We start from the raw sequence: 72,089 nt of genomic DNA, 5'->3' as shown, positions 1-72,089 counted from the left end.
TTTCTACAAGGTATCGAGTTGCTGCCTAGGATCTCAGCACAAAGGGTTAAAAGGCACAGTTAGAACCTGCTTTACTGAAGGAATGGCTTGATCTCAGTGACTAACACATAGGATGTATCATTATAGTCCAAAATCTAATAAAGATTAGATCAATGTCCTTTTAATTGTAGCCAATATTTAAAGACATAAAAGTACAAAAGACGAAAGGAGATATTTTAAAAAATATTTGGTTAGTGGATGCATGACTCTCACTTCTAATAAATAGCCGAAATGATTTTAGAATGCAGGTTTCCTTTACTTTTAAGCTACTGCTGTGTAGGAGGAGGGAGAGATAGGCTTCCAGTCATAGGTACTGATAGAATGATTAGAATTATCATTCAACTTAGGCAGGTAACACTAACAATGTGCTTTTTTGTTACAAGACTTTCTGCTTGTGGCCATTTGCCTTCTAACAGTGGATTAGAAAGTATGGTCAACAAAAGGTTAAAAAGCTGTGGTCCTCAAATACTGTGGTACATCCAGTCCCGAGGGAATCTGTAAAAATTACTGATGTATGCCTCCTGAAACATTCTGAGCTAGTTAGCATGGGGTGCTACAGGGGCATCAGGATGTTTTAAATCTTAAGTAATTCTAATTGCAACAAAGTTTGGTAATCATTGGGTTAAAGTCTAAGAAAACTTTCATGATCTTATTTGCATAAATGTACATCCCTTAGATGTATTGCCTCTGCTACTGTTCTCAGTTAGAAATCCTAAATTGTTGTCTAGTCGCTAAGTTGTGTCCGACTCTTTGAGACCCCAGGGACTGTAGCCTGCCAGGCTCCATGTCCTTCAGGTTTCCCAAGAAAGAATACTGGAATCAGTTGCCATTTCTTTCACCAGGGATCCTCCCAACATCAGGACTGAACCACAGGGAATCTTTACCACTGAGCCACATGGGAAGCCCATAAATCCTAAGAGAGGTACCCAATTGAAGCTTCTCAGGAGTCTTCACATGAGAGCGCATGACCCTCCCTTTCTTCTCTTCTAACCTCTCCCTTTCTGGTTCTGAAGTTGGCTTTTGTCTTTTAAGTATCACTGCACTTCTTCTAGCAGAGACCCTGGAGCTAAGCCTACAGGGGTTAAGCAAAACACTCTTCAATAACCTTGTCATCTGAGCTGTCTCTGGATCCTGGACTGTAGGTTTCAGATTCCTCTTCATTTGCACCATCCATATTGACCAGTGGCTTCCTAACAGGCCCGTTCTCTCAACTGCCTTATTTGTTCCTGAACTTCCCCATCCTCAACCTCATCATAAAGTTCACAGTAGCAAAGGGGGAAGTTACAGAATGACCTGGCATGAAATCCTAGTTCGACATGTTCCCCCCTCAGCTCCTGGGCTCTGTCTCTATAGGTGACTTCCTATGTGGCCATATGTACCACAGCGTCAAATCACTACATGAAATCTTTACTGATCTCTCAATCAGATGTGTTTTCTCCTTGATGTGAGGCCCTATAAAACTTGGCTAACCCAGCTGCAGCATTGTCCAGCTCAAGGGTGTTATATTTGAGAATTCCTGAATTAAATTTCATCCACCCTCCTTATTAACACTGTCACTCTAAGTGGTTTTCTTAACATTTCTGAAGCAAGTTTTCTTTTATATAAAATTTCCTCTGTGTGTTAGGTGAGATTAGAGATCTCACCTCAAGTATCTAACTCCATGCCTGATACATACTCAGTTCAGTCGCTCAGTCATGTCCAGCTCTTTGCAACCCCATGGACTGCAGCACGCCAGGCCTTGCTGTCCATCACCAACTCCCAGAGCCTACTCAAACTCAGGTCCATCACGTCGGTGATGCCATCCAACCATCTCATCCTCTGTCATCCTCTTCTTCTCCTGCCTTCAATCTTTCCCAGCATCAGGGTCTTTTCCATTGAGTTGCATCAAGTGGCCAAAGTATTGGAGTTTCAGCATCAGTCTGTCCAGTGAATATTCAGGACTGATTTCCTTTAGGATTGACTAGTTGGATCTCCTTGCCATCCAAAGGGCTCTCAAGAGTCTTCTCCAACACCACAGCTCAAAAGCATCAATTCTTTGGTGCTCAGCTTTCTTTATAGTCCAACTCTCACACCCATACGTGACTACTGGAAAAACCATAGCTTTGACTAGAGAGACCTTTGTCAGCAAAGTAATGTCTCTGCTTCTTAATATGCTGTCTAGGTGGAAAACTCAGCAGTGGTCACAGGACTGGAAAGGTCAGTTTCATTCCAATCCCAAAGAAAGGCAATGCCAAAGAATGCTCAAACTACCACACAATTGCACTCATCTCACACACTGGTAAATTAATGCTCAAAATTCTCCAAGCCAGGCTTCAGCAATATGTGAACTGTGAACTTCCAGATGTTCAAGCTGGTTTTAGAAACAGCAGAGGAACCAGAGATCAAATTGCCAACATCCACTGGATCATCGAAAAAAGCAAGAAAGTTCCAGAAAAACATCTATTTCTGCTCTATTGACTATGCCAAAGCCTTTGACTGTGTGGATCACAATAAACTGTGGAAAATTCTTCAAGAGATGGGAATACCAGACCACCTGTCCTGCCTCTTGAGAAACCTGTATGCAAGTCAAGAAGCAACAGTTAGAACTGGACATGGAACAACAGACTGGTTCCAAATAAGAAAAGGAGTACTTCAAGGCTGTATATTGTCACCTTGTTATTTAACTTCTGTGCAGAGTACATCATGAGAAACACTGGGCTGGAAGAAGCATAAGCTAGAATCAAGATTGCTGGGAGAAATATCAATAACCTCAAATATGCAGATGACACCACTTTTATGGCAGAAAGTGAAGAAGAACTAAAGAGCCTCTTGATGAAAGTGAAAGAGGAGAGTGAAAAAGTTGGCTTAAAGTTCAACATTCAGAAAACTAAGATCATGGCATCCAGTCCCATCACTTCATGGCAGATAGATGGGGAAACAGTGGAAACAGTGGTTGACTTTATTTTTCTGGGCTCCAAAATCACTGCAGATAGTGACTGAAGCCATGAAATTAAAAGACACTTACTCCTTGAAATGAAAGTTATGACCAATCTAGACAGTGACTTAGCAGCAGCAGCAGACAGTATATTAAAAAGCAGAGACATCACTTTGTCAACAAAGGTCCGTCTAGTCAAGGCTATGGTTTTCCCAGTGGTCATGTATGGATGTGAGAGTTGGACTCTAAAGAAAGCTGAGCACCGAAGAATTGATCCTTTTGAACTGTGGTGTTGGAGAAGACTCTTGAGAGTCCCTTGGACTGCAAGGAGATCCAACCAGTCCATCCTAAAGGAGATCAGTCCTGGGTGTTCATTGGTAGGACTGATTTTGAAGCTGAAACTCCAATACTTTGGACACCTGATGCGAAGAGCTGACTCATTTGAAAAGACCCTGATGCTAGGAAAGGTTGATGGCAGGAGGAGAAGGGGATGACAGAGGATGAGATGGTTGGATGGCATCACCAAACTCAATGGACATGGGTTTGGGTGGACTCTGGGAGTTGGTGATGGACAGGGAGGCCTGGCATACTGTGGTTCATGGGGTCACAAAGAGTCGGACATGACTGAGTAACTGAACTGAACTAGGTTGAAATAATAGCTATTATTTTACTTTTTTATGGGCCAAATCATATTTCTCCTTATACTGCAGATACTGATTGTAGATAGTGAAATTAGAAGATACCACTCCTTGGAAGGACAGCTATGAAAAATCTAGACAGCATATTATATTATATTATATTGGCAAAAAGAGAACGGGAGAAATTATACCATAATTACCATGCTATAATCCAGAAATGTCTACCTAGAGTTCTGAATTTATCCCAAAATTCTAATGCATACACAACATAATATACACACTAAAATAGGTACTTTAAAGAGAGAAATTTTTATTGAAAATATAAAAGAATGGGCAAAATACTAGGAAAACTTTTGATGGAGTGTGACGGCTATTTAAAAAAAACAGTATATCAACTGTTTGAAAAGTCTTATTTAGCCTCTAGAAAAATATAGTAAAAACTAATGTAAGGAATGAATGAATTTGCACACATTGGGGTGAAAGGAAAAAGTTTAGAATTTAAGAGTTCTTTTCAACTCTGTTCCGTAACATTTTAGATTGTATCTATAAATTGTTTGATGGGCATAACTATATGTTCTAGCCAATTCTATATAAATCCACATTTTAAGTCCTTCATCACTGGCATGTTTGAATGTGGGCTGACCCTAAAAATTTTGTTAAAATGACCTTTTAAATAAATCATCATCCTATCTAAAATCCCCAAAGGTACATTATCATATGCCTTAGAGCAAAGAGAAATCTGTAGGGGAAACAAACAAACAACAGCAACAACTTTGAAATCTACAAAGGGCATTGAAGTAGCTCGGCCTCTTTTCAGTTGCCTCCTTTCTTCTATCAACCTCTTGGCTTCACTCTAAGGCTGAACTGAAAGTCAACATGGAGTGACGCCTCCAATTCCGGGAAGCCCTCCTTGGCCGATCAAGACTTCCAGACTGATTGCATCACGCCTCCTCTCTGGGTGCGATGTCAAAGGCCATCCTGGTCCAGCCAAGTGGATTAGAGGAGTGAAGCCTTTTGGGGCAGCTGTTTGGGAGACAGCCAGCAGCAAAGGTCTTCAAGGGTAGGCAATTTATTGGGCAAGGAGAGGTCAAAGGGCTCCTCCGTGCACCTTCTGGGAGCAGGGGTATAGCAGCTCACAATGGGTGAGTCCAAGTATACTGAAAGCTGTGCAATAGGACCCAGGCCTCCTCCCCAGGCACTGCGTCCAGCTCCCTAGGCCCTCTTTCCAGCCTTAATCATATGATCAGAACCATATTCTCTTCATGGTGCTTTGATGGCCAGAGGAAAAGTTTCTCTGGCCTCCCCATCATTGTCCTTCACATAGATCCCACTTTTGGACCTGCCCTCTTGTGTACACCAACCTATTTCTGAGCCCTTGCTCATGCTGGGCAGGAACCGGCAGAAAAACTCCACTCAGAATGTTGATTCAGTTCATTGCAACCTGACTCTGGCTCATCTACTATAGGAGGGAAGGGAAGGAAATCTGTGACTCTGGGATGAGATGAAGAGGAACTATAGCTACACTCTAACTTTCTGTGGTCAGTGTAGTCTTCTATTAATCTGTATTACTTAAATATAATAACACATTGTAGCGTCTTGTGATGGACCCATCTTATATTGGGCAACAGAAGTTGAAGCTTTAAGGAGTGTCTTTTAGAGCTTCATTTAACAGCAAATTTGTCCATCTGTTTGGTGAGACCTTATCACCACTTGCAGGTTTCTTGGCAACTGAACTATTTTTACCTACAGAGAACTAAAGCAGAGCTGGAGGGTATTTAAAACAACAAATTCCCAACTGTTAGGAATTATGAGCCTGTGTCCTTGTGTAATATCTTCCTGGACAGCTGGCTATGCCTAACCACTCTGGAGCCCTGCTTTCAACTGACCAGACACTTTCTGAAGCCTGCTGTGCACGGTGTGTGGAAGCCGTCAGGCATCCCAGGCCTTTTACCAATTATAAAAGATGCTCTTTATATGTTTGTCAGTGAGAGGTGGCACAGAGACAGGGATGCATCTAGCCCTGGGGACTCTCTGCAGTTTATCCAATTATTTTTCACATACAATTACTGATTACCGCCACACCTGCATTGCACATGGGCTTGAATTAAACCCTGGCTCAGAGATTCTCTGCTTGCCATACTCAAAAGGTTTCCTAGCCTCTTTAATGCTTTGGTGTCTTCACTGCTAAAATTGTAAAATGACCCCCATCCAGCAAATTTGTTGGGGAAGTCACCTAATACAGGGTGTGAGTATGAATTAAATTTGAAGAAAGAGGGTAGAGAAGCTATTGTTTGATTCCTTTTTCCTCTGTCCCTTTTCTTTCACCATCAACCCAATGACTGTGAGGTCCTAGCTCGGGTTTATTTTTCAAGAAGTGGGAGCTTTTTTCCATTTCCATCAGATCAAGATGGTGAGGAACTCCATGGTTCTAGATACCTGTGCTCAAGAAGCTGACCTGTGCTTGGGAAAGACAGATGTATATTTTCTCAAACTGCATCATTATCACCATCATCACATTCTTATAACCACCATATTGTCATCATCTTCATCAATAATTATAGCTAGCACTTAGGAGGGCTTCCCTGGTGGCTCAGATGGTAAAGAATCTGCCTGCAGTACAGGAGACTGGGGTTCGATCCCTGGGTCAGGAAGATGCCCTGGGGAAAGGAATGGCTACCCACCCCAGTATGGTCCAGGCCCTATCCTTACTTTTTTACATAGAGCTCATTCACACATCACTATACCCCTTTCAGTTAGGCACTATTCATTTCTATCAAAGTTGGAAAAGCAATACAGCATAGTAATTGGGCACTTAAGTCACTAGAGCGAAATGTGCTGTGTATAATCCTTGTCCACTGAGTGCTAACCCAGGACACGTAATTAATCTCTTTGTGCTCTATTATTCTTAATAGAATTATTATGCTCAATAAAACAGTGATTGGTATGAGTACCTGACTCGTAAGAATATTTAAAAGATTACATGAGTGGAAAGCATATTTCAGAGAGTAAGAATTACACCAGTGTTCACTATTTTTTTTATCTCTATATTTTAGATAGAGAAATAGACTTGGGTTTAACTGACTAGAATAAGGTTACGCAGTTTTTAAACATAATGCGCTGAGATTTTGCCATAGGCAATCTGACTCTGTAGCTTCTGTTTAAAACCTTTATACTCTACATCTAAATAGAGTTTAATCACTAAACCTGTCAGCCACCGGAGAACCAGCACCATGACATCTAAACCTAAGGGCCTGGAACCGGCACAGGTGACAGGGCGTCACATATCCCCACAGGCTAGAGTGGGATTGAAATACAACTTGACTTGGAGATTTCCATGATTCTTTCTAAGCAGAGTAGAGACGCACTGATTTGCATGCCTGTGTATGTGCTCAGTCACTAAATTGTGTCCACCTCTTTGAGACCCTGTGGACTGTAGCCCACCAGGCCCCTCTGTCCCTGGGATTTCCCAGGCAAGAATACTGGAATGGGTTGCCATTTCCTACTTCAGATCTTCTCAACCCAGGGATCGAACCCATGTCTCTTGCATTGCAGGCAGATTCTTTCACCACAGGGCCATCTGGGAAGACCCAGAGACACACTGATTTTTTTTTTAAATAACTTTTTCTTCATTTATTGTGCACTTTCTTTTCTTTTTTAAAAAATGAAACAAAGATGAATATGTTTAATGATAAAAGGCACAATTCACAAAGAAGATAGACATCATAAACCATTAGATACCTTAACAATAAAGAAACAAAGATACATAAAGCAAAAATCAGAAGAATATAAGGAAAAATATATATATAATCATAGTGAGACATAATAACAATTCTCTGAGAATATTTTATCAAGTACAGAAAAAATAAGAATGATGAGAGAGAGTCTAGAATGATGTCATTAATAATTTTAATATAATAGATTTATATTTAATTAATTTATATTAATCTTATCCTGCTGCGAAGTCGCTTCAGTCATGTCTGACTCTGTGCGACCGCATAGACGGCAGCCCACCAGGTTCCCCCCCATCCCTGGGATTCTCTAGGCAAGAATACTGGAGTAGGTTGCCATTTCCTTCTCCAATGCATGAAAGAGAAAAGTGAAAGTGAAGTCACTCAGTCGTGTCCAACTCTTCGAGACCCCATGGACTGCAGCCTGCCAGGCTCCTCTGTCCATGGGATTTTCCAGGCAAGAGTACTGGAGTGGGGTGCCATTGCCTTCTCCAAATCTTATCCTACACAAATATATTTAAAATTTTGTATCTCAAACATTGTTGTTAGATGTCCATAGGACATTTAGAAAAACTGGCAAAAAGATTAACATTACCAAATTTCAAAAAGTAGAATTCTTTTTTGTGTATACTCACTAATTTAAAACCCTTCAAATCCTGGAGATTGAATTGCAGAAAAGGTCAAGAGTAGGGATAAAGGAATCTCTCATTTGCCTTTTGAAGCTTGAGCTCAGAGAGTGAAGGGGCAGACAGAAATCCTTCCATGCCTTCCCTGTTCACTTTGGTTCAGAGATGAAGCCTCAGGACAGCCTGTTCTGAGTGTGGGTAGAGAGCATGGGTTGGACATCCAGAGAGGCTTAAATTACTCAACTGAATGTGGAGTCCATTCTCTCTATTGGCGATAGCTGATGACCTGGCTGCCCTGCCTGAGTAATTAGTCTGAATCTTGGAATCAACAGCGTTGTCAAGCAGTGATTCATATAATCCCAACCTAGACACTCACCTCGCAACTTTTTCTCAAATGCATTTAAAAATGTGATTGAAGTTTAACAGAGAAGTGTGACTATGAATTAAGTTACTGATTCCATATTTTAAAAGAACAAGCACACTTTTTCCCTTTGTTACTTTTTATTATGTCCTTGAGCCAAATTTTTCTGGACTTCAAGAGTATTACTTTTTTTTTTTTTTTCCCTTTTTCTTTGCTCAAATTTAGCACCCAAGTATAGCATGGGGAAGTTGATTCAGAAGCATTCTCCAAGTAGTCTACTTGGGGGGCCCAGCCAATCCTAAATGAAAACCATCATGGCAAGTACTGGTTGGGGGAGCCTAAAGTTGGAACACATGCTTTGTAATGGAGGCAAGATGCCAGGGACTTTCCTCTTGGCTACAAAGATCTTAGGATACTCAATTAGGTGTTCCAGAATGTTCCCGGCTGAGCCTCTAGAAATCTGTGTACACAGCATATGGCTCCTTGACTTATTTTTTTAATTTGGGACCTTTTTTTTCTCCAGAAATGAAAACAGAGACTTGGGCATCTTTAAGAAACCCCTTCAGCTGAGTGGAAACCTTGGAATACATGAAAGTCCTGTCTGCAGGAATTAAATAAAGTAGCATCACTCCCTCCCTCAGACCACCTCTCAGTGTTTCATTGACTCCTTTCCACAGCTCATAGGGAGCCAGACTGGCTATGGCTCTTTGCTTAGAGCATAGTCTTGTGTTGAGTTTTGTACACTGCTTCACGAGTTCTGACCCCTGATATACGTCTCATCTTCAGGGTGTCTAAGCCGTGACTTGGGATCCAAAAGACCCCAGTATACCTTCACTTGATGAATCTCATGTCTGAATAAAGGATTTCAGCCTGTCACTTCATTCATTTGACCTTTTTAGTCCCAAGCTGTCCATAAAATTGTAAAATAACTTTTGCAAGCTCCTTTCCCCATCAAAGAGCTAAATACAACACACAAACACACACAAAAAACAACTTTGGAAATCTAAGATAAATGGGTTATAGCAATGTCAATTTCCTTATCGGGATAGTGTACTATGATTTTGTAAGTTGCTACCATCAGGGCGTGAGGATTACTGGGTAAAATGAGTAAGATCTCTTTTTATTCTTTCTTCTTTTTCCTTTTTTAATTGAGTAAAAAAAAACTAGCTAATAAAGTTTTTTTCTTTATAGTTTATTGAGATTTACTAGACATGCAGCATTACATAAGCTTAAAGTATACAGCATAACAAATAATATACATCATGCAATAATTAACACTTTAGTGAACATCCATCATTTCATACAGATATAAAAGGAAATGAAAAAAAAATTTACCTTGTGAAGGGAACTCTAAAGATTCATTCTTAGCAATGTTCATCTATGACAAACAGCAGTGTTAATGACATTAACCATATTTTGCACAACATTCCCTTGTACTTATCTATTTTATAACTGGAAGTTTATGTATTTTGACCACCTCCATCCAATTCTTTCTCTGCCTAGTCCCCACTTCTGGTAACCACAAATACAGTCTCTTTTTCTATGAGTTCTTTTTTTTTTTTTTTTGAAGTGTAATTGACCTACAACACTATGTTAATTCTTGGTTCACAAAATGGTGATCTGATATTTCTATACATTACAAACTGATCACCATGGTTAGTCTAATTAGAATCTGTCATCATACAAAGGTGTTATTTTATTATCTACTGTGTTTCCCATGCTATACATTTCATCCCCATGACTCATGTATTTTATAACTGTCTCTCTGGACCTTTTAATCTCCCTCACCTATTTAACTCGCCCCTCAACTCCTATGCTTTGGCAACCACCTGTTTGTTGCTTGTAACTATGACTCTGCTTCTGTTTTGTTATGTTTGTTTGTTTTAGATTCCATGCTGTAAGTGAAATCATGGTATTTGTCTGGCTCTGTTTATTTAGCTTAGCATAATACTCTCCAGGTCACCCCACGTTGTCTCAAATGGCATGATTTCATTCTTTATTATGGCTGAGTAATGGAATATTACTCAGCCATAATAAAGAATGAAATAAAGATTAGTGGTTACGGAATACCACCTACTCTTTATCCATTCATCTATCAATGAGGACTTAGGTTTCTTCCACTTTTTGACTGCTGTAAATAATGCTATGTTAAACTTAGGAGTGACTATATCTTTATGAATTATTGTTTTTGTTTTCCTTCGGAAAATCCCCAGAAGTGGAATTGCTGGATTGTTTGGCAGTTCTAATGTTAATTTTTTGAGGAACCTTCATATGGTTTTCCATCTTGGCTGCCCCAATTTACATTCCCATCAATAGTGAGCAAGGGTTCCTTTTTCTTCACATCCTCATAAACACTTTTTTTGTTGTTGTCCTTTTGATAATCACCTTTCTGACAGGTGTGAGGTGATATCTTATTGTGGTTTTGATTTCTATTTCCCTGGTGATTAGTGATGTTGGGAATCTTTTCAGGATCTATTGACCATTTGTATATCTTCTTTGGAAAAATGTCTATTCAGGTCTTCTGCCCATTTTTAATTTTTTTGACATTGATTTCTGTATTTTTTGTATATTTTGGAATTGACCCCTAAATCAGATATTTTGTTTGCAAATATATACTTCCATTGAGTAGGCAGCCTCTTAATTTTGCTAATAGTTTACTTCACTATACAAAGCTTTTTAGTTTGAATGCAGTTCCTTTTATTTATTTTTATTTTTGATTCCCTAGCCAGAATAGCCAAAATAAATGACTGATGTCAAAAATAATACTGCCTGTGTTTTTTCTAGTAGTTGTATTGTTTGAGGTCTTACCTTGAAGTTTTTAATCCATTTTGAGTTTTTAGAGTGAGAAAGTGTATATAGTGTGAGAAAGTAACCCACTGTGATTCTTTTGCATGTAGCTGTATCGTTTCTCCAAAACCATTTATTGGTGGTATTATCTTTCCTCCATTGTTTATTCTTGCCTCCTTTGTCTCAGATTGACTGATCACGTAAGTGTGGGCTCATTTCTGGGCTCTCTATTATGTTCTATTGCTATGTGTCTTTCTTACACCAGCTTTGACTTAGCCTTATAGTACAGTTTGAAATCAGGGAGTGTGATACCTACAGCTTTGTTCTTTCTCAAAATTGTTTCAGCTATTTTTGGGGTCTTTTGTATTTCCATACGAACTTTAGAATTATTTATTCTAGTTCTGTGAAAAGCATCATTTGTGTTTTGATAGGGGTTGTATTGAATTTGCAGATTTCCTTAGGCAGTATGGTCATTTTAACAATGTTGAATCCCCCCAGTTTCAGTTTGTGTGTCTCTTCACATCTGAAGTAGATCTCTTGATGGAAGCATTTAGTCCCTTTACATGTAAAGTAATTGATAGGAATCTGCTTATTGCCCTTTTCTTAATCATTGGGTGGTTGTTTCTGTATTCTTTGTTGTTCCTTTCTTCTTGTTTTGCACTCTTCCCTTATGACTGATGATTACCTTTAGTGTATTATTTGGATTTCTTTTGTGTATATGTATTGTATTATTCTAGACTTTTGTGTTGTGGTTACCATGGAATGTATATGCATGTACCTGGTCTTCCTTTGACTGTGTGGATCAAAAGAAACTGTGGAAAATTCTGAAAGAGATGGGAATACAGACCACCTGACCTGCCTCTTGAGAAACCTATATGCAGGTCAGGAAGCAACAGTTAGAACTGGACATGGAACAACAGACTGGTTCCAAATAGGAGAAGGAGTATGTCAGTGCTGTATATTGTCACCCTGTTTATTTAATTTATATGCAGAGTACATCATGAGAAACGCTGGGCTGGAAGAAGCACAAGCTGGAATCAAGATTGCCGGGAGAAATATCAGTAACCTCAGATATGCAGATGACACCACCCTCATGGCAGAAAGTGAAGAAGGACTAAAGGGCCTCTTGATGAAACTGAAAGAGGAGAGTGAAAAGTTGGCTTAAAGTTCAGCATTCAGAAAATTAAGATCATGGCATCCAGTCCCATCACTTCATGGCAGATAGATGGGGAAACAGTGGAAACAGTGGTTGGCTTTATTTTTCTGGGCTCCAAAATCACTGCAGATGTTGATTGCAGCCATGAAATTAAAAGATGCTTACTCCTTGGAAGGAAAGTTATAATCAACCTAGACAGCATATTCAAAAGCAGAGATATGACTTTGCCAACAAAGGTCTGTCTAGTCAAGACTATGGTTTTTTCAGTTGTCATGTATGGATGTGAGAGTTGGACTATAAAGAAAGCTGAGCATGAAGAATTGATGCTTTTGAACTGTGGTGTTGGAGAAGACTCTTGAGAGTCCTTCGACTGCAAGGAGATCCAACCAGTCCATCCTAAAGGAGATCAGTCCTGGGTGTCCACGGGAAGGACTGATGTTGAAGCTGAATCTCCAATACTTTGGCCACTAGATGCTGGGAAAGATTGAGGGCAGGAGGACAAGGGGACGACAGAGGATGAGATGGTTGGATGACATCACCGACTCAATGGACATGGGTTTTGGTAGACTCTGGCAGTTGGTGATGGACAGGGAGGCCTGGCGTGCTGCGGTTCATGAGGTCACAAAGAGTCAGAAATGACTGAGCAACTGAATTGAACTGAACTGAGCCTGGTCTTCCCAGGTTGTGCCAGTGGTAAAGAATCTGCCTGCCAATGCAAGAGATACAAGAGACGAGAATTTGATCCCTGAGTCTGAACAATCCCCTGGAATATGAAATGGCAGCCCACTCCATTATTCTTGCTTGGGAAACCCCATGGACAAAGGAGTCTGGTGGGCTACACTCCATGGGATTGCAAAGAGTTGGACAAGACTGAGTGACTAAGAAAACACACATACTTGCTGGTACAGTATTTGAAACTCATTAGGACTTTGGGAGTTCTGGGGCTGGTGGGGTTCACTGATGGGTGAGGCTGGATACCAGCATGGCTGGCTTCAGTGTCCAGGGGTCACAGGGTTGATGCAGGCTCACTGGCTAGTCAGTATGGTCCCATGATATCTAGCTGTAGGGTCTAGGGTATCTCGAGCTGGTACTAGTGCACTGTGGCTAAGTTAAGTCCACAGTGCTAACTGGCTAGATGGAGGACTCCAAAATGGCACCAGCCTGCAGCAGTGGACTGAGGGCAGAATAAACTCCCCAAATGGCTGCCACATCCTGAGAAAGTCCCAGTTGCCTCCTGCCTCTTTGGGAGGCTCTCTAAGTCCAGCAGATGAGCTTGACCCAGGCTCCACGCAAATGACTGCTTCTGTGCTAGGTCTCAGAACTTGGCAGCTTTTATCGGTCTCTGATTCCTACAACCTTCTGATTCTCTTATACTCAAATCCCATCTGCTTGCAAAACCAGAAGTTCTGGAGGCTCACACTCCAGTGCAGGACCTTAGGGCTATGGAGCCCACCGTGGGCTTGGGCCTCTCTCTCCATGGGGATAACCTCTGCAATTGTTATTATCCTCCCACCTGAAGGTCACTAACCCAGGGATGTGGATATGAACTATACTGTGTCTCCACCCTTCTTGCCTGTATCATTATGGCTCCTTCTGTATATCTTCAGTTTGGGGAAACATTTTCATCTAGTCTTCAGATCATTCTCAATGATAGGTGCTCTGTAAATTGTTGTGATTTTGGTGTGTCTCAGGAGAAAGTGGGCTCAGGGTCTTCTTACTCTGCCTTCTTGGCCACTCCTCTCTGTATTATTTCTAACAATGTTGTTGAATTTACAACTATCTTAACATGAAAAGTTTAATTTAAAAAAAAAAGTTGACTCCAAAAGGAAGTGTTCTGCGGTTGACACATGGAGCATTATGCTAGTCCAGTTCTTGTTGACTCCAGCCAGCTGTGCTGTGCTCAGACCTATTGACTCTAGCATCTTTGTGACCCCATGGACTGTAGCCTGCCAGATTCCTCTGAATTTGGGTCTCTGTGTTAGTCATTCGGCATGTCCAACTCTTTGTGACCCCATGGACGGTATGTAGCCCACCAGGCTCCTCTGTCTACGGAATGCTCTGGGCAAGAATACTGGAGTGGGCTGCCATTTCCTTCTCCAGGGGATCTTCACAATCCAGGAATTGAACTTGTGTCTCCTGTGTCTCCTGCATTGGCAGGTGGATTCTTTACCACTAGTGCCACGTGGGAAGCCTTATTGACTCTAGTATCAACAACTCTATCTTATCTGAGAAAGGATTATCTTGACTCTTTTCTTAAGTAAGAGGGATTGGAATTGTTTAAGCTGTCTTGCTCCATAGAGGATGCACAGATTTCCTTTGTTGCACTTGTGAGTTACCTTTGCCTAGGCCTAGTTAGCTTGGTAGAGAGGATTCTTGAATTTGTATTTTCAGAAAACCTAAATGTAGGTCTAGGCCATAGCACCAACTTTACTTTGCTTCTCCTTTCAGATCCGGAGTCCACAGCATCCTTAGTTTACTCTTCTGAAATACAAGAACATGTGAACATAAAGAATGACAAGGACTAGACAATCTCTCTAACTTCAACTTCATCTAAAAGGTTGTGACTCTGGACTTCCAATCTTAGTACCAATGTTCTTTATAGGCACAAATAACCCTCCACATTTGGGCTTCAAAGAAAACAAGCTGGAGGCACCATGCTTACTCTTGTGTCATAAAGCATGTTCTTATAGAGCAAGTCTTGGGACAACTACTTACTCAATTTTCATTCAAGAAAAGCCAAGAGTTTAAGTGACAGACCTCCAGGAGACCCTGGAATTTCATCCCAAGTTTTAGTAATAAATTGCAGTATTTTATCACAGGTTGGTTAGAGCTAGGCTTACTGCCTTTTGGAGTGATCGGCATTATTCTACAAACACTTCAGGGGAAAAAAAAGTAGAAAAAAATTATGAGTGAGAAGCAATGTAAGGAAAAATGAAAGGACCTTGTACTTAGAAACTCTCAAGTGTTAGAGAAGTCCTAAATCTAAAGATCCATTGTAAGGACGTCCCTGGTGGTCCAGTGGCTGAGACCCTATGCTCCCAGTGCGGAAGGGCCCAAGTTCAATCCCTGGTTGGGGAGCTAGAGCCTTCACACCACAGCTAAGACCCAGCACAGCCAAATATTTATACATACATACATATATATGTATGTATGCATATTTTTTTTTCTTAAGTGATCCATTGTGGGTAATCTGGCAAGCAGAAGAGAAGGTCTTCTGATAAACAGGAAAATTCTGATGGAGAATGGGGAGAAGAAGAATATTAAGAAAAGTGTTCTTCCAGTTGAGACATTGACTTCAACCTTTATCAGAATCATTTTTACCAAAACAGACAGAAGCACAAAGTACATGAGAATCACTGTGGCTAGATGTATAGATTCCTAGGGTTTCCCAGGTGACTCAGATGGTAAAGAATCTGCCTACAATGCAGGAGACCCAGGTTTGATCCCTGGATTGGGAAGATCCCCTGGAGAAGGGCATGGCAACCCACTCCAGTATTCTTACCTGGAGAATCCCATGGACAGAGGAGCCTGGCAGGCTACGGTTCATGGGATCGCATAGAGCTGGACACAACTAACGTGTTTTCACTTTCACAGATTCTTAAAGTCCACCTAGGGTCTATTAGCTAAGAAGCACTAACTACCCAGGAATCTGATTCTTAATGGGTACACTCTAGGAAAGGCAATTCCTATTTCTCTGCTTTAGGACAGAGGTACTTGTGCTCCCAGCCACCAACAGTACTGGGGGCTTCCCAGGTGGTTCAGTGGCAAAGAATCTGCAGGAGACATAGGAGATGCCAGTTTGAGCTCTGGGTTGGGAAGATCCCCTGGAGGAGGAAATGGCAACCCACTCTAGTATTCTTGCCTGGAAAAATCCCATGGACAGAGGAGCCTGGCGTGCGAAGAGTTGCACAGTCGGACATGACTGGACACAGACCAATTAGTACTGACTGTCGTTAAATGAGTTGAGTTACCCTCCTGGAATTTCCAATTGCTAAAGTGAGCTTCCTTGCCCATGGCTGAGTCTTTTCTCCTGTCTCCCACCCCAGAACACCTTTCACCCAATTACTGATTGATATGAAGGGAGAAGGGTATTAACAAAAGCACGGTCCCCTTGTCTAAGTTTAGGACAACTCTGGAGGGCCGTTCCATTTCTAGAAACTTTGATGGTTAGGCTGGAGCCTTGGTTGCAACTGCATCTTAAACAACTTTTTCTCTGTACACTCCTGTTTCTCACACTATCTTCTGTTTTTGTTTTTTTATTTTTTTCTCAAAAAGCAGACTCAATACAAAACGTGGTCCACTGGAGAAGGCAATGGCAAACCACTTCAGTATTTTTGCCTTGAGAGCCCCATGAACAGTATGAAAAGGCAAAAAGACTCAGTACCCATCTGGGAAATAAAAACATTGATTTCAAAGAATTTATGCTGAGGAAGTGGATGGAACTGTAAATAGATAAAGTTCTGGGTAAGTGCTTAGTTGCTCAGTCATGCCCAGCTCTGTGCAACCGCATGGACTATAGCCCACCAGACTCCTCTGTCCATGGGATTTTTCCAAGCAAGAATATTGGAGTGGTTGCCATTTCCTCCTCCAGGGGATCTTCTGACCCAGGGATTGAATGTCTCTTGCATTGGCAGGCAGGTTCTTTAGCACTAGCGCCACCTGGGAAGCCCATAAAACATACTATTGGAACACACCAGTTTGTTTACATATGGCCTATGAATACTTTTGTGCTACAATAGCAAGGGTAAGGAGCTTCCCTGGTGGCTCAGAGGTTAAAGTGTCTGCCTGCAATGTGGGAGACCTGGATTTGATTCCTGGGTCAGGAAGATTCCCTGGAGAAGGAAATGGTAACCCACTCCAGTATTCTTGCTTGGAGAATCCCATGGACAGAGAAGCCCCACAGGCTCCAGTCCATGATGTGTAAAGAGTCAGACACGACTGAGCGACTTCACTTTCATTTAAGCAGGGGTAAGTAGTCACATGACAGATCATATAGCCAGGAAAGTCTGCCTTGTATACTATCTAGCTCTTTACATTAAAAGATTGCCAACCTCTAGTATAGCACCAGTGACATTTATCAGCAAATTACTGGGACAAAACCATCACTATGTTGGTGTTCAGAGTGGCAGGAATGTTCAATGGCTATAGTGTTTTGTTCTTTCATGTAACTGTATGAAGGTAATGAAGGATTCTTAGGAAGCAAATAATAAAAAGAATTGGGAAATAAGATGAATTTGAGGGATAAGTGGTAAGATGAATTACTATTAAAGCTCCTCAAACCAGGAAATGTTATTAGATGCCCCAACCCACTTTTTGAAAAAAAGCAATATTTATTGTCCTTTTCTGATCATAAAAGCAATACATAATTAAGGTACTTGGAAAATACAAAAAAACGTATACAGAATATAAATCGGTCATATTCCCATGAGTAGAGATAACCATGTTTTAACATTTTTGTTTTTACAAAATCAGGGTATTATTGTACAAAATGGTTGTATTTTTAAATGTAACATTTCTTCAACAGCCTCATATTCTCTAGGAACATTATGTTTAATGGGTAATTATAGTCCATTGTTTGGAAATGCCATAATTCATTTAATTATTACCCACATTATTAAATCTTAAATTACGTTAAGATTTTATTATTTGTAAATAATGCTGTAACAAACTTGCCTATGATGTCTCTGAAACTTTTTTTTCCCCACTATGATAGATTACTATAGTAAAACAACTGTCTAAATTGGGGCTCTTTTCAGGGACAAGGCAGAAAAAGATTCAAGAAAGACAAAGTCATGTTAATTGGGACTGTCTCTCATTTTTCTAGATTCCCAACCATATCAATTCTAGAGATTTCTGCCTTCTGATTAATAACATTAAATGACCCTTATTGTTGACTAACAATGTTTATTTTTCTATATACCCCATTCTTAAAACCATACCCTTACAATCAAAATAAAACATTGTTTTATTTGAATTCCCCCTTCCCTTAGAAAAAAAGGCAATAATCTTATCAAAAATATTTTATTTACAAAAAAATTCAATTATACTATACATCCTATACTGGAAATACATTGAATAATTGCTAAAATAAATACAGGCAATTAATTCAATCTTTTATAAGAATGAGAGAATCTGAATGTTATCAAGCTTAACTTAGAACATAAATAATTAAAAAGGCAAACTCAAGTTTTAGTCTCATTTAATGGCATGGTCTGTTTGTTTCCCACAAGCTCTCTAATCAGTGAGAGTCTACGTTGTAGAAGTTATGTACCTTTTTGTACTCTGAAGGTAGAATGTGCAGTTTTTTCTTAGGCAGGATGGATGGACTATAGATGTCTGTATTAAAAGGAAGCAGAAAGTTAGGAAGAACATGGTCGAATACTTCTCCACAATTCTGCTTCATCACAATGCTTTTCATGCGACTCTACATGTGTTTTTGTTTTTGTTTTTTTTCAACATGGGTCTACACAGCACCAGCTACAAGGTAAGATGGGTCATGCCAAAAGTCAAACTGGATAACTGGGGCCTCAGAGTAGCTAAATTAACCAGGCTGAAGGTACCTGATCCCTCAATTTTTTATGTGTCAATTATTCTTGATACAACTATTAAACCTTGATATCATGTCTACTCTGTAGACACATTTATATAGGCCAAGAACAGAAGAGATGAAGCAATTATCTGTATAATTCAGAAAATATCTTCCCTAGAAAGCTAGAGGACACCTAGAGCTTGATTCTGCTGGTTTTGAATTTATATGCTTTATCTTTATACTTTATCCCATTCACCCATATAAACCTCATACTGACATGCAAAGTAAACTAACAGCCTAGGGGGAAAAAAAGGAAGGTAAAGTATGTTCCACATACAGACAGAATCCAGTGAATACAGGTCACAGAACAAAAGATGAACTGAATTGTATTTGTCCAAATTATACAGATAATTTTTCCCACATTCCTCTTTACTTAGCCTGGGAAAATACTGTGAGAATGTCCAAAGACTATCTTTGATAACCAGATTTTGTCCACTGCTGGATGCCTAGTATTTTCTTTCAAGAATTAACATTCCCTTTTTCAATCTTTTGAAAAAATTGCACTTTCCTACCCCTTTGGCCTTGATTTTCAATGACTTCTTTGTACAGATAAGTATGAATTTCTACTCTCGAAGTACGACGTGTATATTGGCCTTTTCTAAAAGACATTTTTTGAAAAGTTAAAACATTGAAAGTTCACTTTTTCACAGAAATAAACTATTCAATTTTAAAGGTAGAGAGAGAAACATTTTATTCTTTCTATCATGAACAATGTCAACCAAGCTTCACATTTTGGGTAGAAATCTTTTTAAGTAGGAATTTTTTAAGAACCTATTTTATTAAAAAAAAAAAAAAACGGAAAACAGGTGTATTTTGGCAGAGAAGTAAAGTATAAAATATGCAAAATTTGTTTTAAAATTGGCATACAAAAATTTTAAAACACAGTACAATTATATAAAAATACAGCACAGCCAACGGCCTGTAAAATTTCCTTTGGCATTTCATTTGGTAGAATTAAACAGAAAAAATCATTCTAAAAAAAAAAATTAGCTATCAACACAGTCCATAAGTTAGGTTGTATATGTTGAAAGAACTTTTCCTTGAGTTTCCAAAATCCTTTTCTTCCATGATAACCCACATAAAGCATGGCTAGTGAGGTATATAGGGCAAAACACTGTTAGGCGGATGTACAGTAAGGAAAAAGTGCATACACAAAGAATCTTCCCATTTTCATAGAAATATCAGGTTAAATCTGAGTTGTTCTTCTTGATGTATCATTTTCCTTTGGCAGAATTAAAATAAACCCATACAAATGTCTGTTCAAGTCCCAGCAGCAGCGATATGTCTCCTTTGGTGGCGTTATCTGACGCCACAATGCCGTACAGTCCCTAGAGGAGCTAAGGTTTTCTGTGTCTGCAACTGCAAACATCAAACGTAAGATCATACATCAAGCACCATGTCGTACTGTTGTCCTTTCTTCCGCCTGCCACATTTATTGATGAGAACCACGTACAGTGTCAAAAGCATGACCCAATAGCATGCATAGAGCAATGTTCCAACAATTAAAACTGTCTGTTTGGATTCTGAGAATGGCTTTTTAGATTCCTTATAAATGGTGAAAATCACACCACCCAGGAGTATTGTAAACCAAACGGATACGGGAATGAGTCCTATGAAATTAACAACAATGGTTTTCCTTCCAGATGTGCCCCACCCAGCTTTGTTTATTGTTGCAATTGCGAACATCTTGGCGGGAAGTAAACTTGACATGTATAACACTGAGTAGAGGGACATGAAGACCATGACAATGTTTCCTCTAAGGCAGCTGGCAAAAGATGACTTTATGAGACCCACTAACTGGACAGTTAACAAGAAGAGGAGGATGTTCCAAATTTTACCCCTGTAGAAGAGCTGGATTACTGTGGCAATGAGAAAGAAAGGGAAGAACCCAGTGATGACGGCTTCATAGGTCATCCACAAGTGATGTTTATGAAACCACATCGCGTTGTACAGCCACTCTCGGAAGTAGGACTTGCTCCAGCGGGTCTGCTGGTTTAACCATCTGAGATATTCTATAGGTGTTTCAGTAAGGCACTTGGATCGAGCTGTGTATTTCGTTGCATAGCCCAGACTCAGCACTCGGTTCGTTAGATGCCTGTCATCTCCAAAACTACATTGGCTGCCCATAAATTCTTGATTGTACCAGTCTTCCACAAATTCATGCAGTAAAGAGTTTCTGTACATTCCCAGAGGTCCACTAATGCACTGGACACATCCGAAATAAGACTGACAGGCCCTTTCTATGTTAAAAGCCATCCAGTATCTCACACTGCTGAGGAAGGAGATCCAGGAATCATACTTGTTTAAAATCTGCAAGAAAAATAAAAGTAATTAAATAAAGGTAAGCCCCTTAATGCAAAGAACTGACTCATTGGAAAAGACTGATGCTAGGAAAGATTGAAGTTGGGAGGATTAAGGAATGACTGAGGATGAGATGGTTGGATGGCATCACTGACTCGATGGACGTAAGTTTGAGCAAGCTCTGGGAGTTGGTGATGGACAGGGAAACGGGGCATGCTGCAGCCCATGGGGTCTCAAAGAGTCAGACACAACTGAGCGACTAAACTGAATCCCCATCTAAAACTACCAACAAAATCTGCACTATTGTGAGGTTACTACCTAGAGTCATGTTTGATTTTTTATTCTTCTGTTTTGACTTCTTTCTTTTTTAACATGATTTTTCTTTATTTTCTTCACGTATTACTAGATTAACTTGATAAGTGGTGTGTGTGTGTATGTATTGACTTGTTGAAAATAACTTTTTTCTACTTCATCACTCCCTGTATTCTTTTGTTATGTTTTCTTTCTCTTGTAACACTGGGATTTTTTTAGGCTTCAGTTCTCACCCCTTAAATTATTCTGTCACTTTCTTACCATCCAATATTTGAAGGTTTTTAAGTCCCATCTTCTTTTTCCTGCTCATCCAACCCTATTATTCTCCTTCCTCCCCAGTTTTAGCAATGCTAGTGATGAAAGGGTTTTCTCTGACTTCAGCTCAAAACTGGAATCCTGAAATAAAGCTCTACATAAAGGCTACTAAAATTATTAGCTTTGCAGGGGGGCAATATTTCTTAATTCTCCTCCTCTGTCTCAATTTTGTTCCATTTTAATCTGGATTTTGTATGCTTCCTTTTTATCACCAGGGTATTTCTTTGTCCTTCCAGTTCATTTGCTTTGCCTTCACTGGTACCAAGCATTATCAGTATGGGTTATACAGCAACATAATACCTACATTTAAAGTCAAAATTTCATGTGCTTCTCACTTTTTCCTAAAATCTAATTGTACTTTTGCAAAGGATTCACTTTAATCTTCATATATTTTCACATATTGTTTTCTTATTCCACAAATGTTAATCACCTTCATTAATATTTCTTTCACTTATTGTTTCTCCATTGCTGGAAAATAATGGGAAATAAATAATACTGGAAAATCCACTCTTTGACTTTCTCTCTAGTGTAAATTTGAATTGCAGTTTCTCTTTTTTCCTTAGTTTTCCTGATTTGGACTTTTGACCAGTCATATATTGCTCAGCTTTTAAATATAGAGGTATATGGGTATGTGGTATAGTAATAAAAACTACCCACTGCCATACCTCCATTTCTTAGTCCTTGCACTAAATTCCAACATCATTTTACCAGAACATTAAGTTATGGCTTAAGAAGATACAGCAGAAATTACACACTTACATTATATTTTATGTAACTTATCAGCTACTACATACATGTGTTACAATCCACAGCTAAGCAAAGAAATCATAAATTACTTCAATTTAGATAGTAGAAGAGGTAGCACAGTGGGTAAAAGACACATTCTAATGTGTCTTAGTCTCCAGAAACAACACCTGGCACATAGTCTGGTATATAATAAATATATATTCGAAGAATCAATGACTAACGATGCTACAGAAAGTGACTCATGGAAAGCATAAAGCTATACACACCTGGACATCTCCCCCGACACCTCCAACCATGGGATCTTCTTCTAAAACTTTTACCATCTCCACAGATGATGCTGGGTCAAGCATGGTGTCTGAATCACAAACCTGCAAACAAAGTAAGAAATGAGTTACGTAAGACAATGAGCATGCTCCATGTAGTCAAAATTGGACATATATATATTATGCCTTCAGCCTATTGCCACAAGGCCTAAATAAGGGAGTATCATGTGGATGTGAGTTTGTTATATAATGGCCAATACAAAGAACTTGCAAACTCAGTATTTAAGCTAATGACATTGCTAAAAAGAACAAATGAACTGATGATCTAGGCATGTCATGAAAGGTGGTCAGCTTTTCCTGGTTCTCCAAGGATGTACTCAATTTTGGCAATAAAAGTCTCATATCCCTGGTAACACTCTAGGTTTCCAAGTCTTGGAAAACACCTTGGGTTGGTCACCATAAATGTCTCTCCCTTTCTTTTTAATTGCCTTAAATCAAGCTTTTAGATATCTTATTTCTCAGGTCTGAATGATGATGGAAAACTCCTATGGCAGTATTGATAACAGGCATGTTTAACAGTAATTATTCTTTTCTATTTTAATATAGTAATTAAGACAGGAAAGCAGTTCTTCTAAGGTGGGTTGTATAACTCTGAAACAAGATATCCATTTGACCTGGACTTAGCAGATCATATTCCATCAGAAAGGAAAATAAAGTTTTTAAAGGTATTAAGTATTGATCTAGCTCTTTACATACAAAAGTAAATGAACCGTGAACTTCCAGATGTTCAAGCTGGTTTTAGAAAAGGCAGAGGAACTAGAGATCAAATTGCCAACATCCGATCATTGAAAAAATAATAGAGTTCCTGAAAAACATCTATTTCTGCTTTATTGACTATGCCAAAGCCTTTGACTGTGTGGATCACAATAAACTGTGGAAAATTCTGAATGAGAATACCAGACCACCTGACCTACCTCTTGAGAAACCTGTATGCAGATCAGGAAGCAACAGTTAGAACTCGACATGGAACAACAGACTGGTTCCAAATAGGAAAAGGAGTACATCAAGGCTGTATATTGTCACCCTGTTTATTTAATTTATATCCAGAGTACATCATGAGAAATGCTGGGCTGGAGGAAGCACAGGCTGGAATCAAGATTGCTGGGAGAAATATCAACAACCTCAGATATGCAGATGCCACCACCCTTATGGCAGAAAGTGAAGGACTAAAGGGTCTCTTGATGAAACTGAAAGAGGAGAGTGAAAAAGTTGGCTTAAAGCTCAACATTCAGAAAACTAAGATCATGGCAACTGATCCCATCACTTCATGGGAAACAGATGCAGAAACAGTGGAAACAGTGTCAGACTTTATTTTTCTGGGCTCCAAAATCACTGCAGATGGTGATTGCAGCCGTGAAACTAAAAGACGCTTACTCCTTGGAAGAAAAGTTATGTACAACCTAGACAGCATATTAAAAAGCAGAGACATCACTTTGCCAACAAAGGTCCATCTAGTCAAGACTATGGTTTTTTCAGTTGTCATGTATGGATGTGAGAATTGGACTATAAAGAAAGCTGAGTGCTGAAGAATTGATGCTTTTGAACTGTGGTGCTGGAGAAGACTCTTGACAGTCCCTTGGACTGCAAGGAGATCCAACCAGTCCATCCTAAAGGAGATCAGTCCTGGGTGTTCACTGGAAGGACTGATGTTGAAGCTGAAACTCCAATACTTGGCCACCTGATGTGTAGAACTGACTCATTTGAAAAGACCCTGATGCTGGGAAAGATTGAGGGCAGGAAAAGGGGACGACAGAGGATGAGATGGTTGGATGGCATCACCGACTAGATAGACATGGGTTTGGGTGGACTCCAGGATTTGGTGATGGACAGGGAGGCCTGGTGTGCTGTGGTTCATGGGATCGCAAAGAGTCAGACATGACTGAACTGACTGAGATGTAAATTATCTTAAGCTTTTCTGTAAGTGCTAATTGTTATTCTGAAAAACAAACTTTATACAGGCCAAAAAAACAAAAGCAATTTTGCAAGCAAACCAATTACAACTTCAAGAAATTTTTTAGAATTTACCTATACCCAAGAATGGCTCACAGAAGATTCTATGAGGCCAAAGGTGCAGGGTTACAAATAGTACTTTTCTTTCCAAGCTGATTTATGAACTTATTGAATAATGAAACAGAAGAATAAAGGAGATATGAAGCCAAAATATTACCTGAATACTCATAAAGCTGATATGGAAAACAGGGCTAATATCAATGCAGTAGCCAGTTTTATAATTATGTTGCCCAGAATTAGACTGATGTATCAATTCTGAACAGCATCTAAGTGGGACCAGTCTCCTCCTGAAGACAGTTAGTGGCTCTTTGAAAGGTATGGCTCCTTCGGAGTAGCCCACTCCCAGAAGAAAGAAGGAGCTAGGCTACCCCTTATACCTTCCATAGTTCCCAACCAGATTAAGTCACTTCTCTTAGGGAGGAATTAGGTATGTTATACCTGTGGATGGAGATTCTTCCACGTGATCAAAGAAAATCAGAAGTAGAGAAAGAGCTGTCACTTGTCTAATTATATTAATAACATCATATCTTTTTCTGGAGGACTCAGCCAGGCCCAAGAAGATATAAAGTGATCAAACTTGACACACCATGAACCAGTTTCATATCCCCACCCAAGCAATAAACGACATGATTGGCAGAGACCAGAGTGTTAGCTGCAGTTCCACTGTTTTTCTATGTCATCTGGCTACATTTATTAATTTAATCAAGACTTAGTCTCTTTATTTATATCAAAAGCCAGTATTTTTACAGTTCTCTGAACTGGTTTATAAAAATAGTAGGAATTTGATGTACCAGTTGTGAATGAAAAAATAGGAAAACAATTTTTAGAAGCATGAACTCTTAGGGCTGGTGCACTGGGATGACCCAGAGGGATGGTATGCGGAGGGAGGTAGGAGAGGGGTTCAGGATGGGGAACACGTGTACACCCGTGGCGGATTCATGTTGATGTACGGCAAAACCAATATAATATTGTAAAGTAATTAGCCTCCAATTAAAATAAATAAATTTATATTAAAAAAAAGAAGCATGAACTCTTGAGTTAACTTGAGAAGGAAACGGTAACTCACTCCAGTATTCTTGCCTGGGAAATCCCATGGACAGAGGAGCCTGTCAGGCTACAGTTCATGGGGTCGAAAGGGTCAGACACAACTGAGCAACTGAGCATACACACACTTCTGAGTTCAAAGGGATTTTCTATGTGTATATTGTAGGAGACCCTCACGTACATAACTAGAAACTCTCAAAATTTTTTAAAATGTATGTTGCTTAATTTTACTAATAGATTTTTCTGAAAAATTAATATACATTAATAACAAATAATGTTGGTTAAAAACAACTTAAATGTATTATTGAAACTTATAATTTAAGGAGTATATAGGGTATCCAAAATTACAGAAATGAAATCACCTCTCTAAACTCAATTAGCTACATGAAAGTTAATTTTTGAATTTTTATATTACTGTCCCTATTTAGAAACATGTATTTTCTAAATAACTTCTTGCCCCTTTTGGGTGAGTGGGGGTGCATTCTATTTTAGTCCAGCATGGTCTGACTTATTTTAGAGGAGGAAAAAATAGACAGCAGCTAGGCATTAGTATTCCATTAAAAAAACAGACTTTTGCTAATACTTGGATTTGTAGCCAAGCATCCAAAGCCTCAGAAACCTAAACAATTTCTTCCAATAGCAATGCTTTTCCACTCTCTCCTTGTCTATCACTGTTTTGTAAATATACGGTGGTTATAAGCCTGGCAGGCCAATCACTAGAGTAGTAAAAAGTGAAGGCAAAAGCTCAACCCAACTTCCAACCTCTCAGCATCCAGAGCTTATGGCCACACCCCCTCTATTGACTCAAGCCGGGAAAGGTAAAACCAGAAAGCTAAAATAAGACTAAAAACAACAGGAAGGCGGCAATCTAGAATTAATGTTTGGGTAACTCCTCCTGCTTGTGAGCAGAAACAAGCCAAGGGAACTGCCTCTCTGAAATGACCAAACTGGAACCAAACTTCTGAGGTTCTGCATATTTAAATTGGTGCCCCCCCCCACTCCCAATTTCCAACAGCAAAGTGCCAGAAGTTCTCTGAGAGAGATTGTTCACATGGTGAATTTAACTGTCAGAAGGGAAAGCTCTCAGAAATCCCTTGGGAGGGGTTTGTTATAGTAGGATTAAAGAGTTCTTTATAGAAGTTCAATTTCTGGATGTTATTTGGTGATAGAATGCCAACTAGAAAACCACCATCTACGACAGTCTGTGAAAGCAAGTATGTTCATGGACATAATACTATTGATTTGTTTGTGTGTCAACTCATGCGAAGAGTTGACTCATTGGAAAAGACTTTGATGCTCGGAGAGATTGGGGGCATGAGGAGAAGGGGATGACAGAGGATGAGATGGCTGGATGGCATCACTGATTCGATGGACGTGAGTCTGAGTGAATTCCAGGAGTTGGTGTTGGACAGGGAGGCCTGGCGTGCTGCGATTCATGGGGTCGCAAAGAGTCGGACACAAGTGAGCAACTGAAAGGAACTGAACTGAACTGAAAGGCTATAACTCTAGCCCTTCTTGAAACCAGTCTAGTAGAAACAGGATTTCTAGCTGTCTCTTCACCCATTAATAACAAGTGTATAACTTCACGAAGGTTGGCTGTTTAGCTCTGGGCTAGAAGCTGTGGGGGAAACTACACCAGTTCACGAAGAGCTTAACTTCACACTGGGAAAAACCACAAGGCATGATGTGCACACAGGAAACTGAGCACAAATCAAACTGTCTTTCTGTCCACCCTGAATGTATCATCCTGATTTGTTTAAATTACATGATCACCAGTCATAATCACTGGGAGATATGGAAACAAGGCAGTCACCAAATTTTGATTAAAATGAATGGAAAATGCGAAGAAAGAAGATGTTAGGGGGCAGAACCAGCTACCTAAGTCATAACCACAGAATCATCAGTTAAAGTGCGTAAGGCCATGGCTCCCCCCAATCCGTGCTCAAACCAAGAGTTAGGGCTGCCCCTTTCTGCATGGCTACAACAGGAGTTGGCAAACTAAGGTCTAAAGAATCAAGTCAGCCTTGCCACCTGTTTGGGGATGGTCTATGAGATAAACGATTTTTATCTTTTTAAATAGTTGGAAAAAAAAACTTGTGTCACAGGGAAATAATATGAAATTCAAATTTCAGTGTCCATAGATAAAGATTCATTGGAACTCAGTCACGCACATTTACTTTCATATTATCTATGAATGCTTTCACACTAAAACAGCTAAGCTGAACAGTTACAACCCAGACCATATGGTGTGCAAAGCCTAAATTTACTATCAGGTGTTTTACAAGCAAACTTTACCAACCCTGGGCCTCAAATAATTGGTTGCAGGAGAGTTCTGTCATAAAAATTTTTTTAAAAGTTGAGATAAAATATGTCCTAAGCCCCAATTTTAATTCCAGTAGATTTTTTAAAATGATTTCCTCCATCTCCACATGTTATAATTAGTAAGAGTAACTGCATAAAAAGTATAAAATATTAATAAACTGGATCTTCTTTAGCCAATATTTGCCTATTATAAGAGCAAAATATCCTCAGAGTCAAGAAGCCTCAATTAAATAGTGAGTCCTATATCTCACTTCTACGATTTTCAGTAAGTCATAGTGGAGTCAGACACCAAATAGAAAAGTACCTTGTGATTACAAAGGATCATAGGGAAGTATACCATTCATTGTGCAGCACGCCAGGCTTCCCTGTCCTTCACTATCTCCCGGAATTTGCTTAAACTCATTTGTACAGGATAATAACCTTTACGTTTTTATATTGTAAGTAAAAGAGCATGGCAATCTTTACCACAAATAGATAACTCGATAGAGAGAATCTCTAAAAGGAACATGAAAATTGATTATATATTAAGAATCTCTTATCACAGTGAACAAATTTAAATGTCTGGAATTATCTATAATAGGTATAGACTATCACTGTCTATTCATAACTTATCAGACTATAAATTCACTCTAGCTTACCTCACGTAACATTAATCTACCTCACCACAGTTTAAATAAAACTCTCCTGTTACATCTTCTATCAAATGTCTTTCAAATTCTGACTCAGGTCTAAAAGGTCAAGTTCCCCATGTTTCACCTTTTTAAAAAAACATATTTCCTTTCAGACTGACTGGTGGATTCTCCATATCTGCTTGCTCTAAACCACTTCAAAGGGCCCTGAGAGTTACGCAGCAAGAGGAAGTCTTGACTTTTTAGCCTGCCTTCAATGAGGAAACAAGGATGAAAACAAATCCAGACCCCTACTGTTGCTGCTGCCTTCATCCTCTGTCTGCTATTAAGGCTCAACCCTTTCTTAACCTTGACCCTTCATCTTAACCTGGATGCAGCGATACTATTTATTGCTATTAGGTTTGAAATTTACCTTTGGTCAGGATCCCACTACTACTTTCCCTTCGACAACTTAACCACATAGTAAATGGAAAGACCCTCCTACCCTGTTTCCCTCAGGCCATTGCCTGAAAGAAGTCAGCCAGAATTCTGAAATTCCCCAGTAGTTATTCACTAGCAAACATAAGACAGTGTTAGGCCCCTGAACTCATAACAATACAACGCCAGAGTAAACATACTACTGCAAAGAAAGTGTCACACAAAACCTTAGAATCAAATTGGAGTCTCAATCCTCCACTGACCAGTTATATTTACTTGTACTAGCTTTGTAGCCTAAACTCGTTACCTTACCTTTATAAGTCTCCACTTCTCAGTTGAAAAATAAGGATAAGTCAATCCACCTAGCAATGTGTTGTAATGGAGAATAAGCTAGATACTGTATGTGTAGCACTTATAAGGGCTGGCTCATAGTAAATGCTCAATAAAAAGAAGTGATAAATTGGGACTTCCCTGTGGTTCTAGTGGTAAAGAATCTTCCTTGAAATGCTGGGGACATGGGTTCTATCTCTGGTCGGGGAACTGAGGTCCCAAAGCCACCAACAAAAATCCTGCATGCTGTAGCTAAGACCTAATGCAGCCAAATAAAGAAATATTAAAACCAGAGGCAAAAAGGAAGAACACTAGTCCAGTGAAGGAAAGAGTCCTTCTTTTCATTACTGTAAATAAGCCAAAACTCACTCAGAGAGCAGAAACTAATGCCTAATCCAACGTTCAACAAATTTAAGTTAAGCAAATTGGATTATTGAGCAGGCGCCATGAAAGTCCTTAGTTTGGGCTGTCTGCTAGGGAAAAAGATTAGAGAGCAGTTTATGGCAGACTGTGAGTGGCAAAAACAAAATCATAAAATCTAATAATTTTAGGACTAAAAAGACCTTTTGAAATTAATCTATGAAACCAATCGAGGAAAAAATAAATGCCCTCACAAAATAAACTTTCTTTGGGGAGAGGGACTGGGGATAGGTAGGATTATTCTTTCTTACGGTAATCTGGTTTACAGTAAAAGATCTCAATATAACCAAGAGGAAGCCTCTAAATCAGACACCTAAACAATTTGGTTGTTATTTGTTGCTCTTTGGTAGAATGTTACCCAAAGTGTTATAAAATATTTGCCTTCAGGCACCCTAGAATATTTATTTAAGGTGAAAAAGGAGTCATTAGGTTATTCTCTTGTCTTTTTCAGGAAAGTTTATACATGAGTGAAAGTTACAGACGGTGCAAAAGCAAAGGTGACAAGCTAGCTGGAAAATGAGAAACCTAATGTTGTCACCTCTAAGACTTAAGCCAGGAAACACCCTTTATTACAAGTGGTTGGAATTCCCATTCTCAAGAAGGGAATCAGGAAATTGCATAATGGTGGCCTTAAATAAGAGTCTACATTCAAGAACCTGACTTTGGGGAAAAGCGTAGATTAAAAATGAAAAGAAAAGTCTAATGATATACTCTTGCAAAGCATAGGTAGGTTGCTAGTAAATTAAGACAGCCCTAACTGGTGTCTTGAGCTGGAAGTGATCTCAGAAATCATCTGTTGTACCAGTTGAGGCCCATAGCAAGTAATCAGTTAAATCAAGAATTCAGATTTCCCCATTCTTATGTCAATGTGCTCTTAATTTCATCCTGTAAAATGAAGAACATAAAGTCGCATTAACATTCTCAACAAGGCCCAACAGAAATTTTCAGAAAATAGGAACCAATCAAATGTTATATTCTGTCAATTTTCATTATCCATGGTAGTTATGCACTACAAAGTTTCCATGAACAATGAATTAGCATACATCAGGAAATTGCTTCCAGCAGAAGTACAGAAGAGTTAGTTAGGTTCCTCAAAGCCTCTGGTCACAACAGTTTTGCCTAGTGATCAATACCTAAACTTGTTTTATTTGTGTTTATTTGGGTCACCTTATTTAATATATATTGTTGGTTCGTTCACATTGAACTCATGTCCAACAGCACCGTAACTCAGTTCACGGTCTTAGTTTCCCGGCCAGAGACTGAGCTTGCACATTTGATGGTGAAAATGAGGAGTCCTATCCACTGGCCTGCCAGGGCATTCCGGTTAACAGCCTTTGTTCAGAACACTAGACAGCACTTCACTTCAGGACCATTTAAATAGCTACATCGCCAACAAAAAGCACAGAAATATGAAAAGCATGTTATTAAAGAGACTAAAGAAGTTGCTTGTTTACAGTATAAAAGTTGAAACAAAAAGGCTAAGCATAATCTTGTTTGACCTCAGTTGGAAATATTTACATCAGGTGACTTTTTTTTTGGCCACTTTGAGCATGTCTGTAAACAATCACAAAAGCACTGCAACTATTGATCTTGGGGTAATAAATACATTTGTATTCATTAGGCTAATTTGCAAACACCAAATCCATGAACAATTAGGGTCAACTCTACTATCAGGAATGATTTAATTTTCCTATTCTCCTTCTCAAAGGAATGTTGGATAGCAAGGGTATTGCCAAATTAAATTAATAATAAAATTGCTTCCTATAATCTTCCCTTTGGGAAAATGCTCATACTTATTGTATTTTTTTAAACTGGGAAATTTTTAATAGAGACATCAGATGATACTTTTTTTTTTCTTTCCTTTGTCACATAGACTGGTAACTACTTATGTGGTTATATCCATGTTCAGTGAAAAGAGAGATGATTATCAAATCTAGATGTCAAAAGATACTTTAAAAGTGTCCTGATTTTTTCAGTAAATACAAAAGGCAAGTGTGATATAATCTCAAAATTGTTTGTAAAATAAGGAAAAATAGAAAAGTGTATGCTGAAAGATATTAAATTTGATAATCTATACATGGGTCAGGTATTTGCTTCAGATTATTTTTCTTTTTCATTGAAGTATAACTTATTTACAATGTTTCAGGTATACCACAAAGTGATTCAGTTATAAATATATCCCTATGTATTCTTTCCAGGTTCTTTTCTATTATAGATTATTATAACATGTTGAATATAGTTCCCTATGCTATACAGTAGGTCTTTATTGTCTTTTATATATAGTAGGTTATCTGTTCATCCTAAATTCCTAATTTCTCTCTCCCATCTCTGTTGCAGATGATTTTAGTTTTGCTTTTTGCACTTTTCTACATCTTTGAAAGTTTTTCCGAAAATACATTGATTAAAAATTAAGAAAATCTTCCTTATTCTCCTTTTTTCTCATTCCCTATACCTATTTTCTCTGTTATTTTTCTTCTGCTGCTTTTCTATCTTCTCATCTCTGGAAGCAGCCACTAGCATCACAGATGAATTTCCTACCACGCTTGTCTTAGACTACAGCTTCCCTAAAAATTCCACGTTGGCACTTATTATTTGAGATATAAAGAGGTGATAACTAATAAAGCCTTGTTCTGAAAGACATCAGAGGGAGCTAACCCAGAAAGCTCAGAACTACAGGTAGAAAGGTTAACCTTGAGATAGGGAGTGAGGCTGGGGACCCTTGAAATTGTAAGCAGAAGAGAGTCAGGTCTTGACAGGCTTCAGAGCCCATGCCTTTGCCGTTCTCTTTTGTAGGAGGCAAAATCATCTGTTTGTAGTTAAGCAGGGAGGAGTTTGGGTAAGGCCCTGGGATAGTGACGGAGATATGAAATAACAGACACGAGAGGAATAAGCAAGACATCTATTCAAGATCAAGTGAAAAGAGTGCTGATGAGTGCCGAGGATCCAGCTGCAACTGGAAGCCAGTCATTTTGGCCATCTCTCTGCACACTTAAGCAGTGTTCTCCAGCCAGGTTAGCAAGTATGAGCAGATGGTCAATTTCTTCCCCTAGTCCCCATTCTCTCTCGTGTATTAGCACCTGAACGTTGCTTCCTTCCCTTCCTAACCAACTTGAACTCCACATCCAAGTACTTGGAATGCTCAGGAGCCAAAAACCTCAACTCCCTCCCCCTTGGTCTTCCTGCGGCTTCTGCTCTGCAATTCTTGGACCCTGGGTCAGTCATAAGAAAGGATAAGAATACTATATTAGAGTGACTTTCACACAATTTCTGTTTTTATAGGGCACAAATGGTTAAAATAGCAAGGGATCTGATGAAGCATGGCAAGAGAGTTTACTGGTTTCAGAATTCCAAAAGATTTTTTACCTTCCTTTGAGTGTTCTGAATGGACCATAAGGCTCAGGAGGATTCAGGGTCCAGTTAACAGCTATTGCTAGGGTCAGTCTACCTGGACACATCATGCTAATGGAAGGAAAGTTCTCAAGCCTGATTAGGGCACCAGCAAAAAGTCTATTCTAACATTTTAAATTTTGTATTATTTTTTCTTGGACAGGCCCAAGTCAAGTTGCCAAGGATACAAACAAAATTCCAAACAAAATGATGGGAGAAGGGGCTTTGGGAGAAGCCGGTTAAAAAAAGAAGAAGAAAAACTACACAATGACGTGTTGATTAGAAAGGACAAACGTAAATTGTTTTAACTAGAATTAAAGGCAAAACATCAAAACAGATGTTTTCTCATTTTTGGGCCAGAGCTTCATTCTTCATATCTTCTGTAAAGTCCCTAGCCATCCTTTACTATAAAAGTTTTATCTTATCCTCTCATCTGGTCACATATGTAAAATGTCGAGTTAACTAAATCAGCCTTATTTGCAAAAGTTTTAGAAAATAGGAGACACTTGGGGGTTGAAATCAACTCCCTAGAAGAGAGATTTACACAGATGGTATAAACTGAAGAAATGTTTCAAATTATTCAACTATTAGTGAAATTAACAACTGACATGTTAATTAGCAATTGAAATTACTACAATCTGCATAAGGACTACATAATATTATTAAAGCATTTGCTGTTAATATTCTTTTTTATATGATTAACAGCAAATGCTTTAATAGTATGAACAATGCCATTATCAGCAACTTTGGCTAAGCCCCTTTGGATTCATAATTTGAAATAATTATCTGAAATCCTTTGAGAGATTGCTATCTTCTAACCAGGTAACCGAGATTTAGGAGGTGGTCCTGCTCAAGGTCAACCAGCTACTAATAGATGGGACTAGAATCTCAGTTGACTGAATTGAGTCCAGTGCTCATTCCCGACCCATTACTCAGAGACCCAGTGGGCATTACTCTGTGTTGATAAATTGCCCTAAAATATATGATGGATCTTCCAAAAGCAAGGGTTTCATGTTTAAGAGAAGAGGAAGAGTGTCAAATATATATCTGAAGTCAGAGAATTTCTCCCTTCTCAGTATCATTGTGAACAAAGTCTAACTTAAATATCTGCAGAAAATTACAATTAGAAAACTCACAGGAGCCCTGCTAACGCTCTAAAGAAGCAAGCTTCGGTGAGAACTAGAAGAGAAAAAACCCTAGAGTTAGCAGTCAGGAAATTAATAAAGAGACAGAGCCTGTCTAATTTTCATGCAAGCAAACACCATCACAAACACTTTCAAAGGTCAAGTTGCAAGGAGTGAGGTAATGCTGTTTGGGGAGTGAAATAAACATGACTTAGATTTTGTTCTGAGAAGGTTGTGGGTTTTTTTTTTTTTTTTTTGGTCTTGTTTTTGTTTTCCTTTTCCCCCTTTCTTTTCTTTTTCTTGGTGTCTACTTTTGAATTTCTATACTTTCCAATTAAAATTTGTAAAGTATTGCCCCGACTTTGCCTAGCTTCTGTGAAAAATATTTTATAGCCTTCTTTTGGTCCTGCAGATTTTCTCCAGCTCCTTCTGCTGGGGCACACACTATTTTCTTACATCGCTGGAGAGTTTAAGAGTGTGGAAAATGATGTTGGAATTGATTTGGCAGAACCAAGGCGGGAGAGAAGGTAAGGGAGGGGAAGGGAGGGAAGGGTCGCCTGTTCAAAATAATCTTTACTTGCAACGAATCACATTGCATGAAGTAAGCATTTTCATAGATAGTTTTAACCGTTTTACAATATTTTTTTTTCTCTCTTTCAGAATGGTCTTTCAACAGTCATGCTGTTTTCAGATGAACTGAAAGAAGTACTGTGTCCAGAAGGGACAAAGATGGGCTATAGCATATGACTGGAGAGATACAAAAGATGCTTTATTTAAATGTATGTTTGTCCTGGCAGACATGGAGACCTACCTGTACATAATCCACACTTCGCCCCAGTGCTCTGAAGGCCGTGTACATGACTTCTCTTTTTCCACCCCATTTTTGCATGATGCAAATACTCTTGTTGGACAAGACCAACTGGGTGACATGCTGTGAGCTTTCTTTGTGTGACTCATCCGTCTCTCCAGGACCCTTCACATGGTAGTTGTTCTTCCAGATATAAGTGGCTGACTTGTCCCTGCCCATGACTTCACTGAAGATGTCCATCATGTAAAGGTCATCTTCCGAGTTTCCATCTATGACCATGACAACTTTAATTCCGGGATAGGTTAGCCTTTTCACAGATTGCAAACATTTCCGCAAATAGTCTGGATCTTCTTGATATGCAGCAATGCAAAGAGCAACAGTTTTGTTCAACTTAATGGGGGTTTCTAGAGATTTTTTCATTTTCCGGTGCTCCAAAAAGGCAAACAGGCTTTGGATGATGAGGTGTGATGCTAAAAAGGCACCATACAGTCCAAAAGAGAAATAGTAATTATCTGTTTGGATAAATTGGTAGCCAACGATATAAGCAGCTGTGATTCCAAGGAGGAGAGAGACTCCAAAAAGTGTGGTTCCAATTATTCTCAGGATACATAGAAATCTCTCACAATGCATCTGTAAAAATAACCACATGATACACTTGGTTAACCACTCTTGTCCCACACTTCTTTACATACAGAGTACCACAGGGAGCACACTGGTTCCAAGTGCTCTGACCCTGAGTTTCTCACCTAACTAGTTCAGTGACTTTCTGCATCTCAGTTTGGCATCTCATTGGCAAAAGAGATAAGAATGTCCTTTTGGGGACTTCCCTCGTGGTCCAGCGGCTAAGGCTCTGCATTCCCAATGCAAGGCACCCAGGTTCAATCCCTGGTTGGGGAACTGATCCCACATGCCACAACTAAAACTCGATACAGCCAAATAAATGATCTGGAAAAATAAGTGTTGAAGAAAAAAAAAAAAGAATGTCCTTTTGGCATACCTCAGAGGATTCTTTCAAACATCATATGAGATGGTAGTGCACTGTACCATTGAAAACTATAATGTATGAAACAAATATATGGATGCATCATTTTTAGTACATTAGATCATTTACCTAAGGATGTACTCTGTGTGTGTAGTCATAGCTAAGCATAATACCTAATATTTTTAGTGAGCAAGGCACTCTTGCACCATCATATTCCTTCACTCATAATACTGACCAGTGAAAGTTCAAAATTCATAGGCCTTGCTCAATTTCTTATGTATCATTTTATCTCAGCTCTGATGCAAATCCCTCAACTCACATCTTTCCCATGCAGCTAGCTGAGGTTGAACATAAAAATACATGGATTCTACCGTTCTAGCTCTTCCATCAGTTTGCATGACTTTGAGCCAGTCATTTTTCCTCTCTCGGCTTCAGTCTTGAAAAATCTGTTAGGGATTTCCCTGCTGGTCCACCGGCTGAGACTCTGCACTCCCAATGCAAGGGGGCAAAGTTTGATCCCTGGTGGGGGTACTAAATGCTGCAACTAAGATCAAAGATCCCACACTCCACAACTATAGCCAAATAAATAAATATAAAGAATAAAATTTTAAAAAATTTAAATCTGTAAAATATAGGCATTTAGACTAGATTATCTCCCAAGTCTCTGTTGCCATTAAAACTTCCTTATGCATAGATATCCTACACAGACATTTATCAAAGCTCCTGAAATTCCAAATTTCAGTCCTTTGTTTATATCACTGTCTCCTTCATCCATCATCCACACCAGCCAGTTAGAACCTGGTAATCAGGAACTTTAGTGAAACACAGCAAGGACACAATAAATGTTTGCAGAAATAAGTTATTAAAGAAGAAATAGCATCATGCTTAATTCAACAGGTAAATTTTCTGTTGTCTGAAGAACTTTAACAACGTAGACTTTAAAAACACATTTCAGTTCTAAATAATATCCAGTTTTGTACTCCTCCCCTGTTTACGAATCTCCTGAAATATTTTGAATGTGAGTATAAGAGGATCATACATTTTGTATTCCTCAAAGCATCTCCAATTATGACCACAGATGAGGTGCTTGGTCTTGTTTCCTGGATCCTATTCCTATACATGTTACAAACAATTCTCTGGACACCTGCCGGGTGTCCAACAAATAAATCAACGTTGGCATCATATGCCTGCAGTATCAGATTCCACAGGTTCCATCCTACGAGACTGGCCCCTCACAGACCCACACTCAGATGTCAGTTGCAAGCCCAAGTTGTCACCTGCAATTATGACAAACTGGTTAAAACTCATAGGATTATGAGCTCTTCTCCTGAGTTCAATTAATTTGCTAGAAGGACTCACAGAATCAGGAAACATGTTTATACATCAGATTACTGGTTTAATATAAAAAGATATAATTTAGAAATAGGCAGATGGAAGAGATGCACAGGGCAAGGTATGGGGAAAGTTCCATGCATCACTCTCCCCAAATTGTCACATGTCTGTTAACCCATAAGCTTGCTGAACCCTCTTCTTTGGGGTTTTATGGAGAATTCATTACATAGAATGATTAATTATATCATTGACCACTGGCAATTAAACTCCATCTCTAGCTTGTTTCCCCTTCCCACTTATCTGGGCAAGAAAAATGGAAGTTATTCCAAAAGTCATCTCATGAACCTAACAAAAGACATCTCTAAATCTGTAGGAAGAAGTGCCAAGCATCTTAAGAGCCTCAGGCCAAAGACCAAGTCTATATTTATTAGAATTAATCACAATATCATAGGTTTCCCCCTGAAGTCTTTCTTTTTTCCTCCCCTTCCAATAATGAACTCTAATGAGCGATAGAATTTGTGTGACCTTCAATCATTTACACCAACTTCAGGGGTTTTGTCATATTTGCATATAATTAATATTTAACCTTTCCCTTTAGTTCAGCTGGTTTTTGAAAAAGTTAAGTAAATTTATTTCAAAAGTACCTTGGGTTAAGTAATTACCTCTGAAAAATCTCTTCCTGGATATATTATTTATATTTTCCTATTCCACATTAAGACTTAAAATTGAGTGTTGACATAAAATCTGTTAACATCTTGGTTGTTACTGTTGTGTGGCCATCACATCACTCAACTCTAAGTGATATCATTTACATTCTAGGCCCTGTGGTCATCACTGAGGTGGTCCTGAGTGCATTATGCTTTAGGGTAACTTACTGTGACTGCTCACCAACTGTATTTCCACTCCTGAGCAGACTGCTTGATGTGGCCATGGCATTCCAGTCTTTGGAATTCTGAAATGTGCCATTTCCAGCAGGGCTTTTAAGGGATAGAGTGGGCGTGCGGCAATATCTCTTTTTCCCTCCACAATCTTGATGTACATATTAACAGGTCCTTGGAGAGTGCAAAGCCAAGGATAGAAGGAGCTTGGTCCTTGAACTGCCACATGGAAGGAAATCAGTCACTGATGCCATCAATCAGGATTAACTGCCTTGGATTCACGTTAACAAGAAATAATTTCTGAGTTTGTGTTTGTGTGCCTGTTACAAATATTGGCTTTAGTGTCTCTAGCTCATTACAATTCAAGAAATGCACAGCAGACTGGAGACCAGGGTTTGAGCTTGTAGACATTATTTTCCTTTGCTAAACTGGAGATGATACTTGTCAAGGATCCTTCACAGGACAACAATCAGGAACAAAATCAAAGCGTTACAATTTAAAATATCCGCTAACATGGAAGCTAGAAATAAAAAACCAAACGTGCATTCTACTTTTGACACTTACATAGGACACCATAATATGTAACATGTGGGCCTGGTAAAGGTAATCATGGCACAGATGGAAAGTGCAAGCTGCTGGACAATGGTGAAATGCTGAGTTTTCAGAGCACAGCATCCCTTGTTAATTGAAACCACTGGCCGGATGCGGAAAACTCCCCAAAGTGTACATTAACCAATGGCGAAGGTGCTGGGAGCGCCAGACCAGGAACTTGGCTTTTCCAAGACATGAGTCATTCTCACGAGAGTGAAAAATTTCAAGGGGACGAAAACACTCTGCCTGGGAGAAGCTCAGAAGTGTGTTCTGCTTGTGTTTCAAATCACCACAGCCAGCAAAAGAACTGCCTGCCATTCTTTTCCATTATTCACATTTTCCTTGCTTTTATCAGCACATGTAGACACAGAGCGTGTTCACATAGCATCTGCTGGCAGCTGCTGTAGTGGGAACACCCTCTTACATCATAGGAGTCCACAGAATGTCCTTCTGCAGCCTGGGAAAAGTTGCTAGTAAACTGCAGCAGTAGAATCTATTTCTGGGAAGTCTGGGTTGCTGCCTAGTTTGACACAGGCAGCATCTTGGTGCAGCCCAAAGGGTTAAAAGGCATACTTAGAGCCAGCTGCACTGAGGGAATAGATTGATCTCAGGAACTGACACACAGGATGTGTTTCTTTATAATTTCAGAGATATGGGCACCATATGTGTGAGACTTTCTGAGACAATCCCCAATTCAAACACTCCGTTTCATAAGCAAACCCTCCTTGTCAGGCACATAGTTTATTGCTAAACTGGAAAATACGGTTAGTTTCATCCTCGATCATTTACTTAGAAACATGCCTCCCCAAGTTATTGAAAATATAAAACTTGGTTTTGCCCATTATTAGACTTTATTGATTTTTAAGTTGCTGCATAGAATTCTGGGCCAAACCAAATGTTAAAAAACAGTTTGGTGCACCATAATGTACACTCCAAGTCAACAGATTATATGTGTGTGTATATATATATACAATGTGTATCTGTATGTGTTAGTTATCTGTCACTCAGTCGTGTCTGACTCTTTTGTGACCCCCTGGACTGTAGCCCACCAGGTTTCTCTATCCATAGAATTCTCCAGACAAGAATACTGGAGTGGGTTGCATTTCTATCTCCAGGCGATCTTCCTGACCCAAGGATCAAACCCAGGTCTCCTACATTGCAGATGGATTCTTTACCATCTGAGTCACATATATATATATACATATATATATATATAAATAATACATATTTATATACATAAATAATTATCTTCACTAATGTCCCCCAAGGACACAAAATATTGTTGGACTTACAGTTGGTATTCAGAAAATATTTGAATGATAGACGTAACTTTATTCATAAATATCATTAGCATCATTGTAACGTCAATGATTTTTAATTCATCATTTCTAAGCTCCAGGCATAGAGTCAAGTTTTGTTTTCTTGAATAGGGAACAATCCTACTTAATTTTAACAGTAAATATAAAATACTGTTAATCTCATGTTACAAATCACACATACATATGATGAGGCAGCCAAGACTGAATGTTTAAGTAACTTGCCCCAAATCACAAAACTTGCCCAATTCACACAGTGGCATAATTTCAGTGAATATTGGCTGAATAGATTTGAACTTTCATGAAAAATTAGGTGGTGTTCTTTTGTTTCTGGTTAATATGCGTGTTGTGTTAAGGAAAGATTAAAAAAGAACTTGAAAACCGTTTTCCAGCTGTAACAGAAAAATGAGTATTGATATGCACTCAGGAACAGATACAACAGCCAATTCCCAGAGATTTCTAGGCTCATATATTTTCCTACATGGCTACAACCAAAGGAACCTGGAAAGATGTGGTGCCAAAGGGAATTGGCTGGTGGTTCCATTTAGGCAACAGCAGTGCTGTTCTTAATGCTAACAGTCAAACTCCTGTTTTACTCTAACAAAGGCAAAGACAGAAGAAGGCCCTACGCTCTGCCAGTCTGCACTGATTACTTGAGTCTAAATGGATTTTTCACTTGTTTAAAATGTATTTATTGAATACCTACTTTGTGCTAAACCTGTTTTTTGGATACAGGAAAACACAGCTGATTGCGACGCACAAGTGTATACAGCTATGGGTGCGTGCTAAGTCACTTTAGTCATATCTGACTATTTGCAACCTCATGGACTGTAGCCCACCAGGCTCCTCTGTCCATGGGAAATCTCCAGGCAAGAATACTAGGGTAGATTACCATTTCCTCCTCCAAGGGATCTTCCCATCCCAGGGATAGAATCTGAGTCTCCTGCGGCTCCTGCGTTGCAGGTAGATTCTTTACCACTAAGCCACCAGGAAAGTCCATCTATAGCCACAGTGTGTACTTAGTGCTACTTAGAAACTCAAGGGGAGACAGGGCCATAGGTCCCATCTGTAGAGCAGATATAAACCTTGCCGTTTGCTCATAGACCCCAAGTGGGACTCCGTAGGTCACTGGGCTGCACTGGGCACCATTCCTTCCCTTTGACTTTCCTCTATTAACCAGAGAGCAAACTGTGGATGAGAGAGAATAACAACTGCTCTCATTGCCCTAGTGCAGTGGTGAGAACTAAGTTCCCACAGCTTTCATTATGGGGGCTTCCATTTTGGATCAGGGAGAAGCTAAAGTGAACTCTAATGAGTCGTCAGCATCAGGGAAAGGCTGTGGACATTAGGCCAAGTGACACCTCTTCTGAGAGGTCCTAGCTTACTGCTCCTTCTAAAGTAACTCCTGCAGTAAATCAACTCTACTCCAGCAAAAAAAATTTTAAAGGAAAATATAAAAGGGAATATTAAAAATAAATGAAAATAAAGTAGCTCCTCCTCCCTGACATCTCGTCACTGCCTGTCACCATCTCCTTTGACCCTGCATGATTTTCTATTTTTTTAATTAGTGTTTATTGGAGTATTATTGTTTTACAATGCTGTATTGGCTTCTACTGTACAGCAAAGTGAGTCAGCTACGCATATCCATATATCCTGTCTTTCGGGGATTTCCTTCCTGTTTAGGTCACCACAGAGCACTGAGTGAAATTCGCTGTGCTATACTGTAGGCTCTCATTAGTTATCTATTTTATATATAGTATCAATAGTGCACATATATAAATCCCAATCCCAATTCATCTCACCTAACCCCTGCTCCCGACTCTGCTTAATTTTCTATGTTACACTAAGAACACTCCTGACTATAGGGACTTGTTTATCTCAATCAACTGTATATGCCTGTGCTATACAACAGGGTGGTTATGGTTTAGTTTCTAAGTCATGGCTGATTCTTTGAAATCCCATGGGCTGTAGCCCACCAAGCTCCCCCATCCATGGGACTTCCCAAGCAAGAATACTGCAGTGGGTTGCCATTTCCTTGTCCAGGGGATCTTCCCGACCCAGGGATGGAACCCAAGTCTCGGGGCTCCCGCATTGGTAAGGAGAGTCTTTAACCACTGTACCACCTGTGTTGAGTGTTAGTTGCTCAGTTGTGTCTTTGAGACCCCATGAACTGTAGCCTGCCAGGCTCCTCTGTCCATAGAATTCTCTAGGCAAGAATACTGGAGTGGGTTGCCATTCCCTTCTCCGGGGGATCTTTCCAACCCAGGGATTGAACGCAGGTCTCCTGAATTACAGGCTGATTCTTTACTGTCTGAACTACCAGGGAAGCTCTTAGAAGCCTACAAAACAGGGTATGCACTCAATAAATACATTTTAAATAAGTGAATATTCATTTAGTCTCAAGTAGTCAGTATAGCCTGACAGAGCACAGGGCATTACTCTGTCTTTGCTGCAGAGGCAGTGAATATGCTGAGCCCTCAGGGTATCCTTCATCCAGCAGATTTTTTGCTCTTTTAAAACCAGTTCTGTAATTTCTTGCCCAGCTATTTAAAGGTTGGGAGGCAAGGGTGGGGAGTATCCAGCCAGCTCTAGAAGACCTCTGGATAAAAAAGTTCGAAAAGGCAAATGATCCTGAAGTTGTAAATTGCAGTCTGAGCAAGCTGATGAATTTGGGGGTCAAGTTTGGGGTATTAGGGATAATGAGGTCATCTTTTTTCCATTTGAACTCTTAAGTAGTTTTCCACTTAACCTCTATTGCAAGTAGTCTTACAATATTTATTGTCCATTAATCTACACACTGCTTTGTGTCTTGATGCTAATGATCGTGAATGAGTATATGTGTGTGTGCACACCCATATACATTGGCCTCTGGAATCACACTGAGTTGGAATAGACTCCCAACTATCTTTCAGTGGTTTCTTTTAAAGGTTGGGTAGCCTTGAACAAGTTACATAATACTTGCCATCTTCACTTTCTTCATCTATACTAAGTCGCTTCAGTTGTGTCTCACTCTTTGCAGCCTATGGACTATAACCTGCCAGGTTCCTCTGTGCATAGGAATTTCCAGTGGAAATTGGAGTGGGTTGCCATTAGCTTGTCCAGGGCATCTTCCCAACACAGGGATCAAATCCATGTCTTACATCTCCTGTAACTGGCAGGTGAGTTCTTTACCACCAGCACCAGCTGGGAAACACTTCATCTCTAAAATGGAGCTAATCATAGTGACTTCACCTAATTATGAGATTAAAAGATGGATCTCATTTCAATACCTGAAAGGAAACTATCAAGTTAGAGCTCAGTGCTGTTAGCTCTCTGTGGGTTACTACCCTACTAGTAATCACCTACTCAGCCTGACTCTCCGTCTCTTTAAGTTGTTGTTTGTTAGTTAACAAGGGATAATTTTGACATAGTGGAAAGGATAGCAGGACAGGGAAGAAATGGATTCAAGTCCAAGCTCCCTCTGCCTCATATTAGCTATTCAACAAACCACTTGAGGGTTCTATGAATGAGCCATGTGTCCTTGGACAATTGATACCTCTGAACTTAAAAATGTTTAGTGGTATAGATAACTTTATTCATTTTAATGATTTTAACCCACAGCTGAGTGTCTAGAAGGATGGATATAGGTTGCACTGTAGGTAGTCTCCTCAATATAGTCACCTGAACAAGGATGAATATTAAGTGTAAATTCCTTTTGGTCTCTACTTTCTGAGCCTCATTTCCTCATCTGCAAGATGGGAATGATAACTTTTTGCAGGATTACTGGTAAGGAATATGTATATTTATTATAGAGTCAATGGAATATTAATGGCATTAGTATCTTAACACATAGGAACATAATTCAAGTTGTAAAGTGACTTGCACTTTCTATTTCTACAAGGTATTGAGTTTTGCTTAGGATCTCAATACAAAGGGTTATAAGGCACATTTAGAACCAGCTTTACTGAGGGAAATAGACTGACCTCAGGGACTGACACAAAGGATGCATCATTATAGTTCAAAATATAACAAAAACAGACCAGGTCAATGTCCCTTCACTTACAGCTGATATTTAAACATACAGAAGCACAAAGGACAAGAGGAGATATATTTTTTAATATGGTTAGTGAATGCATGACTCAAGGTCACATCTAATAGCAGAAAAGGTTTTAGAACATAGGTTTTCCTTACTCTTTAATGTGTGGGAGGAAGAAGAAATAGATCAAGTCATATGTAGAATGATTAGAGTTAGAAATACTAACTTAGGTAGGTGACACTAGCAAGACATCTGGAAATGTATTTCTTTGTAACAAGACATATTCTGCCTTTGGCCGTTTGCCTGCAAATGGTGGATTAGAAAGAATGGTCAACAAAAGGCTAAAAAGCAGTGGTTCCCAAATATGGATGTATATCCAATTCCCAGGGAATCTGTAAAAATTACAGAAGTGTGGCTCCCACAACATTCTGAGTTAATTGGCATGGGGAGCTACAAGGGTGTCAGGAGTTTCTAAATCTCCTTAAGTAACACTAATTGCAACAAAGTTTGGTAATCATTAGGTTAAAGTCTAAGAAAACTTTCACGACCTCATTTGGACAGATACACATCCCTCAGGTGCATTGCCTCTGCTACTGTCCTCAGCTAGAAACCCTAAGAGAAGTACCCAGATGATGCCTCCCAGGAGTCTTCACATTAGAGCACCTGACCCACCCCTTCCTTCTCCCCTTCTGACCTGCTCTTCCTCTCTGGTTTTGAAGTTGACCTTTGTCTTTACCAGTACCACTGCACTTCTTCTAGCAGAGACCCTGGAGCTAATTCTGCAGGGGTTTAGCAAAACACCTTTCAAAGACCTTGTCATCTGAGCTGTCTCTGGATCCAGAACTTTAGGTTTCAGATTTCTCTTCTTTTGTACCAAGTTGATCAATGGCTTCCTAAGATGCCCATTCTCCCAATTGTCTATTTGTTCCCGAATAGGCAATGGCACCCCACTCCAGTACTCTTGTCTGGAAAACCCCATGGATGGAGGAGCCTGGTGGGCTACAGTCTATGGGGTCACTAAGAGTCAGACACAACTGAGCGACTTCACTTTCACTTTTCACTTTCATGCATTGGAGAAGGAAATGGCAACCCACTCCAGTGTTCTTGCCTGGAGAATCCCAGGGACGGGGGAGCCTGGTCGTCTGCCGTCTATGGGGTCACACAGAGTGGGACACGACTGAAGTGACTGAGCAGCAGCAGCAGCAGCAGCAAGCTTCATCCTAAAATTCACTGTGGCAAAGGGGGGAAATTACACAAAGACCTGACATGAAATCCTCACTCCTATGTGGCCACATATACCAGTGTCAAATCCTTACGTGAAATCTTTCCTGATTTCTCTCGATCAGATGTGATTTCTCCTCAGTTTGAACCCTCATAAAACTTTACTAGTCCAACTGTAGTATAGTCCAGCTCAAGGGTGTTACATTCAAGAAATCTTGGATTAAATTCCATTCACTCTCTTTAGTAACCCTGTGACTTTGAGTGGGTTACTTTACTTTTCTGAGGCAAAGTTTTTTTTCCATAAAGTTTTCTTGTTGGGGGGCATGGCAGGGCACTAGATACAATTCATATCAAATATCTATCTCGATGCCTGATACATATTAAACAGGTGATAAATAGTAGCTATTATTTTACTTTTTTATGGGCCAGACTGCATTTTACCTTACACTGTGGTTATTTAAAAACTTCTTTGACTATGCTTTTCCTATGAGGCATTCCATTTAGATGTGTACTACATCTTGTTCATTTTTAAAATAAATTGCAGTACAGTTGTATGCTTCTAAGAGACATTCATATTTAAATATTTTACATTTAAATTGAAGAAAAATTTAAGAGTGTGAAGTTATATTTACTTTGACTCAATGACATTTTTCTAGGTTGTGAACACAGCAGTATATTATGAACTCCACATAGATAACATTCAAAATATTATTGAATTTAAGATATATGCAGTGGGATAATACTAAGTCTATGCAGACTACTGCTACAGAGTAAAGGATTAAAACCAAGTTGGGGGTGATGAAACTGATTTTTCTGCAGGGAGCTGTCCCCCCATTCAGTGTCATACAAGCTGCCACAGGTTCTGACCTTACAGCCTGTTAGTGGAGCACAGCCTGGATGAGCATGGGTAAAAACAGAACCTTGTAAAAGGACTGTGGGGCTTATGCTCTATTCTCCAATTACATTAACTTATAGCTCCCACATTATATAAAAGCCAAGAAGTTAATAATATGCTACTTGTTCTTAGATTAAAAATACAACTGTGTAATAAAACTTTGCTAAACGGTCTCTCCCAGTGATCCATAAATAAGTCCTTTCCTCATAGAAAATAAATGAATCAGTGGAAGGTATGAATTTAACAATTCAAGAAATATTTCTTAAAACAATCTCAGTTGGTAAGGAATCCATGTGTGAAAAAAGAAATTTGAAATTCAATATTTTGGGACTATTCCACAGACTTTACAACAATGATTAGTTTCGATATGACTTACTTTCTAGTAAGTCTGTTACCCATTCGTTGCACAATTCTTGTTTTCCAAGAAGGTAGGTGACTAAACACCATCTTTGTTTGGAGGAGAGTGGCATTCAGATTTGGTACTAGTCATTGATTTAAGACCTTGAATTCTTACAGTTGCCATAGCTTTCTCTGAAAACAAAGGATCCAGTTCTAGGTACAGTACAAGTAACTCCGTAATGTACATTTGACACACTTCTACAAGAAGTTTTTCTATTCACCCAGCTCAGCTATTATATAGCTAAAAAGAAAAGAGGAGAAATTATATCTTCATTATAGTGCTATAATCCAGAAATGTCTTAGAATTTTGAATCAATAGTCCCAATATTGCTTCATTCACAACATAATATATATACTAAAATTCATACTTTTAAAGAGTCAAACTATTGAAAATTTAAAAAAACCTCCGCTGGAATATAGTAAGCATTTTAAAAACAGTATTTCGGTTGTCAGAACAATCTTATTTAATTTAGCCTTTGGAAAACTGCAGTGAAAACCAGTTTAACGAATGATTCAACTTGTGCATATTGGAATGAAAGGAAAAAGTTTAGAATTTAGGAGTTCTTTTCAAACCTACTCTATAACATTTTCAATTGTATCTACGAACAGTTTGATGGGCATAACTATTTATTCTACCCAACTCTACACAAATATACATTTTAACTTTTAGCCTTTCATCATTGGCATGTTTGAATGTGTGCTGACCCTCAAAATATTTTGTTAAAATGACCTTTAAAAAATCATAATCCTTCTTAAACTTTCAAAGGTACATTATCATATGTCTTCAACTGAAAAGAGAAATCTGCCGGAAAGAACCTTGAAATCTACAAGGGCCATTGAAGTTGTTCTTATCTGTCGCCTCCCTTTCCCAGCAAAGCTCAACAACCAACTTGCTTGGCTTTGCTCTCAGGCCGAGTTGAAAGTCTATATATACTCAGGCCGCCAGTTGGGAAAGCCCTCGGTAGCCAATCAGAGCTTCCCGCTCTATTGCGTCACACCTCCCCCCTGGGTGTGACGTCAAAGGCAATCCCAGGCCAGCCACGTGGGTTGTAGAAGTGCAGGCTTTCTGGGCAGCTGTTCGGGAGACACCAGGCAGCAGTGGTCCCCAAGGGTGAGGAGGCTGGGAGGAGCCGGCAGAGCTCCTACACCCACCTCCTGGGAGCAGGGCTGCTGCAGCTCGCTGGAGCTGGAGGCGCGCGGGCTTGGTGACTTCCAAGTACTTCGCGCGGCCCGTTTGGGGGATGGAGGGAGTGGCCGCGGGAAGCTGGCACCTAAGCCTGTGTAATAGGACCCGGGTCTTGTAAACCCTCCTCTCCAGGCACCGCCTCTCAGCTCCCAGCCCCTCTTTCCAGACTTAATTATCCCTTCAGAGCCATTTCCCCTCGGCTGCGTATCCTGGGCCAGAAGAACAGCCTCTCGCCTCCCAGTCCTCGCCCTCACACAGACCCTCCTTTCAGACCCGCCCTCCTGTTCACAGGGACCCATTTTGTAGCCCTCGCTCACGCTGGGCGGGAACCAGCTTGACGAATTCCGCCCAAGGTGTTGATTATCCATCCCAACCTAGCCTCTGGCTCGCCTCCCATCTTCACCCCCGGCTCCCAGTGGACCCCCAAGCCCCAGCCCGGGGCTGGGCGCTGGGCACGGCACCCCAAAGCCCCCACCCGACTGTGCCCCCCGCTGCAGCTGCGGAGAGAGGCGCCAGCGTGCCCGATGCCACGTCGGAATTGGCTCCCGGGACGATGCAGCTGCCTGCGCGCCACACACGGTCCCCATGCACGCCCTGCCCCCGGGGGCTCGGCGGCCGACTGCAGGGATGCGCGCTCTCCTCCCGCTCGGGTCTCCCAGTGCCACTGCCTGGGTCGGGGACCCCTGGCCGTAGTGAGGCTTCCTGAGCAGGGCTGAGCCCAGATAGACCCACTCTGACACTTAAACGGGGTGTAGAGATTGCAAAGAGGTGGGGGGGGGGGGTGGGTAGGGGAAAAAAGGGGGAGTGGCCGAGCGAGGCCGGTAGCCGCGCGGAGGTGGCGAAGGACCCTCCCTCCCTGGGGCCAGAACTGGGACCAGCGATCGCTTTAACCCTTTGCATTCCAAGAAACAGGCTTCCTTCCCACTTAGGAGGAAAACGCGCTAGGCTGTTCAGGGCTTTTCTCCCCACACAGAGTGTGGGAAAAAAGGGAGAGGTGATGAGAATGGAAGGGGGAAGGGGGCAGCAGTGGGGAATGTATTTTCCTTACACAGTGGAGATGCTTGTTTCCTAGCTCGGGAGCCCCTCGGCAGCTGCGGAAGATGTGGAATGGAAAAGTACATCCCGGGAAGTGCAGCCTTTCCCAGGCAAAGAGGTTACCTGTGTTCCCATAAAGGCAGCAGATTTCTGGCGAGCGCCGCAGAGATGGGACAAGCCCCGGGATAGGTTACTAAGCTTGCAAGGGATCCGAAATATCCCCTGATTTGCAGCCTGTTGGAAATGTTCAGACCTCAAACTTTTCTGTCGAACACGGACTTAAAATTGCGTTTAACTCTTAACGTGGGGTAATGACCCCCCTCCCTGGCCTATTCGAGGACCCTCACCGTTCACCGAATCGCGCCAGTGTAACGTACCTTGTTCAGCTCTTGGTCATAAAGTTGTCCTCAGCCTGTCTGTGTGGTCCTGAAGGGTCGGTGGCGGGCAGTTTCCAAAATTGAGGTAATAGGAGATCAGATGAATTTGAGACGACCGGCCAAGAAAAATAAAAAATTTAAAAACAACATTTAAAAAGGATAGGGGAGTCTCAAATGTTTAGGTATCCCCTACTTAAAATAAAATCACTAGTATTTTTAAATATTTCCGTTGCACTTCAATCTTCTAACTCTTAAAAGAAAATGTTATCTGTGCTTTGAAAATAACTTAACTTTATTTTATTTTATGCTCTAGTTCCTTCCCCCTAATATCAGAAAGTCTCTGCTCTCTTTTTGTATTAAAGGAAAAAAAAAAAAAAAAGCCTGGTAAAAAGTCAGCAGAACCCAGGAAGCGTAGAATCAGGAGAATGTCTTTGGCTGGGGCTGGTTCAAGTCCCTGGTTCAATGGGCTGCTGGAAGCCAGGACTGGGTAATTCTTTCCAGACGTCTTGACTTCTCCTTCCTCGCGGTTGTTGCCTTTCTGCCTCCTCCAACTTAAGGGGGTCTTAACAAGTGAGCTGGTGGGTGTTTTAATAGGGCGGAGGAGGGAATAGGGGTGAGGGGAGTGGAGAAGGGAGGTGCGGACTGGGAAACCGGAGGGGAGGGAACTGGGAGCGCGGGCGGGCGGGCGGGAGGCGGGGAGGGGGAGAGGGCGAGAGAAATTGGCCATTCAAAGCTCTCTCTGAGCTAGAGGCCGGTTCTAAACGCCAATGAATTCAATTAACTTGATTGCAAACGTGTGCAGAGCAATGCTGTGCACACAGGCGACCCACCACCTGAGTCCCTCCTTTCCTCCAGCGGAGGAGCAGGGAGGCCAGGCTGCGTAGACATCCCTGACTCTTCTGACTTACAGGGATTCCCACTTCTCGATGCACTGCCAGTTCTGTTTAAGTAATTTGCTTTAAGACCAAATGGTGCCCTTAGGCTAAGTAACGGCCCTGGGAAGGGAGAGCTGGGGTGTGTGTGTGTGTATGTGTACACCTGGAGCCTCCGAAAGCCGGCTGAAACTCTAAAAAATCTGTGACTGGTCTACCACTGGTTAACCCTTTCTTCCCTCCAACTCAAAAGTTTCTGAGCTGATGTCAAGTGTCAAAATTCTCCTTTACATAGAAGTTTCGCCTTGGGTAGGCGAAAGAGCAGAAAAATAATTGTTTTTTCCTTAACCTGATCCCCTAACATTAAAATACGCCAGCAACGAGCATTATAAATAAAATATAACAAAATAAAAATCGTCCTCTAGAGAACTCCAGAACAGCGCGCTTTAAAAAAAAAAAAAAAAAAAAAAAAAAGGCCGTGTCTAAGGAAGCTGCGTAAGTGGCTTTTGCTTCTTGAGAGACTTTTAAGAAGATAACAAGTCAGAATACTTATTTTTGCTTCGTGATGGTCTATTCGCGTCTTTCTTCCAAGGGCCCAAGGCGGGGGCTTAATTTTGTCCTTTCCTTTTACCCCTTTCTTTAGTTCTCTTTGGTCCTCGTCAAAAGCCTCCCGATGACTTCAAATGGACAGTAGGTGGCACTGTTTAGGAAAAAATGAAAGTGAGCTTACAAATTAACTATTTCGGTTTGGGGAGATTTCGCCGGTTATTATAGGATAAAAGAGATTTCTTTTTTCTTCCAACGTTCATTTGAGATGTGGACTTACTTCGAACCCGACTAGGCCTTGAAAGCTAGGTTCTTGCTCCTTATCACGTATCTTGTATAATAACGAACAAGTCAAATCGGAAAAGTCAGTAACCTGGGAGCGATGCTTTTTCAACACGTCCCGCAGGATGTGGTGGTGGTGGTGGTGGTGGTGGTGGTGGTGGGGTGGGGGGTAGGGGGAGAATGCTGTGAATAGAGGTCAAGAATTTTACTGCCGTACCTGGTGTCAGCCAACCCAGTCCCCAGGGGCCGACTTGCAAAGTACTACGCATTTCCGCCTATCCCTTCACCCCCACTCCCCACACACAGCGGTCACACCTCTGGCAAGTATTACCTTGGCCTGATGACTCTACAACGCGCCGGGGAAACCCACTTTCTAATTTTCTCCTGCAAACTTTGCAGCCTTCTGTCTTAGGTGGTCAACTCTTGAGAAACTGGCTTAAATTTCAGAGCCCAGTTTCATCTCACTGAATAAGAATTAGTGATTTGTAGTTGTATGGTTGTTTTTAAATGCTGAGTTATGATTGAAAATATATTATCTAACCTAAGTATTCTTACACATAACGTGAATTAAATGGACTTAGGGGTAGGGTGGAAATTGTGGGATGTCAAGTATCTAGCTGTGGAACCCCACACACAGGAACACAACCTCAGCTCTAAATTTCCATGAATATTATATGTAACACAGTGTTGTTGATTATTCCTTGGTAGCATTTAGTTTTTTCTGTGCTCAGAGTTCGAGTAATGAGAGCATTTAGTAAAACTGAGTTTCTTAAACAAAAATACACTTGTTATTTGTCCCCTTCTACTTGTAATTCATGATTCATAAAGCAAAAGTAAAATGTCTCCTAACACTAGATGAATATAAAAGCTAATTATACATCCATGCATTTCTATCAGTCTCCCCCGAGCCTAACAACACTCCCCCAAAAAAGAGAGGGAAAAGGATAGCACAATTTAAAGTCAGAGGAGAAAGCTCCTTGAAGGCAGAATATTGTTAACTGACAGATTTTCTTAGGGAATTCAGAATAAGAAAGACCTCACAAATCCCACTTTTGATGCATGATTGCATGATATAGGATCCATTTGTATAATCCTGGAATCATATTTCACCTCTTTAGACCTTTATTACCTAGCTGGTCAGTGGAGAAAATACCTACATTACAGAGTTATGAAGATAGAATGTATTAAGTTATATTGGCTTGGCCAAAAGGTTTGTTCAGATTTTTCTGCACGATGTTAGGGAAAAACTTGAACTTTTGGGCCAATCCAATGTTAGAAGATTAATGTGTTACCTCTCCTTTAGATAGAGCTTCCGAATGTAACCCAATGATTCTTAATATAACCAATCTGGATATCAAAAAAAAAAAAAAACTTTAGTACCCTTCTTCTTGCTTTCTATTCTTGATAAGCATTTCTATTCTTGATAAGCATTAACTAAAGCTTTATCCTATGCTCACTTATTGGACCTACTTCAGCTTTCTTCTGTCCCATCACTGACTCATAGATTAATTCCTCTGGGTGCCCCTAGATATACCCCAAACCTTCACATTTAACTGAAATTCCTCTCTGAGTCCTAGGCCTGAATTACAGCTACTAGCCAACTAATACTGATTCATAAGCAACAAATTAAAAGACATGAAGTCCAGTTCACAAACAAGCTGTTGTTGTTGTCAAGTCACTCAGACGTATCCAACTGTTTGCCACCCCAAAGACTGCAGTACGCCAGGCTTCCCTGTCCTTCAGTATTTCCCGGTGTTTGCTCAAGCCTATGTCCACTGAGTGGGTGAAACCATCCATCCATCCGTCTCATCCTGGCCAACTGAATAACATTTGATAGTTAATTTAAAGTTTAGCTTTCTGTTTTAAACATTAGCTGTTTGGACCAGAAAGTGACAGATGTTTTCAGGTTTTGATATTCTAAGGCCAACTTCATACAACCTTTATCTATTTCATTTTCAACTATGCAAGATAATGTAGCAAAAAACTTCAGAGGCAGATTTACTGGAGTCGGTGAGTTGTTACTGATCTCCTCCCTCTCACAACACAAAGTAAGTGTTTATATGTCTGAGAGACAAAGTTTCCATAACAAGGGTTTGTTTGTTTGTTTTTAAATTCTTCCATGAAGTGAGGTGAAATTCTACCATGGAGAGAAATCTGTGTGCAGGTCAAGAAGCAACAGTTAGAACTGGACATGAAACAACAGAACTGGTTCCGAATCAGGAGAGGAGTAGGTCAAGGCTGTATATTGTCACCCTGCTTATTTAACTAATATGCAGAATATATCATGTGAAATGCCAGGCTGGATGAAGCACAAGCTGGAATCAAGATTGCTGGGAGAAATATCAATAACCTCAGATGCAGATGATACCACCCTTATGGCAGAAAGCAAAGAAGAACTAAAGAGCCTTTTGATGAAAGTGAAAGAGGAGAGTGAAAAAGTTGGCTTAAAACTCGACATTCAGAAAACTAAGATCATGGCATCCAGTCCCATCACTTCATGGCAAATAGATGGGGAAACAGTGGAAACAATGAGAGACTTTATATTCTTGGGCTCCAAAATCACTGCAGATGGTGACTGCAGCCATGAAATTAAAAGACACTTGTTGCTTGGAAGAAAAGCTATGACCAACCTAGACAGCATATTAAAAAGCAGAGACATTACTTTGCCAACAAAGGTCCGTCTAGTCAAGGCTCTGATTTTTCCAGTAGTCATGTATAGATGTGAGAGTTGGACTGTGAAGAAAGCTGAACGCCGAAGAATTGCTGCTTTTGAACTGTGGTGTTGGAGAAGGCTCTTGAGAGTCCCTTGGACTGCAAGGAGATCTAGCCAGTGAAATCTAAAGGAAATCACTCCTGTATATCCACTGGAAGAACTGATGCTGAAGCTGAAACTCCAATACTTTGGCCACTTGATGTGAAGAACTGACTCATTGGAAAAGACCCTGCTGCTGGGAAAGATTGAAGGCCAGAAGAGCAGGGGATGACAGAGGATGAAATTTGAGTAAGCTCTGGGAGTTGGTGATCCACAGGGAAGCCTGGTGTGCTGCAGTAAATGGGGTCACAAAGACCTGGACACGACTGAGCGACTGACCTGACTGACCATAAGGTGCTTGCAGGATCTTAGTTCCTCGACCAGGGATTGGACCCACGCCCTTGGCAGTGAAAGCACAGAGTCCTAACCAGGGGACCACCAGGGAATTCCCCAGAAAAAGGATTGACTACCTTCATAATTCTCTGCATAAGAGAGCCTCAAACATTTTGGGGTAAAGGATCTCTGTATACTCTTAAAATTATTGAGGCCTTCAACAAACGTGTCTATGTGGGTTATAGGCATCAATATTTAGCATGTTAGGAATAAAACCTGACACAACATTGTAGATCAACTATACTTGAATAAAATAAATTTTAAAAAAGAAAAGCTGACTGAAAGAGTTTAAAAAATATTAACTCATTTAAAGTACTGCACACAATGACTAGTCAACTTAAGAACATATTTTTATGAAATGTGATGTTGTAGTCCATCTTTTCAGTTCTCTACTATCTGGTTTAATGAAAAAAAAAAAAGGATTTTCATCATTCAATTGTTACTTGAATTAACGATTGACATTTTAAAACTCTGGCTTCAAACAGACGTGTAATTGGGAAATGGAGTATTTTAATAGCTTTTTTCAGAAGCTTTTTTTTGTGTGTAGCTTTTTTGTTGTTGTTGTTCTTTGATGCTAAGTCAAAACTTCAAAGAGTAATTTTTTAAAGGTAAATTGCAAGGACTGCGCTGGCGGTCCTGTGGTTAAGAAATTGTACCCGTCACTCAGTCATGTCTGACTCTTTGCGACCCTATGGACTGTAGCCCATCAGGCTCCTCTGTCCATAGGATTTCCCAGGCAAGAATATGGAGTGGGTAGCCATTCCCTTCTCCAGGGGATCTTCTGAACCCAGGGATCAAACCCAGGTCTTCTATATTGCAGGCAGATTCTTTACCCACTGAGCCAGCAGGGAAGCTGGACCACTTTCCAATGCAAGGGACACACTGGATCCCACATGCCTCAGGGCAATTATGTCTCAACTTGAGAGCCTGCAAGTGGCAACTGTTTAGCCTTCAAGCCTTAGAGCTCATGCTCCATAACAAAAGAAGCCCCCAGGCTGCAACTAGAAAGCCTGAGCCTCAGCAAAGACCTAGAGGAACCAAAAAAAAAAAAAGTTTTAAATAAAGGTAAATGGCAATGTTGAATCTGAAACAACAGGAATGAACTTTGTGTACCCTGTCAAATTAAAATCTGCTGGTTTATCTTATACTGTAAATGCATCTTTTACAACTGTTAATGAATTTGTGATATCATGTATCAGTCATTTCTAAAATATCAGCTCACTAAATTATATAAATTTCCCAACTGTTGATATATTTCATTATTCCATATTTTAAAAATCATAACCATTGAATCACCACCAAACTTCTCCAAAAAGTCTTCCACTATTGGGAAGCTGTCACGGTCATGGTGGCAAATAAAGTTTACTGAAATTCTAATATTCTTTTGAAAGCTCATATATTTTCGCTAGCATCAAATAATGTCAATCATTATCATCACAGATATTTATTTTCAAAAAAATAAAATATCTTCCAAAACACCCAAGTCTGAATAATAGTTTGCCTGCGAATTATTCTTTCACGTGAAAATGGTATGCCAGGATAAACGTGACCCCCTCAGCTCACAGCTCAATCACAGCTTTTTCACCAGACAAACATGGTAGCTTGGTGTTTCTTCACCAATAATGTTAAAAAGACATACACTCAAAGATTGACATTTAATAAAATGAATAATTTTTTTCACTGTTTTCTCACGAACTTTCTTACTTAAAATTTTTTTTTTTTGGATGTGGACCATTTTTAAAGTCTTTATTGAATTTGCTGCAATTTTGCTTCTGTTTTATGTTTTGGGTTTTTGGCTATAAGGCATGAGAGATCTTAGCTCCCCAACCAGGGAGCATGCCCTGTATGGAAATGTGAAGTACCAACCACTAGACCACCAGGAAAGTCCCTCAAGAACTTTCTTAAAATTTTTTTTTTTCTTTTTTTCCTGTATGGGGGAAAAGAATGCAAAAACTGGTAGGACTGAGAGTGCAGTTTAATGCCACTGCCTTGATTCATGCTAAGGTATAAGCAGCTTTATTCACCATTATTTTTGCACCATCAGAGTAAGTGTCAATGTAGTGAAAGATGCAGATAATTTCTTAGTCTTATTTTAAAAATAGTGTTGATCTTGCTGGTCCTCTGAAAGGGTCTTGGGGTACCCAAGCATCTTCAGATTACACTTTGGAAAATGCCAGCTTACATTAAGCATAGCAAATATAGCAGTATATAAATCTGTGTGTTTCACTTTAAGAATATAAATAAATTTTCACATTGAGAAGAGATCTACCAGTGGGAATATTAGGGGAAGCACATTGACTGGAACCGGCCCACCCTGGCCAGGCACCATAGAAACCATTTGTGTACATTGTTTTATGACAGGAGGTCCTGGTAAGGAACACGGAACTGATAAACCACCACCAACGGGAAGAGTTGGGAAAAGATCAAAAGGAGACACCACATGTCTGACCGCCTCCCAGAATCCTCACTGGCATCCATCTTGGCACCACCAGGAAGGACTCTGAGTCAGAATGAATGGCTAGAAACTAGTCCTATCACCATAAAACCCAAGACTGGGAGAGCAGTTCTCCTGGGTTTCCTCACTCTACTGCTCACCACCCAGGCGCCATTTCCAATAAAATCTCTTGTTTGTCAGCACATGTGTCTCCTTGGACAATTCATTTCTGAGTGTTAGACAAGAGCCCACTTTCAGGCCCTGGAAAGGGTCCTCTTTCCTGCAACAGGAAGAGAAATATTAATAGTGATTCTGTCATATGAAGCATGCCTATAGGAAACAGCAATGCCCAGAATGATATTTCAGAGAACAGGAAGGATTCAGAGAACCTAACAGACATGGAAAGCTTTCACAATGCTGGCATATACATGTGAGACTTAGCATATTCTCTATGAGCCAAAGGGAATTAAAACAATATGTCTCAGCCTCATAAAAGGTAGTATTTTGTAAGATTCTGTATTGTGCAAAGATAGAAGAGGATTGTTCAGGAATTTAGTGAAAGTGTTAGTCACTCAGTGTATCCTATGACCCCATGGACTATAGCCCAATGAGCTCCTCTGTCCATGGAGTTCTCCAGGCAAAAATACTGGAGTGGGTAGCCATTCCCTTCTCCAGGGGATCTTTCCAACCCAGGGATAGAACTTTACCATCTGAGCCACCTGGGAAGCCCATCAGGAATTTCGTTTCTATTAATAGTTCCCAGTTTAGATAATGTGAAGAGGTTTCCAGTAGTTCATTGAAATTGGACTGCATATTTTTAATGTTAATTCCAAGGCTGAACTCTTGAGGCTCCAGGATTAATTCAGATGAAATTTTGAAGGTAAGACCAGGTTTTTCACTTGTGGGTACAGGGAGATATTGAAGCATCTATCAGACACCCAGGAAATCAGAATGAACAGATTAATTCACTAATATATAGAAGAGGATGCTTTAAATCTCATCGTAGTTTTTGGAGATCTCACTGTATCTGGCAGAATAATAATTTTTCAATTGTTGATAATTTTAAATTAAATTTTGAGTGTTATTAAAGCTGTGCATTAAAGATTACCGAAAAGAAAGAAAAGAAACAAAACTCCCTTTCCTCCTCAGATACTCTCTTTATAATCTTCTTTCAATATCCCTTTCCATGGATAAGGAAACTAGCTTTAAACTATTGTGTGGCTTAGTCTAAAAGATTATTCAAAAGTATCTGAGACGAATGACTACGATTTGCTTGGCGTCACAATATCCAAATACAACCATCTGAATGAATTATTGAAAAAGAAAAAAAAGAGGAAATCTTATATTTTAAAACTTTATCTTAAAGCAGCAAATAGATGAGAGCTTTGCTTTCATGTTATTGGGACTATTTAAATTTTAAGAATTATCCCCTGGCTCATATGGGATTCAGATTAGAGAGGGACAGAGTTGTTTCATGTAACCTAAATGACATTTTTATTACTTGCATTTTCTGACCCAGATTACAGAAAAGGACAGAACTGTTTATTCTCAATTTAAATACCAACAGCTCCATCAGTAAGGGTTTATATTTTACATGACAAAACAATAAAAGCAGAAAGAGCTAGTTGAGGGGAAGTCTAAATCTAACTGTCCTTTGATATTTTAATAGTCTTAATTGTAATGACTAAGGAGATTTTGAAATGGAAGTGCTCACAAGCAATTGCTAATAGTTGTAATTGTGAAAATATAGCTACATTGTTTAACTTATCTTCTTTGAATATTGGGTGGCATTTCAACTTTTTCCTGAAAAGCTTAATAAGATTTCCAGCTTTAAAAAAAATCTTAAAGATATACTTAATTTCTGGAAACTAATGTATTTCTTATTAAAGGGGGTAGTTAAAAGTCTTCTAGGTAGAGGAAATTTCTTTTTATATATAATTAAGGGGAAAAAAAATAACTCCGTTCTCAGAAAAGTGAATATATGCTCAAAAATGTCCATACAATTTCAAGGGGTTCACTGATTGCCTTCCCCCAGATCTGTTCAAGAGCAAATTTAAAATGTCCTTGTCCAACAGGAGTGTTGTTGGGTCTTTGTAAATACTATAATACATACCCTAAACCTTTAATTATTTAGCAACTATATCATATATTTAAAAGTTTTTTAAAAGGACAAAGGGGTAAAAAACTAAACATGCCTTTTACTTTCTCTAGTGATTCACAGTAATTTTTTTTTTCATGCATCAATTTAGGGAAGGTAAAATCTCAAATTAAGGAAATCAGGCATTTGAGAGAAAGTCATCCAAGGGTAATAGGAAACTGGAAATAGAAGATTTTTAAAGAATACATCATTTGCCTTTCCTTGGGAATTGAAATCTGATTCTATACTTTTATACTTTTAAGAGAACAACAGCAACAATAACAAAAGCCCAAATTCTAATTCAAGCTTTCGAGTTAAGAAGAGTGCCTTCTAACTCAAGTGCCTGAAATTATTAGGAGGAAAATGCTGAAACAATTCAGTAAAGTGAGACTTCCTACCTTTGTCCAAGCGACGTATAAGCTCCAAATCCCAGTTAGCAGAATTATCATTCCAAAGGTAACTGCAGCCTGGCACTGCACTCTCTGTCCTACAAAATGCCATTAAGAAATGGGACATCTTGCATTGCCTTAGTCACATCCTCCCTACCTTAGGCTTAAATATAACTTGAAGATGAAAGCAGGCCACTGTCATGCTAGTCAAAGGAGTTACATTCTCCTGGCTTGTAGGAATGATCTCTCCCATAGGACTGCTTTCCAGTATTTTAATAGTTCAAAGTTCAACCCAGATCCATGTGGATCTGAAAACTTAGTATGGAGGGGTGCCATCTATTTAACTATGCTTAAGCTAAGAAACTAGAACGTATTTTGACTTGTCTCTTGTAGACAGCACCTGTTGTTTTGTTCAGACTGAATTTGCCAGGCTTCTAATGAAGCAATTAGGGAAGTTGCCTCATTGTTTATTTTGAAAAGCCAGATGGTTCCAAGAATCAGAGGTGACAAGTAACTTAGACTTCTCAAAGTATGAACTGAGGTCAGCCTCCATTGCGATAACCTGGCTGCTTTTAAAAATACAGACATGTCTGTGTCCAAACTCCAGACCCAGTTCACCAGAGTTTATAGTGGTGAATCTTGAGAATCAGGGCTCCCCAGGTGGCACAGTGGTAAGGAACTCACCTGCCAATGTAGGGGACACAAGAGACATGGGTTCGATCTCTGGGTTGGGAAGGTTGCCTGAAGTAGGAAATGGCAAATCACTCCAGTATTCTTGCCTGGAAAATTCCCATGGATAGAGGAGCCTGCCAGGCTCCTACAGTCCAAGGGGTCACAAAGATTTGGACATGACTAAGTGACTGAGCACGCACACCCTGAGAATCTATTTTGAAAGCTTCCTTGGGTAATTCTTATGTACTTTGAAGCTTGGGAACTTCTGCTTTACGAGTTTCTTGGGCTTTTTACACATAGCTCTTTCAAATTCAGTTTGGGGTCTTAACTGTACTTGGGAAACAAAAGAGCAAAAACTCTTTTGCAAAATGCAAATTGTGAATACCAAAGAATTTCTTTATTTAATGACATAATGATAGTCTTGAACATGATAAGGTTTGTATAATCAGTAAGTTTTCATTGGTGTATTAACCTAGTGATTTCTGCCCCAAGTGAGGAAATATCACGTATAGACCTGAGGCCTCTTGGACTAGAACTATGTGTTTTTGGCACCCACGCAACTACTACCTGTGTGGTCTTGGGCAAATTGCTTATCTCTCTAAGGTCTCAGTTTCTTTCTTTATGTAAAATGGGGAGATTACTAAAACCTTACCTTAGAAGCTCATGTTGTAAGTAAATAAAATTATCCCCATAATACTCTGATACCCTGTTAATCACTCAGTCACATCCAACTCTTTGCAACCCTATGGACTGTAGCCCACCAGGATCCCCTGTCCATGGGATTCTCCAGGCAAGAATACTGGAGTTGGTTACCATTGCCTTCTGCAGGGGAATCTTCCTGACCCAGGGATCGAATCCAGGTCTCCTACATTGCAGGCAGATTCTGATAATTGTGTGATAAAAGTTAACCATAATTACTGGTGTTGTTGGAAAGAAAGTGCTTAAGAACTTGTTCCTCCGTTGTCATAGAGATGTTCAATTTTTCTTATTCAGGTTAAGACTGTCTGCTACTGTACTTCTAAAATATGCTCAGAGTTCAAAAATTTTAAAAGCTGGTCAGATCTTTTTGAAAATCCAACAGACTTGGATTTTAATTCTTAAAGAAAATCCTTTTAAAGTACTCATTGAATACCAGCCGTAAGTATATAGTTCAGAAGGTATATGACCATTCACTGAGTTTACCTAAATTATAAAAAGCCCTAGGTTGAAGAATTAAAAGCCAAATTTAAAATACTTCTTTGAAAGAGTTGAATGTTCTTTTTTTTTGCATAATGTATTTACCCAAGGAAGCTTACTTAGATGGAGCATCTGGTTTTCAGCACATTCTTGCTTTACACCTATATTTCCAGCTGAAAAGCTCTGAGGTGAAGAGAGGTCAAATGAATTGCCCCACGTCACACACAATGAGTCAGTGATTCAGGCCAGATTGAATCAAGGAGTTTCTTTGGTAGGAGTGTCCAAAAATAAATAGTTAACTGAAAATAAATCTTTATACCTCTGTTTTTAGAGCAAAGAGAAGGAATATATTTGTTATTTTTCACATCTTTAATTTAAATTCCTAAATAAAATAAAAGACATTTCTAAATATAACAACTTGAGCATGACTTCCCAACTCTCTTCCAAATAACTGAATTTAGGCTATTTACTGACTATATTGAATTGGAAATATAACAATTCTGTCTAAGAAATTCTGGCCAATTTGTCATCTGTCTGTCATCTTTCCTCACTTGGAATCATTGTGTTCATTGTTACCAACTATTCGTTCATCAAAAGTTGATTGAGCATCTACTATGGGCCATCTGAGGCAGGAGATGGATGGGCCCCAGGCTGAACAGTTTATCACCTGTGGTCAGAAACTCCATAATAGCAGGAACATCAGAAAATCAGGATGATGCAGGAGGCTGGGCCCTGCCCAGATAAGAGATGAAAGAATATATATTCCTCATTCTCAAACTCAAGGATACCTCCCTGACTACAGATGTGCAGAAAGGCTTCTTGGAGGTCAAAAGAAAAAGGGCATCACCTCATAGTAAGTGATGTTGAGGCAGGCAGTAGCTGACTCCCTCCCTGCCCAGGGTAAAGTGATTGGACATTCACTCCCTACAGACTGACAGTCCATGACAAGAATAACAGGACAATTAAGGGAAGAGGTTAGGCCCTGCCCAGACCACAAATTTCTCATTCTCAAGGTCAGGAGACCTCCCTGACCACACATGTGCAGAAAAACTTCTTGGATGTCAAATGGAAGTTATGCCAAGAGAGGCTCATCACCCACAGTCCTTTGCAGTAGAATTCATCTTGGCTAAGAGATGCATGAGCACACATGGGAGGATCCTGAGACACATCAAATACGGACTGTGAACCAGAAAAGTCAAAATGACTGGCCAAAGGAAACCAGAAGAAATGCCCCATAAATATAATTCAAACTACCATTAGGGTGAGACTGTCCCTCTCTGAACCCACCTTTGTGTCTGTCCACATGCACTGTGCTCTTTTCCTCCTAATAAACACATAACCACTTTTTGTTTCTATGTGGGAATTCATTTCTTCGCAGCTGACGGGCCAGGGCCTTGCCACTGACCCCTGTCCCTAGTGGTCTAGTGGCTAGAATTCAGTGCTGTACTTCTGGCTGCCTGACCTCAGTCTGGCTGGGAACCGAAACCCTGCTTCAAACTGCTGCAAGCTGAGGCCACCTGCGATCTCATCTACCCTGACCACTAACCTTCGTAGGACTCAGCACAAGTACTAACAGAGGCTCACATGACACATGTCTAAATGCTTAGTATTGAAGAATTAAGTGGGCAAAGTATTCAATAAATTAATTCCTCTTCCTACCTTGAAAATGTACCCTTGTACAAACTTGCAAGGCCTGTTTCAAATTTAGAGTTCTCAATGCCTCAGCATTTTGTGCCAGAAACACAGTCTGAAAACTCACTACCAGCCACCATCTACCTGGTGCCAGTGAACTGCCTCTGGTCTGACCACCATTTATGTTTGTTTTTTTCCCCACTCCTGGCTATATCCTATAATGTGATGGGCAGTGCAGACATGCGTTGACTATACCAGTTTACACATTCAAGCACATTCATCGTTCCCCAAATCAGGCACCCATTGCACCATTCTTTTGACCTCTGACTTCCAATTCTTTGGTAGAAGCTTATGCTGGCCCTGAAAATAGGCTTAGTACCAGGGTCCTTCATGCCTGGGTGTCAGGGTAATACTTCGAGGCATCGCACCAGGACATCCATGAGAAGAAACTGCTCCACAGTATAATCTGAGCATATCCTTCTTCTATTGTACAATATCACCACTTTCCATTGTCAAATCAGCATAGGTGCAGTGCTTCAGTCTGATGTTGCCTTGAACATTGCAACCTGACAGCAAACCTTTCCGTGTAAATCACACTGGTTTAAACAACTTGCAGCACTTTTCCATGTCAATACCTTAGTCTGTTTGTCCTTTCTGCTCTTTTCTCACCTTGGTCCAAGTGTAAAAATTCTTATTATCTCTCCCTCTTGTTTTTATTTATTTATTTGCCTGCATGAGGTCTTATTGCAGCATGCAGGTTCTTTGTTGTGGCATGCAGGGTGTTAGTTTGTGGTATGTGGGACCTAGCTCCCTGACCAGGGATTGAACGTGGGCCCCCTGCATTGGGAGTGCTGAGTCTTATCCACGCCTATCTTTCATATCATACTTTTCCCTTTATAATTTTATAGTTAGGCTTCCTTGGTGGCTCAGTGGTAAAGAATCCGCCTGTCAATGCAAAAGACTTAAGAGAAGCAGGTTCAATCCCTGGGTAGGGAAGATCCCCTGGAAAAGGAAATGGCAACCCACTTCAGTATTCTTGTCTGGGAAATCCCACGGATAGAGGAGCCTGGAAGGCTGCAGTCCACGGAGTGACAGAAGAAATGATTTAGCAATTAAACAACAATTTTATAGTTATGTTTATATATACAATCTCTCCTAATTTTGGTTGTGGAAGCTTTGAAGACTAGTCTCATGCCATTTATTTACTTTCACTTCTTTGAAGATAGTTTTACTGGTTTTGTAGAAATCTTGTTTATTCATTGTAAATAAGCTACACCATAAAATAGTTCAAAAAGAGTAAAAACTCAGAAATGGTGCCAGTTTTTTTCATGTAGAAAAAACTGAATCAATGTACAGAAGTTACACAAAGAGGAGCATTTACTTTTTGCAACTATTTTCTTCGTTTAACTATTTTATGTGTTTTCAGTTAATGATTTAGAGAGCTACATAGTCCTTTTTAATGACTGCATATGATTCTATACTAGTAATATTTTTGGAATATATCTAACCAATCTTTCTTATTTGATAGTTTATTCTGTTCTTTCTTATCTGTTATGAAAGCACTGAAGACATGGCCTTCATTTAAGATCTTTTCAGGTATGTACAAAAAGTAAAAAAGTGAAGTCGCTCAGTCGTGTCTGACTCTTTGTGACCCCGTGGACTGTAGCCTACCAGGCTCCCCAATCCATGGAATTCTCCAGGCAAGAATACTGGAGTGGGTTGCCATTTCCTTCTCCAGGGGATCTTCCCAACCCAGGGATCGAACCTGGGTCTCCTGCATTACAGGCAGACACTTTACTGTCTGAGCCACCAGGTACAAGCGACCCCTTATGATAAATTCTTAAAACTAATGTTTCTATATAATATCAAAGGAATTGTTTCAATCACTTTTATATCTCTTGAAGCACTGGGTGCAAAGCCTTAAAAGCAACAGATATTTCATAAATATTGACTAAATGCATTCAATAGTAAATTCATGATTGGTTAATTAATATCTATTTACATAACTAATCTAATACAGTATTGTGATTAGATGTTCTGGAAGGAGCCAATCCAGAGCTATGCTACCTTTTTACACAGAAAAAAATTTCACACAAAAAAAGAAGAAATAGTAAGGCGTGAAATAAATAGAGTGAGAGATATTTGCAGTGAACATTACAAGCCTTTATTTGTTCTTCCTTCCCAGCAATGCTATGAGAAGCTAAAACTAATATCATTGCATCCATTTTGCAGAGAAAGCATTTTACCATTAAGACAAATTATTGACCTGAGGCCACGGGACTTACAGTAAGGAGGAGCCTCACACTTTTTCTTGCCACCTCCAGCCCCCTTGCCGTGTTTTCTTAAATATGCCACTCTGACTTTTAGCTAAATAACAGTTTTCCACCATTGCATCTTAATAAAGAACTCTGAGTCAGGAACTGGTTTCTTAGAATAGCTGTTTGTATGGAGGATCCTCTTTTACCAGGAAATACAAACTGGAGAAGACTAACAACTTTGTTTCTTCAGTGACCTCTAACTGACCAGTTACACCTGAGCATGACTAGGCATTTTACTAAAAAAACCTGCTTTGCCTTTTTTCCAGCTGGTGAAGACTGCAAGTTTGTTGAAAATTTTATACCTTGTTTAGATGAGGAAGAAATGTGCCCTGCTGACTTAAACACATGTAGTTCACTTTAGAACGACTCCATTTTCTGATTAATCCTTAGCACCAAGCATACTGCCTGGACCATGATAGACTGACATACATACATATATATATGTATACTTCCCCAGTGGCTCAGCGGTAAAGAATCATGCAATGCAGAAGCCCCAGGAAATGAGGGTTCAGTCCTGGATTCTGAAGACCCCGTGGAGGAGGGCATGGCAACCCACTCCAGGATTCTTGCCTGGAGAATCCTGTGAACTGAGGAGCCTGGCAGGCTACAGTCCATAGAGTCCTGAAGAGTGGGACATAACTAAAGCGAATTAGCACACATGCACACATATAAATTTCCATATATATATACATATATATATGCAGAAAGGAAGAGGAGGGAGAGAGTCTAATATCTTCTACAAAGCATTCATCTTTAGCAATGGCTGTTATTGGCTTATTTTTATTTTGATAGATAAAATTTTAATCAAGCCTCTACAAGTGACTGATCCAATAAGGTTAAATCAGCTTTCAAATGTTCTTCTTCCTTTCTCCAAATGCTCCTATTTATATTTTGAAATAGGGGACCCAATCTGAAAGGCTAAGAGGTTTGTTTTTTCTTCTTGAAATGCAAACATTTAAGATGAGTGGGAGAAAATAATTATATTTTAAAAATTATTTAAACAAATGGACATAAATTGTGCTTAGTCTAACGTTTACAAATATTTGTTTCCTTTGTAGAGACAAGCTTAAAAATATTTTCTATTACTTAAAATGCAATCAACCTGAAATAATTATCCATTCATCCTCTCATCCAGACATATTTTTTTCAGTGAAATGACCACATGGTGAAGATTTATTGTTGTTGTATTTTAGTCACTAAGTCATGTCCGACTCTTTGTGAACCCAACAACTGCAGCATGCCAGACTTCCCTGTCCTTTGCTATCTCCTGGAGCTTGTGTAAACTCAAGTCCATTGAGTTAGTGATGGTATCTAACCATTTCATTCTCTGCCTCTTCCTTCTCCTCTTGCCTTCAATCTTTCCCATCATTAGGGTCCTTTCCAATGAGCTGGCTTGTCACATAAGGTTTCAATTTTAAATATTATAAACAATTATTCACTTAATATATATCATAGAATTCATGCAAATTTGAGTTTGGGAGAAAAAAGTGGTGTTGATCCCAACAGCTAACATAAATAGTATGTTCTATAAGATAATAGTGAAAGTTATTGGCATCTTGTATGATAGCTAGAACACATAAAACCAGAGATAAAAATAAGTCCAATTATAACAAAAGAAAAGTGAAAGTGTTAGCCACTCAGTTGCATCCACCTCTTTGCGACCCCATGGACTGTAGCTCACCAGGTTCCTCTCCTCACGGGATTTCCCAGGCAAGAACACTGGAATGGATTGCCATTCCCTTCTTCAGGGGATCTTCCTGACCCAGAGATTGAACCTAGGTCTCCTGCATTGCGGGCAGATTCTTTCATCTGAACCACTAAAGAATGTAATAAATATAAATACACATATTAAGCTTACCTGGAAAAGACAGATTTTCATTCTATCACACACATATACACACACACAAAAGATTTTACTGTTTTTCCCCTAAATAGACAAATTTTCACCAAAAAAGAAAGCCAAGCCAAAAGAAGAAATTTAGAGGGAACTAGCAGAAATTTGGAAGTGATGAATGATACACAGAAAATGAAAGATAATTTAAGTTGCTTCTTTATTCTGCTACTCCTAAATTGTAGGCACATTTCTTACATTTTTTATTTGTTATTCATTTTGGCAACTAGAAATATGCTTTTTTGTCTCTTAGATGTCTAAATTTATAAATTAGTAGTAGTAGTAGAATAAAGTAACAACTGGTAGGATTGTAAGAATATGTGGATTGGGATTTCCTTGGTAGTTCAGTGAATAAGACTCTGCATTCCCAATGCAGGGAGGCTGGGTTTGATTCCCAAACGAGGACTTAGATCCCACATACCACAACCCAGAGTTTGCATACCACAGCTAAGACCAGGTACAGGCAAATAAATAAATACATTTTTTTTCTTCAGAAGAGAAAATATGGATTAATCTAAATTAATAGCTATACTTTTAAAACTTTCTTTCATGATTACTTGGATATGTCTTTTTTTTCTAATGTAAGAGTGTAGAACTATACACTTCCCTCTCATCAATGTTTTAACTATATCCTACAGTTTCCTTATACTATATTTTTATTTTCATTCTGTTAAGTGTACTTTTGATTTACCTTGAAAGTTCCTCTCATGGATTATTTCGAAGTGTGTTGCCTAGTTTTCACACATTTGGTGATTTTCTTACCTTTGTGTTAACAATTTCTAGTTTTAAGTTCATTGTGGTCAGAAAACACCCTCTGTATGACCTTCTTTTACATTTTTTGTTTTGAGGTTTGTTTTATGGCCATAATGTGGGCCATTTAGGAATGTGTTCGGTGGGTACTTGAAAAGAATATATTCTGCTTTTTGTGGGTGGAATGTTCCATAAATGTTGATTGGATTCTGTTGGTTGATGTCATCAGTGCTATTAATTTCATGGTTTTCTAACTGGTACGTATTTCAACAATTCTTAAAAGATGTTGAAGTTTCTAACTTAAAGTGTGAATAATTCTCCTTTCAATTCTATTAATTTTCCCCTCACAGAATTTAAAGCTCTATTGTTTAATACATGTACATTTAGGAGTACTATGGTTTCTTATCTGTCTCTTAGTATGTGATATTTCTGTTGCTTTGAAAGCTACCATAACTGATATTAATACAGCCACTCTCATATTGTTTTCCATTTACATGATATATCTTTTTTTATTCATTTACTTCTAACCTGCTTATCAGAGAAGGTGATGGCACCCCACTCCTGTACTCTTGCCTGGAAAATCCCATGGGCGGAGGAGCCTGGTGGGCTGCAGTCCATGGGATCGCTGAGGGTCTGACACGACTGAGCGACTTCACTTTCACTTTTCACTTTCATGCATTGGAGAAGGAAATGGCAATCCACTCCAGTGTTCTTGCCTGGAGAATTCCAGGGACAGGGGAGCCTGGTGGGCTGCCGTCTATGGGGCTGCACAGAGTCAGACACGACTGAAGCTACTTAGCAGCAGCAACAGCAACCTGCTTATATCATTTTATATATTTGAAGTGAGTATCTCATAGACTGCATATACTTTCAGCATGTTTTTCTTATCTACTCTGCTTATCTGCATCTTGTGATTGGTATATTTAGAATATTTACATTTAAAGTTATTATTGCAGAGAAGGACATGGCAACCCACTCTAGTATTTTTGCCTGAAGAATCCCCATGGACAGAGGAGCCTAGAGGAATATAGTCCATGGGGTCTCACAGAGTCAGATACGATTGAAGCGAAAGAAGCAGCAAGAATCTTATAGACATAGAAGTAACTTTCAGAATTACGACAAAGACATTCCCTAATTGAACAGAATGGATAGCAGATCTGCCTAATGTGAGGAAGTTTAAGCAGACAATAAGTACCAAAGATAGTAATTTAAATATACAGAAAGCAGTAAAGAAAATACAGGTCATTATGCAAATATTGAACACTATAAATATACATTTCTTCATTGTTTTTAACTTAAAGAAAAGATAGACAAGACATACAATATATTGTTATACTGTGATATATAGAAATATATGTGTCAATAACAAGGAAGTTGTTTTAGAATGAAGAAACATCAGATTGTAACTAAGTACAAAACACCATGTAAAGAAAATCAGAAATATGAATAAAATCAATATAGCAAATCTAAAAAAAAAAAGTTATTATTGGTATGTTAGCACTTAAGCCTGCCATTTAAATCTTTGTTTTCTGCCTCTTTTGTGTATTTCTTTTTCCCACTCTTTCTCATGGCTTGCTAAAACATTAAAAAATAATTCCATTTTGTTTCATCTACAGTTTTTTTTCACTGTATCCTTTTATATGATTTTTTAAAGGGTTGCTCTAGGTACTACATTGGGTTTCCCTGGTGGCTCAATTAGTAAAGAATCCGCTTGCAATGCAGGAGACCTGGGTTCAGTCCCTGAGTTGGGAAGATCCCCTGGAGAAGGGCATGGCAACCCACTCGTGTTCGTGCCTGGAGAATCTCCGTGGACAGAGGAGCCTGGCAGGCTGCAATCCATGAAGTTGAAAAGAACTGGACACGACTAAGCGACTAAGAATAGCACAACACTGGTACTACAATATATATATAATTTATCACAGAAAATTGGTGTTGAGATGTTTATTAGCTTGAACGAAATTTTGAAACTTTATTTCCCTTTGTGTTTCCTTAAATTTTATTTTTATAATTGTTCTAAACATTTTCTCTTCACAAATATTAGATTTGTGACAGTCCCACTAATTCATAGGGCTCTGTTAATCTTTTTTTATCCATTATGTGTATTCTTTCTGTTTTTCAAAAACAGACCTTTCAAGGTCTTTTTTTTCCCTGCCTTGCATATAATTTCCAAAATTTTATCTTGGTATATACTTAGTAGAAGGAATAGGGAAAAACATACCTATTCCATCTTTTTAAAAATAGAAGCTTATTCCATCTTTTCAAAAGTAGAACCTTACTCCATTTTTGATAGCTATTATTATGATTACTTAGTTTAGTAAATTATACAAGAAAGCAATGTGTTTGGGGAATTAATTGATCTGTAAAACTAAAATTGTTTGAAATAATTGTTATCCAACTAGGTATGGATGAGAAGAAATGTTGAAGGTTTCTGCATTGAGATTTGAGTTTCAAATGTTTCTTGAGTTCTCACTCCATTCTAAGGAAACCAGAAACAGAAATAATAGGAATTCCATTACTGGCATGGCTTATAAAGGTTAAATGGCACAAATTAGTTGATATGTACTTTACTCCCCCTTAAATGCCATAACTGTACATCAAAAGACTGACAAATTAATGAGCATTTATATGCAAACCTAAAATATAATATTTATGATTATTTTTAATACTCTAACTTTTGAAATCTTGATTGGGAAGGATAAGAGAGAGAAGCATCCTGCTTGAATTTTATTTCCTACTTTTAAATATACTCTTTCCAATTAGCTGGACTAGAAATTTTAAGTTGTTTCTTGGAAGGCTTAATTTTGTTCTTTGATTTATTTTTTTGTACAAGACCTAGATTATTATTGACTGAACTCTAAACAGCTTTGACAGTAACAGAAAAATATACCTGAAGCGCAGTTCTAATTTAATCTCAAACTTTTATAACTTATCTTTTAAAATATGCATTTTGTAAAATTTCACCTTTACTGTGCATGCGCATACACACACATACAAACGTGAATATGCTTCATAAAACAAAGCTAGCTATATCCTTGCACCTGCAACTTCTGGGTGGTAGTAACGAATTACATTGAAACGCATGTGATGGAGATGTTAATTTCTCTATTCTCTTTGGACAGTGGAACAGATGCTATCTTAAACTTCAAAGGGATTTGACTACTTTCTGAGTTTCGTTAATGAACACCAACTTTTCACAGCCTGGTTTAAAAAAAAAACTAACAAAATATACAAAGGAGAAAGATCACTGAAGAATTCATCAGTCTTTTCCTTCTGAAATATTTTTTAGGGGTAGAAAGGAAGTCAAACTCAAAACATTTGATCTTTCCCAGGAAACTGAAATGCACTGTATTTATTGCTTTTCAAATCTGACAGTTCATCCTGTGGCCTCGTGTGTGCAGAAGTTGCTTCAGTGGTGTCTGACCCTGTAGACTGTAGCGTGCCAGTCTCCTCTGTCCATGGGATTCTCCAAGCAAGAATTCTGAAGTGAGTTGCCATGTCCTCCTCCAGCAGATCTTCCCGATCCAGAGATCCAACCCATGTCTCAGGTCTCCTGCAATAGCAGGCAGGTTCTTTACCACTAGCACCACCTAGGCCTGTGACCTCACATCATAGTAAACCACCCAGTCCTACCAGGAGGAGATGGGCTTTGGGAGATAATTGTTAAAGAACTTGATTTTTAAAAGAGAGAGAGAGAGCACAACTGGTGATAAGTATTTTCATTTTTGTCCTTCACTGGGCTTCCCTGGTGGCTCAGATGCTAAAGAGTCTGCCTGCAATGCAGGAGATCCAGGTTTGATTCCTGGGTTGGGAAGATCCCCTGGAGGGCACGGCAACTCACTTCAGTATCCTTGCCTGGAGAATTCCATGGACAGAGGAGCCTGGTGGGCTATGGTCCATGGGGTCACACTGAATGACTATCACTTTCACTTTTTTTTCCACTTTGATTTAAAAAGAGAGAGCGAACCCAACTGGTGACAAATATTTTCATTTTTGTTCTTTGCTGTTTAGTTTAGCTCAGGTAATGCACTGTTGTGTGGCCAGGAGACTTGGTTCTAGGACCTTCTGTGTTGTCAACTGGTATAAGATAACAGATAATGCTGGATTCTGACAGTAATTATTTCTTATGAATCAGGCAGTGATCTTAGCATTTTGTGGTTGTTGTCGTTTAGTCATTAAGTTGTGTCTGACTCTTTGTGACTCCATGGGCTGTAGCCCACCAGGCTCCTCTGTCCATGGGATTTCCCAGGCAAGAACACTGGAGTGGGCTGCCATTTCTTTCTCTAGGGATCTT

The 72,089-nt window shown here is 39.5% G+C and overlaps 1 protein-coding gene and 1 long non-coding RNA gene across 2 annotated transcripts; one reads left to right on the top strand and one right to left on the bottom strand.

Moving 5' to 3' along the window:
• Positions 1-17,559: 17,559 nt before the first annotated feature.
• On the bottom strand, positions 17,560-50,119 carry HAS2 (hyaluronan synthase 2). The gene is made up of 4 exons (XM_004011666.5): positions 49,555-50,119; positions 35,331-35,957; positions 22,780-22,881; positions 17,560-21,148 (listed from the first exon to the last, which is right to left on the bottom strand). Exons 2-4 carry the CDS (start codon positions 35,955-35,957, stop codon positions 20,219-20,221), a joined length of 1,659 nt encoding a protein of 552 aa, XP_004011715.1. The 5' UTR covers positions 49,555-50,119; the 3' UTR covers positions 17,560-20,218.
• Positions 50,020-57,036, top strand: LOC121820331 (uncharacterized). The gene is made up of 2 exons (XR_006060817.2): positions 50,020-50,132; positions 56,761-57,036. It is a non-coding gene; the product is annotated as an uncharacterized LOC121820331 (long non-coding RNA).
• Positions 57,037-72,089: the final 15,053 nt, after the last annotated feature.

Source organism: Ovis aries, chromosome 9 (assembly GCF_016772045.2).
Source record: "Ovis aries strain OAR_USU_Benz2616 breed Rambouillet chromosome 9, ARS-UI_Ramb_v3.0, whole genome shotgun sequence".
NCBI classification, from domain to species: Eukaryota; Metazoa; Chordata; class Mammalia; order Artiodactyla; family Bovidae; genus Ovis; species Ovis aries.
Note: the sequence above shows the minus strand (reverse complement) of the source record. Positions and strands in the feature narration are given on the sequence as shown.

Bases quoted from the DNA above. Each gene is read 5' to 3' on its own strand.
- HAS2 (XM_004011666.5), bottom strand. From the start codon at position 35,957: ATGCATTGTGAGAGATTTCTATGTATCCTGAGAATAATTGGAACCACA. The intron at 22,882-35,330 runs GTAGGTCTCCAT...CTTTGTTTGCAG, and splicing joins GAAGTGTGGATTATGTACAG to GTTTGTGATTCAGACACCAT. The intron at 21,149-22,779 runs GTGTGTATAGCT...TTTTTCTTGCAG, and splicing joins GTGTCGGGGGAGATGTCCAG to ATTTTAAACAAGTATGATTC.